Here is a 71,214-nt window from a genome sequence, read left to right on the forward strand (position 1 = left end):
AGCACACCTTATGCAGCTAATCAAGGGCTTCATTAGTTGCACCAGGTGTGCTTGAGCTGTAACACATGAAATATCTGAACTGGCTAGGGGCAGAAAATGATTAAAATACCTGGACGGGGCAGAAAAAGGAAGCCATCGATGGCTGCAAGCAGATTTCTGAGAAGGCAGGTTGTGAAAAACCCTCGAGTGACTGCAAAAGACCTGCAGCAAGACTTGGTGGCAACAGGCACTGAGGTTTCAGTAAGGTGTGTACTAAACGCAGAAGGTTTCCATGCCAGAACTCCAAGACGTTCACCACTACTGACCCAAAAGCACAAGAAAAGTCGGCTCAAAATCATATAAATAAAACCACAGAAGTTTTGGGATTCTGTTCTGTGGAGCGATGAAACAAAACTGGAACTTTTCGGCACGATGGATCAGCGGTATGTCTGGAGGGAGAAGAATGAAGAAAGAACACTCTGTCCACAGTCGAGCATGGTGGTGGCTCGGTGATGCTCTGCGGCTGCTTTGCATCCTCTGGCACTGGAAACCTGCAGCGTGTGGGAGGCAAGATGGATTCATTGAAGTATCAGGAAATCCTAGGAGAACACGTCATGCCGTCTGAGAGGAAGCTGAAGCTTGGGCGTCATCGGACCTTCCAACAGGACAATGATCCCAAGCATACCTTAAATTCCACCAAGGCTTGGTTGCAGAAGTAGTCCTGGAAGATTCTACAGGGCCATCACAGTCGCCTGACTTGAACCCCATAGAAAATCTCTGGTGGGACTTGAAGAAGGCGGTTGCAGCACGCAAACCCAAGAATATTACTGAACTGGAGGCCATTGCTCATGAGGAATGGGATAAGATTCCTCAGGAATGCTGCCAGAAGCTGGTGTCTGACTATACATCTCATTTGCAGCAGGTCATAACAGCTAAATGGTGCTCTACAAAGTACTAAAGATGCTCGCCATGAAGGGGTTGAATAATCTTGAAACTGGAGAAATCATTATAAGTTGCATTTTCAGTTGAATTTGGGGAAACCATTTGATGCACTCGTTGTGTTGAACCATTTCAAATTCTTTTGTTTGATTTGTTCATTGCAAGCCACTGAAGTCTATCAATTTTGACAATAATCCTGATTTGCAATGGGGGTTGAATCATTTTGATCGCGACTGTATAATGTACAACGATATATCGATGAATACGTTTTAATACTCAGGAAACTGATAACAACGATCTTGGAAAATCTCTACACCTTTACCCTCATTAAAAATAAAAGAATCTAGAAATATGCATACGAACATGCAAATCAGAAACACGCCTCCATCCAACACTGCCATGATCCCCAGGTTTATTTCATTAACAGCAGCAAAATATTACTAGAACTAGCTAAGTTACTTATCCAGCTATCTTCCACATCAGTACCGCATGATCCTCTAATCATCTGCATATCAAATCTGATTGGTCCAGAGCCCAAGAGCCTTCTATGTGACATCACAATCTAGAGATGGGCAGTTCAGGAAAACATTACAATGCTAAATAAAAAAATATAAGCAAATCATTTACACATTTACGCCATGTCAACACCGCAGGCCGCAATACGCTAAAGGTTCTCCGTCTTAACCTGAGATATATTCGGAAAAAAATAAAAGAGGCAAGGCACTCTTGTGAACAGTATTAAATAAATCTCAGACATTTACTACTCAAGTTTTAAAATGAATCTAGGTCATTTTTTTAAGATTAGTCAAAGTTGTACATTGCTTTAGCCAAACAGACCTCATCAAATCAGTGTAACCCCACCCCCCCACCCCCCTATTCCGTAAATCCTAATGTTGTCTTTGCTTAAACAATCAAGTAATCATGACTAAACATTACATAAAATGTTGCCCTTTTTACCCAGAAAAAGCTAAGTCCGTTTAACTTTTTTAGCTACAAAAATACACGTGATTGGCCACGCAAGGAGTTCTACCTGGCAACAAGTGAACGAATGCACCGATTGGTGGATAATTGCGAAAGGCGGTCCTCTTCGTCTCGGCTGTTGCTGGTACCTCTGTAGTGAAATTCAAGAGCCCATGATGAGTAGAAGAGACAACTTTGTGTGTGTTTACAAAGAAATTGCAATCATGTACAGGATGTTTTTGTAAATAAAGTTATATTTTGCTAAAAGAGTTCATTTACCTGTTAAATATGCTAAATTTCATGTTAAATATACAAAATTTGGGAGACCCCATTACTTAATTAAATCGAGGGAAGGAGTTTACTCAATCAACTGAGCACGGTCAACTTGTTAGGGGTTTCAGTGTGGACAATCTGTCGTTTTCAGAGCCGTATATAGTATACAGGTCACATTTTCACCATGCGAAGGGTTTTCCTGTGCCGCCACACAGATCAACTCAATCTAAGAGGATTTCAACATCCTCTTTCTGGAGTTACGGGAAGTCGTGTTTATGACCACGATGATAAACAAACTCGACGCCGTCACACCCGTGTGCTGTTCCTTGTAGATCTTATCCCTAACATGATCAGCTGCACGCCCATCCAATGAAGCAGAGGACTTAGCCCTGTAATGACACTGTATCCAAGGTCAACAGTGAATAATAAGAGGACTTGAAATTCTTCTACAAGCACGTGGTCAATGTTTCTTCACCGCCTTTCACTAATTAAGGCTTCCCGTCAAGTTCTTACGTAAAACCATTTTGTTCTCTCAGCATAATTGCAGTTTGCTCCGTCTCGCGTTTGATGAAGTCTCGCCCACGCAACCGACGTACGAGTCAAGCCTGCTTGCTCTTTTATAACCACCTGAGTTCATCTCCTGGCCTTTTGACGAGAAAAGAAAAAGAAAACAGGCGTGGTTCCTTCGCTTTTGTATATTGCTTGCACTGTTTATTGGATTATTTCTAGTCTAAATCGAATGAAATCGTGTGCATCTGCGAGGGAGAGGCCGGGTTTCGTCTGGTCGGTACGGACAAAGCGGAAGTCCTGGTCGCTATGAAAGGAGTTCCCCCCTTCGGCTGGACTTCGTCATAGTGTTTCCGAGGGTGACTGCTAGGAACGAAGAGATGAGAATGAGAGCGAAAGAAAGAGAAAGAAAGAGTGGAGAGAAAGAGAAAGACAGAGGGTTGAATGGGTCTTCCCCTGGCCTCCACCCACGCTGTCGAGCTCTTGCGGCCTTCAAACAGCCTGGTTTGCATTCCACCTGCAGATACGAGCGTGATTCATCTTCCTCTATGGGGGGGGGGTGCTCCATGTCTATAAATGGACACCGTGCTTTTGAAACACACAGCGTGTGCGTCTGTGTGTGTGTGGGGGCATATTTTTCTATCTTAGTGGGGACCAAGGGTAAGGAATATCTGGCAGGTTCGACATTATGGGGACATTTTCCTGGTCCCCATAGAAAAAGTGCTTTATTATTTATTTATTTTTTAAATACAGACTGTAACTTTTATTTGAAAATTTTTATTTATTGAGGATTAGAGTTAAGTGTAGCATAGCTTTGAACAGCTGTGTTAATAATTATATCGATAATAAGACACAAGGCAAATCTGTTTGGGCACGGTTTACTAAATGTCCCCACAAGGATAGGACTAGATGCCTGTTTTGACCTTTTTCGATCAATGGAAAGTCCTCATAAGGATAGTGAGTCAAACATGTGGCTATGTGTGCGTACATGTATGCATGAATTCATGCCTTTAAGGACATTACTTTGCATGTAAAATGAAGCCAGTGCCTCGTTAAAGCGCTCTAAAGTTTCGAACTATTTACTCCGAAATCCCTATAAAAAAAACTGCATTTCTTCCAGCACCGAGCAGACAAACTGAAATCGTAGACAGCCAGGATGACTCACACCTCTTTGAAGGTCTGCTGTTTGCTCGCTGCAGTGGCAACGTTGTGCTATGAGAACAACAGATGCAGCGTGACAGGAGGAAACCCGTTCAGAGTCGCACACCGACCGCAGGCACGTCTGGGCCTGCTGACACCACGCCTCAGCCTGCAACGCTGCGCTCTGCTTTCTCCTGGAACGCTCAGAGAGAGGAAGCGCGCTCTCGCTCTCGTTCGCTCTCTCTCTCTCACTCTCTGCTCACTCCTACACACACTGCAGCAGATTACAGAATGAACACAGTAGGACGCTTCACACTCTCAGTGTCCTCTCTATCAGCCAAAAGCACCGTGTAAGTTCGAAACGCTTCAGGTTTCAGGTGAACTCTCTCCCCTCAGGGACGTACACTTTACAACACTTTCAAATGCGTCAGCATGGACAAATGCGTCATTTTCAACATTCTGACTAAGCACCAGCCACCTCTGAAGTACTAATTTGCCTACATTTACGTAAACATCTGAATAAGTGTCTACATAGGCGACCCAAAGGCGAACTCAGTCACCATTACACACACACAAAAAAAAGAGAGATGTATTCTATAATTAAACCGTTTCAATTAAAGGAGCTACTTATACGATATCAGTTAGCTGAGACGGATTTGTTTATTCCCAGTTGAATCATTCTAAAATTTAAAGGTGTTGCGCTAATTATTATTAGTATTAAGATGGACATGATAACACTAGCTTAACTAAGCGACTTCGTGTAAGAATCGGTCCGAAATGTCCGTCTGTGAGAGAATCAGGGGTTAACTGAAAGGGCGGATGAAGCAGACTGAGCTCGTGCAGCTTTACTGCGATCTGCGTGAACGGTCATGAACTAGAACAGGATGGAAATGGAAATCACGACATGGCAGGACAGTGTTAATAATAATCACGACGAACAAACTGAGCTCTGTGCTTTCGGCCGTACTCGGGTTAACAAAGACTTTTATTTATTAGGACAGAAGGAGATCTATCAGATATTTATTTTCCAACATTTCTGCAACGCCGTCGTCGAGATCTCCGTATAATAACACATACCGCATGGTACTGTTCCAATACTATTGGCACCCATAAAGAACAATCCCTGTTAACCCCTACACAGCAATACAAATAAATAATATAAAATAATAAAGATTTGTCAGAAGTACATAAAATCAGATTATACCACAGTGCTGAGCTCTGATTGGTCGGAAGGTGTTGATTCATTTTCTAGAACAGTCGCTATGACAATAGTGCTCATTCTGATACGCTATCGTTTCTATAGTAACAACATGTACGTGCATTTTTATGGCAGACGTGCCACATAAACACGTTTTAAAAACGTAGGTAACTGTTCACATGGTGACTTTTTTGTATGCTCATAATTTAAACTACAGCATTACCTTTTTCCCCAGTCTCACAAACGACTCGTTCAATGATCCGTTCTGAAGGATTCGTTCTAAACTCCTCCTTTCAGAGAGCATACCCTGCTCTGATTGGTCAGACGTCCCGGTCTGTCGTGATTGGTCTACCGCTGTCAGCGAGCAGCCGATGAAGACCAGAGGCGGGGCTTTTTGTTCCAAACCTACGTAGGTTAGTACAGGAAGTAAAGTCTGGAATCACTAACGACTCGATTCAGCTGTTCAGAATCGGTTCATTCTTTAGGGAATCGATAACGCTGTTTGTCGCGCGCTTTGATCTTTGAAACTTTGCAGACGTTTTACATTCACAGACAGCTCTATAACACACTACATGAAAGGTCATATTTGGAAAAAAAAAAAAAAACATAATAGGTGCACTTTAATAACTTCAAGAGAGCAAAACGAGAAGCTGGTAACAAAGAGGTTTATGGCTGCTAGGACGTTAGTGAAACATGAACTAGCTTTCTTCCGTTGTTAGGAGTGACAACTTCCTGTGTGATGAGAGGAATAAAATACTACGGAATATGCCGTTATTGGAACTACAGGATTGCACCCGTAACTCCACTTCATGTCAAGGCACATCACAACACCCTGTCGTTGATTAGTTTCCTATAACAGCACAACAGTGACGTGTTTTACTTCTTAAAAATTCAGATCCAAAATTTCAGGCCAAGTGTTACCAATATACCAAAAAAATAAATAAATAAACGCTATTCAGTATCAGATGAGTGCAACATTCATTTCTGTTGTTTTGGCTCTGTACTTTTGATGTTTGAAAGCTGTCGACGAGGATGAAGTGTTAAACGTCAACTTAATATAATCTGAGGACACTCACGTCTACACCGGATGTACCAGATCAGAATCAGAGCGCACTCACCCCCGCCACCCCCCCACTCACCCCCCCCACCCCCCACCCCCCACCAGATGGATGGCCATTTCATCCCAAATACACTCGCTCTACACACTGATGATGAACAGCTCTTGTTTTAGAAGCCCTTGACGACCAGAACATACACACGGGCTGCTCACATCCCCAAAGACTTGATATTTAATACTTCTTAGAAATTACAGCCTGTCTATTTTTTTTCTATATATATATATACATACAATGAATCACGTCCATAAAATGTATTTAAAAAAAAAAAAAAAAAAAAAAAAGAAAGCCAAGAAAGGTCACGAGCTCCTCAGATCTACTGTTATATAACTGTACACTGGAATTCCATACAAAGCCGTAGTAAAGATTTCACAATAGACTTTAAATTTTATTTAGACCACAGTGCTGCTGAATGCTCGGATCTGATTGATCAAGAAGGTGCCGATAGACTTTCTATCACAGCAGCTCTGATAGTAACTCTGATTAATATGCTCCTTCTAATATGTAATCATTTCTATAGTAGCATCTGATTCACAGGGACTTGTACGGTGGATGAAGAAGAAGAAGAAGAAGTCTTTATTTGTCATTTATACATAACAGCACACTGATTTTTTTTTTCCTCACATATCCCAGCTTGCTAGGAAGCTGGGGTCAGAGCGCAGGGTCAGCCATTATACGGCAGAGAGCAGAGAGGGTTAAGGGCCTTGCTCAAGGGCCCAACAGTGCCAGCTTTGCAGTGCTGGGGCTTGAACCCCCGACCTTCTGATCAGCAACCCAGAGTCTAAACCGTTGAGCCACCACTGCCCGAAATCAATCCACATAAATGGATTTTTTTTTTTTAAAAGGGTGTAATTGTTGTATTTGTAGTTTTCTGTAATGAGATGTTTATTTAGAATTTAGGTAAGGAGTCTCCAGTGTCAGCACTTGTAACAAGACACAAAACGCTTCAGAATGAGCCCTTATAGGAAAAGAATCCATTTCCTGGTGGGAACAGAAACGTCGCTCTTTGTATTGGCGCCCCCATCACACCACTCTTTTCGCTGCTCATTTTCCAATAAAGTGTTTCATTCCTTATTAAATCGATGTATACCGTGTTGACAGTTTATCATTTCCTCTGCTGGTATACCTAATAAACTGGCGACCGAGTGTATATTTGTATTTAAATCCGTGTTCAACAACAGCGGTCAACAGGACGATAATTGACCTCAAAACAAAGCAGTAATTGTACCTTTAAAGGCTCTGATTAGCCTCAGCGTTGCAGTCAGAAGGGATTTTTTTTTTTTTAAACTCATGGGGGTTGGTTTCTAAATCCAGCAGCACTTCTCCCATTTTAGCAGCATAATAAGATCATGTGCAGCCTCAAGCTAGCGAGAAGGATCGCCCCCGATAACTCCCACAAGGCCTGGTTTTTCCATTCGGGTGATGATGCGGTTCGACTGCAAGCTTCACGTACAGTTTAGGAAAAACCTCAGTGTTGTTCTCAAGGACAGCTTCGATTCCGGTGCGGTTATAAATATAGAAGCAGAGGGAATTTACCCCTAACTGACCTACCAAACTTGTGAGGTCAGGATTTCCTCTAAGGGAGAAGAACGAAAGACACAGAGAGAGAGAGAGAGAGAGAGAGAGAGAGAGAGAGCGAGAGTGGAGAAAATTGAGTCCCCCCAATCCCCCGAAACAAAGCTAAATATTTGTGACGTGTTCCTGATTTTGAAAGCTTTCAAACATAAACGTGGTTTAAAAACAAAGCAGAGCAGAAGACTTGCATGCTTTCCACAGTGTGGAAAATGTTTCAAACGACAACAACAAGTGCACGGAAAAGACGTTCGAACTTTCGCCGCGCTGCTGAACTTCGTGATTCATCCACATCCACATCCACATCCACATCCTGGCCGTGCGAACGCTAACAGCTACACAACCTACACTTAGGTTTCTTCTACGCCGAACCCGTCCCGGCGACATCCCTCATCCCGCATGATCTCAAAACACTCGAGTCGAGTCTTTTGCCTATTTTCCTGGCGCGCGCATGGAAATTTGTGTCATGTGACCACTAGAGATTGACGCAACAACAAAACACAATTTACATAGAAACCAGAGAGCTACACGCAACATTTGGACGTGATCGGGGACACCCAAAGCAGCACTACGCACAAAACTGGCTTATATCGTTTTTTTTTTTGTTTTTTTTTGTTATTGCGGCTCAGAGAGTTCCCGAACGACATGGGATCAGGTTGAGGGAGAACGGGTTTAGCAGGAACACCTCACCCTGTGGGAAAGCTACTGTTCTACGCTGTTTGCTCGCCTGCCACAAAAACTCAAAGCGGCACAGAGCAACACACATTCGACGCATTCGTGAAGGGTTTGACGTGGCGGATATGAAAGAAAAAAAAAAAAACCCATCACATACCACAACACTATAACTCTAGCTACATAATATTCACAGCTATGAAAATACATCACTGATGATAAACAACAACAAAGCTCATTCTTAACAGCTTCCCCCCCCTCCCTCCCTCCCTCCCTCCCTCCCTCCCTTTTTTGAATATTTTTTTTGAAGTTGTATTATATTATATACAGTCAAATACTTGGCTCCTGGATCATTTAAATCACCAGACTGACATTTTGGGCTTTATTTTTTTTTTAATTTGGTCTTGGTCACCAGGGCTGGTGACAGAATGGGTTGATAACTGCTATAGCATAAGTGAGAACAGGAACTAACATGCTTCACAGTCATTCCACGCCTTTAAATACAACTATAAATGATCGATCATTCATAAAGAAAATGCAACCGTTGGAAGATTTCTCTGGTGTGAGAGGAACGATTCGCCCGAGGACGTGCTGCTATGGGAAAGTATCAGTCACTCTGCTTTGAGGCAGGTTGCTCCACACGACCCGGTCATTGATTATTGATTATTTTCCTTTTTATACATTTACGCCCTGTTACATTTTGTTCATCTTTAAAGATTTCATACGGATCATCTTAAACTCGTTTAAGTGCTGGATAATTTCGATTTTTATCTCTCTTTTTTTTTTGTGGCTACTGTGTGTGCATGGAAATGTTGTGTGTTACTCTGTTTAGTGTCGAAACCAATCAAAACAACAAGAACAACACCACCACAAGATCAAAGGGTATATATGAGAAATACTTTTTAACACAGAAGGAGCTTGCTTTTTTTTTTTTTTTTTAATCATAATGTATTGAACACTCTCAGAAATATAAGGTACCAAACTGAAAAGGTACTCGTTCCTCATCACGGTCATTAATGGTACGTTTTCAGTACCTTTGGTGTGTATGTTTACATCTTTTTAAATATTTTAAGGCACATTATTAGATCTTTTTCATTTGGTCCACTTTGTGCAGCAAGTAGAAGATCTATACTACAGGGACAAAAGATACTAAAGTACCCTTTATAGTACCGTGGGAGCAGTTTGGTACCTTAAGAGTTTAGTAAGATAATCTGTGGATTTCAGATCTACTTTTTGATCAATAAAGCCCAGTGATGTCTTAGAGAAACAGTCCAGAGTGCAGCATTAGTATTATTCTGCACACTGTGAAATGAGTCCAGAGAGAAGGAGATCAATGCACCAAATCAGTACTTCAGTACTCCACACACACACACACACACACACACACACACTTCCCCCGGACATTTCAGACTGGACAAGCATTCAGAAACAGAGCTTTGTGTTTACCTGGACCTCCTGGAGAATCGTGATGTTGGTTATGAGAAGCAGAGAGTCGGTGAGCGCGCGCGCTGTAACGCTCCGGTATATCCGCCTGCACATACAAACAAACATAAACACACACACACACACCGAGGCGCGCGCTTGAGTTTTGTTCTCCACCGAAAGACCGAGTTCAGAGCGTCGACACTGCTGAGGGAGTGAGTGTGTGTGTGTGTGTGTGTGTGTGTGAGGGAGTGTGTGTGAGTGTTTTGGTGGCGCTCCGTCTTCGTTTAGAATGGCGGTAAAGCGGCCTGTCAAACCCGCCCTGAGTGACTGACTAACTACCAAACACTCCCCCTGTGTGTGGAGCACCGCCTAGAGAGAGAGAGAGAGAGAGAGAGAGAGAGAGAGAGATACAAACACACAGAGAGAGAGAGGGAGACAGAGAGAGTGACAGAGAGAGATACAAACACACAGAGAGAGAGAGAGACAGAGAGATACAAACACACAGAGAGAGAGACAGAGCGAGAGAGAGATACAAACAGAGAGAGAGAGACAGAGAGAGTGACAGAGAGAGATACAAACACAGAGAGAGAGAGAGAGAGATACAAACACACAGAGAGAGAGACAGAGCGAGAGAGAGATACAAACAGAGAGAGAGACAGAGAGAGTGCGATACAAACACAGAGAGAGTGAGAGAGATACAATCAGAGAGAGATAGACAGAGAGATACAAACACAGAAAGAGAGAGACAGAGCAAGAGACAAACACAGAGAGAGAGACAGAGAGAGATACAAACAGAGAGAGAGAGACAGAGAGTGAGAGAGATACAAACAGAGAGAGAGACAGACAGAGTGAGATACAAACACACAGAGAGAGAGACAGAGAGAGTGAGATACAAACACAGAGAGAGAGAGATACAAACACACAGAGAGAGAGAGAGATACAAACAGAGAGAGAGAGACAGAGAGATACAAACACAGAGAGAGATATATACAAAAACAGAGAGAGAGAGTGAGAGAGAGATACAAACAGAGAGGGAGAGACAGAGAGAGAGAGACAGAGAGAGTGAAAGAGATACAAACACAGAGAGAGAGACAGAGAGAGAGATACAAACACAGGGAGAGAGACAGAGAGAGAGAGATACAAACACAGGGAGAGATAGACAGAGAGAGAGATACAAACACAGTGAGAGAGAGACAGAGAGAGAGATACAAACACAGGGAGAGAGAGACAGAGAGAGAGATACAAACACAGTGAGAGAGAGACAGAGAGAGTGAGAGAGAGATACAAACACAGGGAGAGAGAGACAGAGAGAGAGATACAAACACAGTGAGAGAGAGACAGAGAGAGTGAGAGAGAGATACAAACACAGGGAGAGATAGACAGAGAGAGAGATACAAACACAGGGAGAGAGAGACAGAGAGAGAGATACAAACACAGGGAGAGAGAGACAGAGAGAGAGATACAAACACAGTGAGAGAGAGACAGAGAGAGTGAGAGAGAGATACAAACACAGGGAGAGAGAGACAGAGAGAGAGATACAAACACAGTGAGAGAGAGACAGAGAGAGTGAGAGAGAGATACAAACACAGGGAGAGATAGACAGAGAGAGAGATACAAACACAGGGAGAGAGAGACAGAGAGAGACACACACACAGAGTCAGATACAAATAGAAAGAGTGAGAGAGAGACACATACACAGAGAGAGTGAGATACACACATACACAGAGTGAGACAAATACACAGAGAGAGATACATAAACAGAGAGAGTGAGGCACATACACAGAGAGTGAGACACACTTACACAGAGAGAGAGACACAGATAGAGAGAGTGAGACACATACACAGAGAGAGTGAGATACACACACAGAGAGTGAGACACACACAGAGAGAGTAAGACACATACACACAGAGAGTGAGATACATACACAGAAAGAGTGAGGCACATACACGGAGAAAGAGAGGCACACATTCACACATAGAGTGAGACACAAACAGAGAGAGAGAGAGAGAGAGAGAGAGAGGGAGTAAGACAGACAGAGGCAGAGAGAGTGAGACACACACAGAGAGAGAGTGAGACACACACAGAGAGAGAGTGAGGCACACATACACAGAGAGCATGAGACACACATGCACAGAGAGAGTGAGACACACACACACAGAGTGAGACATACACAGAGAGAGTGAGACACCAGAATCCTCTTGGTTCTGCTGTCTCCCACTGAACAGGGACTTCAGCAGAACCTGGACCTGCTGGAACAGTACTTCCAGACCTGGATCCAGTGAACACAGCACACATTCACATGAGGAAATACCCACTTAACTTCACTTCACTTAACTTCACTCACTCTTCGCACTATAACTATCTAGGACTAAAAATCAGTTCCACAGACAGCTTCCACTCTGCACTGAGTGAACTGAGAGACAAAACCGCAGCACCCTTTATGCCATCAAAAGACGATGTCCTTTAGAGATTCCCGTTTGAATTAGGCTGAAAATATTCGGATCAGTCGTTGAGCCGATCGCCCTGTATGGCAGTGAGGTGAGGTCCCCACTAACAAATCGAGAATTCGCCAAACGGAAAAAACATCCAGTTGAAACCCTGCATGTAGAACTCGGAAAAAAAAAATATATATATATATATATATATATATGTATATACACACAGTATCTCACAAAAGTGAGTACACCCCTCACATTTTTGTAAATATTTGATGATATCTTTTCATGTGACAACACTGAAGGAATGACACTTTGCTACAATGTAAAGTAGTGAGTGTACAGCTTGTGTAACAGTGTAAATTTGCCGTCCCCTCAAAATAACTCCACACACAGACATTAATGTCTAAACCGCTGGCAACAAAAGTGAGTACACCCCTAAGTGAAAATGTCCAAATTGGGCCCAATTAGCCATTTTCCCTCCCCGGTGTCATGTGACTTGTTAGTGTTACAGGTGTGAATGGGGAGCAGGTGTGTGAACAACAAAGTCCAACACATCAGATTAGACCAAATCACAATAACACAAATGAAGCAAAACTTCATCACCTACTGGGAAACCCAAACACAGCAACAGAGTAAAGTACAGTACACTGAGGCAGACTCTCTGTGCACAGTGACGGATAAAACACCGAGAATCACCTTGACCAGGTACAGACCCAGTGGCCATGCCCTCGCGACAGAAACAGCCATACACATGAAAACATGGCTCTCACAGGAAGAAAGGTCGTGCCTACACCCTAACCAAAACACAGTCGAGACAGTGCTGCACATCTTAACAGAATAACGCACACACACACACCCGAGAAAGACTCTTCCCCAAAATGAAACAACAATCTGTGTAACAGTGAAAATCTCCTCCTCCTACTGGGAGAAGAGAAAGCCTGCTGGGTAACAGCAACACAATACGCCTCACCGTATTAATACAGGACAGTGATCTGCCTCGCCCTGGGGTTTCCTCTAATTATTCCTGTGATCACGCTTCTTTAGTAGTGTTATTATTATTATTATTATCATTATTATTGTTGTTGTTGTTGTTTTTTTCTTACCTTTATTAGTAAACTGTCATTTTATACATTTTATGCTTCTTTTTATGATTCTGTATATAGTACAGTACATTTATTTTGTCCTTAATTTGTACATTTATGTGCATTGTTTGCACTATTTATTATTATTATTATTATTATTATTATTATTTAATCTATTAGTATTTGATTCACTTTTATTTGATTTTGTTTTGTATTTTATTTTATTTCTCTTGTGTTTGCACTACCCTTCCCTTGTACTTGCTTTGGCAATATAAATGTACAATTGTTTGTCATGCCATTAAAGCACATGAAGACTGAAACGGAGTGAGACACACGGAGAGAGTGAGACACACACAGAGTATACAGAGAGAGTGAGACACACTCATAATATACAGAGAGTGAGACACACAGAGTATACAGAGAGAGTGAGACAGAGTGAGACACACACAGTGTATACAGAGAGTGAGACACACTCATAATATACAGAGAGTGAGACACAGAGTATACAGAGAGAGTGAGAGACACACAGAATATACAGAGAGAGTGAGAGACGCACAGAATATACAGAGAGAGTGAGACAGAATATACACAGAGAGTGAGACACAGAATATACAGAGTGAAACACAGAGTGAGACACAAACAGAATACACACAGATAGTGAGACAGAATATACAAAGACTGAAACGGAGTGAGACACGGAGAGAGTGAGACACACACAGAGTATACAGAGAGAGTGAGACACACTCATAATATACAGAGAGTGAGACACACAGAGTATACAGAGAGAGTAAGAGACACACAGAATATACAGAGAGAGTGAGACACACACACAAAGTGAGACAGAATATACAGAGAGAGTGAGACACACAGAATATACAGAGAGAGTGAGACACAGAGTGAGACACACACACAGAACATACAGAGAGCTTGAGACAGAATATACAGAGAGAGTGAGACACACACAGAATATACAGTGAGAGTGAGACACACGCACAGAATACACAGAGAGAGTGAGACAGAATATACACAGAGAGTGAGACACAGAATATACAGAGAGAGTGAGACAGAATATACACAGAGAGTGAGACACACACAGAATATACAGAGAGAGTGAGAGACACACAGAATATACAGAGAGAGTGAGACACGCACAGAATACACAGAGAGAGTGAGACAGAATATACAGAGAGAGTGAGACACACACAGAATATACAGAGAGAGTGAGACAGAATATACACAGAGAGTGAGACACACAGAATATACAGAGAGAGGGAGACACGCACAGAATACACAGAGAGAGTGAGACAGAATATACACAGAGAGTGAGACACACAGAATATACAGAGAGAGTGAGACACGCACAGAATACACAGAGAGAGTGAGACAGAATATACAGAGAGAGTGAGACACACACAGAATATACAGAGAGAGTGAGACAGAATATACACAGAGAGTGAGAGACACACAGAATATACAGAGAGAGGGAGACACGCACAGAATACACAGAGAGAGTGAGACAGAATATACACAGAGAGTGAGAGACACACAGAATATACAGAGAGAGTGAGAGACACACAGAATATACAGAGAGAGTGAGACACGCACAGAATACACAGAGAGAGTGAGACAGAAAATACAGAGAGAGTGAGACACACACAGAATATACAGAGAGAGTGAGACAGAATATACACAGAGAGTGAGAGACACACAGAATATACAGAGAGAGTGAGAGACACACAGAATATACAGAGAGAGTGAGACACGCACAGAATACACAGAGAGAGTGAGACAGAATATACAGAGAGTGAGACACACACAGAATATACAGAGAGAGTGAGACAGAATATACACAGAGAGTGAGACACACACAGAATATACAGAGAGAGTGAGAGACACACAGAATATACAGAGAGAGTGAGACGCGCACAGAATACACAGAGAGAGTGAGACAGAATATACAGAGAGAGTGAGACACACACAGAATATACAGAGAGAGTGAGACGCGCACAGAATACACAGAGAGAGTGAGACAGAATATACAGAGAGAGTGAGACACACACAGAATATACAGAGAGAGTGAGACACGCACAGAATACACAGAGTGAGTGAGACAGAATATACAGAGAGAGTGAGACACACACAGAATATACAGAGAGAGTGAGACACACTGAACACCTTTTGGGTGAACTGGAACACCGACTGCACCCCAGACCTCCTCACCAACATCACTGCCTGATCTCACTAATGCTCTTGTAGCTGAATGAACACAAATCCCCACAGCCACGCCCCAAAATCTAGATTAAAGCCTTCCCAGAAAGAGTGGAGTTTATTGTAACAGCAAAGAGGGAATAAATCTGGAACGGGATGTTCTACAAGCACATATGGGGTTTATGATGATGGTCAGGATCTAAACCTGGGACGGTCAGGTGTTCACAAACTTGCAACTTAACAATGCAATTTTTGAATTTGAATATGAATTCGATAGAGAGAGACAGAAAGAAAGAGAGACGAAAATGAGAGGGGGTGCAGGAGGAGAGAGAGAGAGAGAGAGAGAGAGAGAGAGAGAGAGAGCGCACAGTGACAGTTGGATCTCCACTTCGCTATCATGGAAAAATAAACAGAGGCGTCTCCATTTTCCTCCAAACAGTATTTGGCTTGATGACTGTAAATTGCCCCTAGGTGTGAATCAGTGTGTGAATGTGTGTGTGTGTGTGTGTGTGTGTGTGTGTGCGTGTGTGTGTGCGTGTGATGCCTGGAGACCCATGCAGGATGTATTCCCACCTCACACCCAGTGTTCCTGGGATAGACTCCCTGACCAGGATAAAGTGATTAGTGAAGATGAATAAATGAATGAAATAAACATACAGCTGATCCTACACAGGCTGACAGGGAGCCTGGAGCCGACCTCAGGGAACGCAGGGCACAAGGCAGGGGACATCCCGGACAGGGTGCCAATCCATCACAGGGCACAATCACACACCCTTTCACTCACCACGGACAATTTGGAAATGTCAATCAGCCTACAAGTCATGTTTTTGGACTGGGGAGGAAACCGGTGTACCCAGAGGAAACTCCCGATGCAGGGGGAGAGCATGCAAACTCCACACACACAGGGCAGAGGCGGAATTTCAACCCCCAAACCCAGAGGTGCGAGGCAAACGTACTAAACTCTTAGCCACCATTCCCCCTAAAAAGACAATATGCTACATATAATACAAATTTTTATTTATGAATAATTCATTAAAAAAAGTATTGTAAAAATATAAACATCAATACAACTAATATACTACTGCTACTATTCCTACTACTACTACTACTACTACTATTACTACTACTACTACTATTATTACTACTAATACTATTCCTACTACTAAAAATACTACTATTACTACTACTACTATTACTATTATTACTACTACTACTATTACTACTAATACTATTACTACTACTACTACTACTACTATTACTACTAATACTATTCCTACTACTCCTACTAATACTACTACTACTACTAATACTATTATTACTACTAATACTATTCCTACTACTAAAAATACTACTATTACTACTACTACTATTACTATTATTACTACTACTACTATTACTACTAATACTATTACTACTACTACTACTACTACTATTACTACTAATACTATTCCTACTACTCCTACTAATACTACTACTACTACTAATACTACTATTACTACTAATACTATTCCTACTACTCCTACTAATACTACTACTACTACTAATACTATTCCTACTACTAAAAATACTACTATTAATACTACTACTACTACTAAAAATACTACTATTACTACTACTACTATTACTACTACTACTACTACTATTATTCCTACTACTAAAAATACTACTATTACTACTACTACTATTATTATTACTACTACTACTACTATTCCTACTACTAAAAATACTACTATTAATACTACTACTACTACTACTACTACTATTCCTACTACTAAAAATACTACTATTACTACTACTACTACTATTATTACTACTACTACTATTACTACTAATACTATTACTACTACTACTATTCCTACTACTCCTACTAATACTACTACTACTACTAATACTATTATTACTACTAATACTATTCCTACTACTAAAAATACTACTATTCCTACTACTACTACTAAAAATACTACTATTACTACTACTACTATTACTACTACTACTACTACTATTATTTCTACTACTAAAAATACTACTATTACTACTACTACTACTATTATTACTACTACTACTACTACTACTACTATTCCTACTACTAAAAATACTACTATTACTACTACTACTATTATTATTACTACTACTACTACTATTCCTACTACTAAAAATACTACTATTAATACTACTACTACTACTACTACTATTATTACTACTACTACTATTCCTACTACTAAAAATACTACTATTACTACTACTACTACTGTTACTACTACTACTACTACTACTACTATTCCTACTACTAAAAATACTACTATTAATACTACTACTACTATTATTCTTACTACTACTATTCCTACTACTAAAAATACTACTATTACTACTACTACTACTACTATTATTACTACTACTACTACTACTATTCCTACTACTAAAAATACTACTATTCCTACTACTACAACTATTACTACTACTACTGCTACTACTACTACTACTTTTACTACTACTACTACTATTACTACTATTAATACTATTACTACTACTACTACTACTAAAAATACTACTATTAATACTATTACGACTACCACTAATACTACTATTACTACTAAAAATACCACTACTAATACTACTATTAATACTACTACTACTACTACTACTAAAAATACTACTATTAATACTATTACGACTACTACTAATACTACTATTACTACTAAAAATACCACTACTAATACTACTATTAATACTACTACTACTAAAAATACTACTATTAATACTACTACAGCTAATAATAATAATAAGTTTGTGCATGTGGTTAATACAAAACAGGTTTCAGTCATTAACATACGTTTAGCCTATAAAACATTGAAACAAAAAAAAAGAAATGAGCTTCCGCTCCATAATCTTAATTATTAATCATAATAAAAAATGAATATAAAAGTCATTTTAAAAATTGAATATTAATAAGAAAAAATGATTAATAAAATATATTTTTGGAATATGAAAAAAGATAAACAATAAAATATATTTTATAGATATAATGTTAAAATATTGAATATATTGAATAAAATTATTATAAATATTTGATACCATATTGCAACATTTACATAATATTAAAAATGTAAATGTGAAGTATGTGGACAGCCATTTTATCTGACAGATCCACAGTGGAATAACAATTACAGTGTGTGTGTGTGTCTGGAGAAATTTTGCACACACACACAAACACCGACTAGCATTCCATCACACAGTGACCCAACAAAAGGCAGGATTAAAACAACTCGCTCCAATGGACTGCAAGCAAATGCTCTACACAAGGGGATTAGGCTTGTTTGCATGTGTGTGTGTGTGTGTGTGTGTGTGTGATGAAACAGAATAACAGTGAATAGAAAGCCATCAGTAAAGTACACGTGTACAGCAGGGGAAGTAAGTATTGGACGCGTCAACGATTTTTTCTGTAAATATTTTTCCAATGAGGCTATTCACATGAAATTTTCACCAGACATCAGTATAAACTCAAGAAATCTGGAAATGTCAAGAATTCACAACATTAAAGTCCATAAATAAAGTCATGTGTAATAAAGTGGAAGAAACTGAGAAAAATCAAGGTGTTAGAATGACTCAGTCAATCACCTGACTTCAATCCAATCGAACAAGATTTAAAGAGAATATGTTTAGAAGAACCGACCAAAATCACACCTGGATACTGCGGCCCATTAATTTCTTCATACAGGAAGCGTCCCGAAGCCGTCGTTACCAACAAAGGCTTCTCCACTAAGCATTAAATACATTTCAGTTAGCGTGTTCAGTACTTTTTTCCCGTGTCATTCCACTTTATTACACATAACTTCATTTATGGACTTTAATGTTTGGATTTCTTTATATTTCCGGATTTCTTGAGTTAATACTGACGTCTGGTGAAAATTTCATGTGAATAACCTCATTGGAAATATATTTACTGAAAGAAATGTTCACGCGTCCAATACTTATTTCCCCCGATGTAAATGCTCCCAAGTTCCAAGTCCCTTTCAGAAAATCTTACTCCTTTAATGCAAAAAAAAAAAGAGAGAGATGATGTTTCCCGGTTTTCAATGTTTTAGAAAAACAAAACCAAATTTTGGTAAAATGGCACAGCGCAGTACAGTGATGTGACAAAACATGTGACATCAGGAAACCAAATCAGGTCACACCCTACATAATTTGCCCTGAAATGGTTTTAACACGATTCTGTCTCTATGATCGGTGATGATAAGCTGTAAGGCGTGTGGTTATTATATACAGACAAGAGAAAACAATAACGTTTCTCTCCTGATGGGCGTGGTCTCTTCTCAGATCTGACCATGTGAGGTTTTGGAGCGATGTGTTGATGACCATCATCATCATCCAAACTCCATCTGAGGGAAAATCATCCGAAAGAAAGGTTCTTCATCACTCTAATACGGTTCCTTTTATGTTTTCGTGAGAGTCGTTCATGAGTCCCGTGTTCATCCTGAGCGGTTAAACTGCCCATTGTTCTTCAGAAAAATCCTCCAGGTCCGGCACATTCTTTGCTTTTCCAGCATCTTCTGCATATTTAAGCCCTTTCCAACAGCGACTATACGATGTTGAGATCCATCTTTTCACACTGAGGACGACTGAGGGACTCGTACACGACTATCACAAAAGGTGCACACGTTCACTGATGCTCAAGAAGGCAACACGATACACTAGGAGCCAGCGGAGGGGGATGTAAACTTTTGAACAGGATAATCAGTGTAAATTGTTCTGATGTTATCCCAGTCTTCTGGGAAATGTGTAAATACCTTATCTGAAGTACAGCACTAAATGGGGGGGGAAAAAAAACCTTAAATAATTTTAATAAAAATAGTAAATAATTAAAAAAAAAAAAACCCTTTAATCAAAATAACATTTATTTTTAATACAACACTACACAACTCTATAGATCATGCTAAACATCATGTATCGTAGAAATAAATAAAGCATAGTGATATTCTGTTCTATTTCATACGAGAAAATACTAGCTAGCAGAGAGAAAAACCAAAAATACGCTAAAATTATATATATATATATATATATATATATAAATAAATATATAATCTCGTTCTCTACGGTATATATATATTTTAGATTATTATAATGAATCTTTTTATTGCACGATTACTTATAAGTAGATCCTCCATTTAGTTTTTAACGCAAGTAGAGAAGCACATGTGCACGTTTCACGTCTTGCGTCCTTTCCCCTTCGGTGAATTGCCTTTCCTTGCTTTGTCTTTCGTCAATGACCACCGTTTGATAAACAAAAAAACCCCCACAAAATTGTAGTTTTCTCCCATATCGTCGTAGCAACAGGTCAAAGATGTAAACGCTACAGCTAAACCGTAAACGTTGGCACCCCTGCTACACGTGCTCTATTTCAGCACACGTCTAACGACACACAGCGAGAGACGTAGTGAAGAGATCAGTGAGAAACTCGTATCGTGTTCGGAAATAAATATCTGTTTATTAATATTGTCAAAAAAATAACACCACACACACACACACACACACACACAACACAAAAGAGCGACAGAGGTAAACAGCGCCACATCTGGAAATCACATCACAGACCGCATCGCAAAAGAAAAGAACAAAGAAACCGAACGTTAACGGTTTGGCTTGGACAGGACGAGACACGAATATCGGCCAGTAAACCCTGCAGTAACACGACGCGTCCGTCTCACGTCACGTCACGTCACGTCACTTCACGTCACAGCTATACACTCGCTCCATCTTTTCACAACGTACACAAACCATGCTTCAGCGTAGAAAAGGGTCAGGTTGGTACTAAAACGTGGAACCTTCACACACGGTTATGGACATGGGACAGGCCTAATGGTGGAAATCTGTAGAAGTAGGACTACGAATGGTGATGCTTAGTAAAGATGTAAAATTCACAGTTTAGTTGACTCAGACACAAACACGTCAGTATTATTGACTCATTCTTATCAACTTTATAGACGTGTAGGATTAAATCCTTCGTGGATAAACGAGTGTGCGGAGTGTGTGAACGTGTGAAAACTGAGAAGAAACAGGATTCTGAAAACCTCACTGAAAAAAAAAAAAAAAAAAAAAAACACCGAATAAGTACTGATCATTCGACATTAACGTTATTCTTATCGAGTCATAAAACATAACAGCCAATCCGCTTACCACAGGATGCTTCGAATTTGCATATTCATTACATGCAGGTTATAGGCTGAATGTAAATGTGTAGGCATGTCGATTGTTTATTTATTTATTTATTTATTTATTTATTTATTTGCCGTTTAAGGATGTTTTTATTTAAACATTGTTTAAAATAGAAGAAGCACTTCAAAACAATTGTAAGTTTAAGCTGATGGAGGGGGGGTTGGGAGAGCAAACGTACAGAACTGGGAAAAAAGTTTAGGCACCCATTCATTACTTAGTACGTTTTATGTTGTGTTTCGTTGAGGTTTTGTGCACTAGGATGTCTGTAAGAAAGAATCAAATTGAAAAATGTCCAAACATTTAAATAACAATTTAAAAAAAAAAAAAGAAACATTGTTAAGATATTGTTTATAATATGATCATGATATTAAATCATCGAGAACTTTTCAGAGATGAAATCATGATGGAGAGGGTGTGGAAGTATCTGCAGACACAGAAGCTACTATTACATTATTACTATTTTAACTTAATTATTGATTTTATACTTACTTTATATTTATTTATTTTTTTTAATGTTTTTTTTTTTTTTTTACAAAATTATTGATTTTCAAAATTTCCGTTACATTTCTTTCCTCTATTTTCTGCCCTCGTTTTATTTATATATTTCTTTATTACTACAGTTCACTGTCTGAAATTTGTAATGTGTCCTGTGTTAATAAAGTTTATTACTGAGACACAAAGTGTGTCGAAGAATTGTGAAAGATTAGCAAAATTTGCTTCGTTTATTTGCTCATTTGATTTTTTTTTTTTTTTATAAACAAGTTGATTTCTTTATTTAAAAAAAAAAGAAAAAAATTTAAATGCCATTTTAAAAGCAAAGGGTGGCGAGATTAAATACTGATCAGATTTAGCAGTTTCTTACAGAAATATTTCATTTCAAGTTCTTCGCTTCAGATCTTTTCTTCACCGTGTATTTTCCTACGACTTTTACGCAGTGCTCTACGCGGAAGCGTCGAACGAAGTACGCCGACATGCCGCCGTGTTCAACTTCATCCGTGATTAACGCCGCATAACAATTCTCCGACGCGGTCGTTTGGACTCTCTGTGAAAGGCGCACGTGACGTTCGGGTCTAAATGAGAATGAACGAGACGACATACACCATCGGGATATGAGAGAGTTCATGTTTTCTTTGCAGAACAAAGACAAAAACAAAAAGCACAATGAGCAAAACTCACAACACTTTGGTGGCGTGAAGAAAAAGAAAGAGTTACACCAGAGTTTCGTTTAAAATCAGATATGTACAGAAAGAATACCAAGACAAAAAAAAATTAATAATAATAATAATAAGCAAAAATAAATTCTCAAAATTTGTCACTATTTCTAAACAGTGTGATCAATTACACGAAATATAAAGAAGTAAAAACACCAAGTGGCATCGAGGCAAAGAAAGACGGACGAGTGGCTGGATTTGACGCGTCAAGCGTGGGCGTGTGGCAGAACGTGATCCGTTTTCAGGGTTAAAAACGATGAAGCAGATCATTATCTTCTCTGCGCGAGACCCTGGATTATTTCAGTCATGCCGATGATCGTCGCGTCCTCGGTTTCGATCGCACGGCTCCTCGATTAATCGGTAACGCGAGGTTATTTCTCCCCCCCCCTCCTCGATAGAAATCTTTGGGTGGAAGGAAACGCTAGCGAGCTGGACGCCTTCGAAAAGCCTGCGAGGATCGGGAATAAATTAGCACGGGGAAAGCGGAAAAACAAGACCCGACGCAGGGCTTTAAACCGTACTTAACTAGAAAATCAATCAAAACCCACAACCGAGAAGCTGAAACTGTGGTCAAGTTCAGAGGCAGCGAACAATTACAGCCCACGCGGAGCTCTCGGGTTTCTCCCCCCGCTCGTTCCTCTCGCTTAAGTGCCAGCAGTTTTAGCAGATGTCAAAGATATTATGTTCCTTCCTTCTTTCCGAGCTCTGTGCTGTACAGGCTTCATTTCCTGACTCGCAGCCTTACTCGGGGGTCGGCCGATGCAGCTGAAGCGAGCACGGAAATCACAGACATGACGCGCACTAAATATCCTCATTATATACGTTTAAGATGCTTCGTGTATATAACGTGTGTGTATATAGATATATAAAACGTACGAGCTAATCCCGATCCGAGTCGATCTTTACAAGCCTCCGTACTGGCGCGTTAATCCTCAAAAAAAAAAAAAAAAATCCTCTTAGCTATTCTACGATACCAAGAATAGATAGCGTATATGTTTATATTTCTTCCATAAATCTTCCGTATTTACAACGAACGCATTTATATTACAGGATGGGAAGCGGACGCGAGCGGTGTGAAACGGCGTTAAACAACAAAGTGGTAAAGAGACTTCGATTCATTCAGTCAGTCAGTGGTGATTAAATAGAAAGCTCCAGCATTTCTTCGTGGTTTACATTTCAGGGTGTGGTGGTGGTGGTGTTTTTTTTTTATCCAAGGGTCTGCTTTTTAAGGCAACAGGGTGGCTGGAGGTTTTCATCCTCAGCACAAACGCAGTTCATTCTGCTCCTTCATACGTCGTTTCCACCCCTGTTGGTACGTGTCATTTATGAGGTAAAGATCTAAAAACTCGAGCGTTGATTCTTCCACCATCCCTAACCTCCCCACCCTCCCCCCAAAAGAAAAAGGTCGTCCGGTCCCGACTATAAGATTTCCTCCACTCCGTGAGCGAAGATCATGACTAATCCCGGCTCCAGGATCATGTCCTCGCCCATGTGCTGGTTCTCGCACGCCATCACCACCACGGCCTGTTTGCCCGGGATGCGTTTGGCCACGTAGTTCTCGTAGTAGCGCCGGTTCATTTGGCGCGTCTCTAGCGTGGCCAGGCCCTGAGGCCAGTTGCGCTCGTGGGCGTTCTCGATGAGCTCGTTGACGATGGAGAGAGGACACCCGCTGTCGATGAGCGAGCGCTTGATGACGGCCTGCAGGACGGCGTCGGGCGTCGAGATCATGCCTCCCCAGCGCGTCACGCGAGCGGGCTGCAGCGAGTTCACCCACCTGGACAGGAAATAATTACACACTTAATTAAAAACCTGCAATTTACTTATACAGTTGTGTGACCAATTAAAGGAAAAAAAAAAAACAAAACTAAACAAAACAAAAAACCCCAGGTTTTATTTTTATGGCATGGTCCAGCTCCATTTATCCCCTTAGACCGCTTCATTTTAGGCAACAGGTCACATTCACTACACTCCGTCAACAACACTACAACACATCGTCTCTAAAATTTGCCACGTCACGACCTGGAACTGAAACGGACTTAAATGGGATTATATATTGGGATTATAATCCATGATCTTGAAGTAGCAGGGAAAAAATTCTATATATATATTGTGAAAAACTGTTTACAAATAAGCATTAAAATGCTACGTTTGCACAAGTTTTCATTCATGTTGCGGTAAAACACCTACATTAGTTCTACTGTAAATAAAAATGGTTACAGAGTCAAATATTTCGCTTACTAATGAACAATTGTTTATCATTAGGGCATTTTACCAGTAGCCGAGTTCACTGCTCTATGTCGCCCCCTTGTGGAATAACACGAGCTTTTCCTCCCCAGGATTTCAATTCAATTACGGTTTAATTTAGCCATATATCCGACACCCTTGCCTTAGTGAGAAGAGTCACTGCACGTCGATACAAAGTCCCTTGGAGAGACCACCTTCATCCCCTGATGAAACATTTCCATCCTGACGAGTCGCTTGGGAGTTATACTACTATAATTATTAGGGGCGTAAACCTTTTCTACACGATACGATCCAGTTTCGATTCACGTCACCGCTGAAGCCGATACGTTACGATTCGTTTCATAAGGTCAATGGTGATCCCACAGAATCTGCAACAATATTATTCTATTATGATTCATACTGCAACGATTCTTTTGATTCGCGAGGTAACGAGTCGATTGATACACCAGTTCGCGATCGATAGCGATCCGTTTATGAATTCGTTTCATTCGCAGCCTTTTAAATCTATACACTGAGCCAAATCGTTACACCCATATTAACAATACAACATTCCACACACACACACACACACACACACACACACACCCCCCTCCCCCAATCCGAAAAATATAAACGTGCAAAACGGTTCGTTATGTACTGAAACTATTGTAGAGTTGAACCTGAGGCGTTGTTGACGCAGAAACTAGCTGCATTTCTGCCTTATCTAGAACGTCTTGAAGAGCGGTCCAGGACACGGCTGTATTTCTGTAAGCAGTGGCAGCGAGACGGAGTTCAGGACTGAGAAGGAGAGAACAGAAATAACACACTCACTCCAGGATCTCGTTGTACTCGATGCTCTCCTCCAGATTCTGCAGGTTGGGGTTTGCGCTTCGGATCGCTCTCATGTACGCTTTAAGGAGCTGGATGTCCCGTTTCTGCGCCAAACAAAACAAACAGCGGAGTGTTTTCACCACAGCCGGGGTCAGGGACATGACACTACTGTGGTGTAGTGTAGAACACTGGCATGCATTTTGATGAGCCTATCGTGTGTGTATGTGTGTGTAAGAGAGAGAGAGAGCGAGAGCGGACAGATAGAGATAACAGGGCCTTCAGGGGTTTGCCCCTATGGTTTGGGGACAATAAATAACAGCAGCGTCAGCGTTTAGGTCTAACCTGCTCCGCCAGCTGGTGTTTGTGCTCAGCTGCGGTTTTCTCCAAGTCTGCGATCTTGGTCTGCTGCTGCTGCACGACACTGCGCAAGTGTTTGATGCAGTTGTGGTTCGGAACCTCATCTTTGGGCATCTCCAACCTAGACAACACAGGCAGAGGAAACAACAACAACAACAACAACAATGTCTATTTAAGTATGCAATAGAATTCTTGGGGGGGGGGGATATGGGAAAATAATCAGTAATGGAATGGGTGGTATGATGTGGCCCTGTTTCCACCCTAAAGCGGATTATTTTCTAATAACGTTCACATTCATTTCCCAATGATCCAAAACGAACGGCACATACTTTTTATCCATCTGTAGTTACGTTTAAATGCAGTGGAACGTCTGTGAAACAACCGACTGTAGCTCTGCTCATCACTTACAGTTGAGGTCACAAGTTTATCTACGCCTTGCAGAATCTGTAAAATGTTAATAACAATAAAATAATAATAATAATAATAATAATAATGATGGAGGGATCATAAAAATTGAATTTTTTTTATTGCACATGTTTTTATTTAGTACAGCCCTGAAAAAGCTATTTACATGTAAAAAAAAAAAATAAAATAAAATAAAAAAAAATAAGCTAGTTAAGATGTTTCTCAGAAGACAAAATAATAAGTGATAAACAGTGCGCAGTTTAACTGCTCAGGACAAACAAGGGACTCATGAACAACCATCACTAAGCATAACATCGACAGTCGTCGATCAACACGGGATTAAGAATCGAGGGTGTGTAAACTTTTGATCCGGTTCATTTGTGTAAATTCAGTTATTATTGTGTCTTGTGGATTATACATGTGTGAAATAGCTTATTCAGGGCAGAACTAAATAAACAAACAAACAATTTTTCCCTCTTATTATTATTATTATTATTATTATTATTATTATTTTTCCTTTTATAAATGATCAACATTTCTGCAAGTCTCATGTAAACATACGACCTCGACTGTATGTTACAGCAGTTATAAACGGTCACTCTTTCACCAAGCTTCTCATTTTCTCTCAGCCGTGACGTTAAGACAAAAAACAAACAAACAAACAAACAAACAAACCAACCCGCGGCTGATAAACTGCAAAGTAGCGTTTTAATCCTTTTTTTAAAGTCATTCATTATTGCCTGGTTTCATTCATTAAAAACGTTTTTGTCTGTGGCATTTTTGAGCTTAGCTAAATCAGGCGCTGACGTTTTAACCGTCTGATCACGGTGAACTCGGACGCTTTTCCGGTTTCCGCTTCCTAAACACGCCGAGACGGCGGACTCGATCGGTTTCGTTCGGCTGCGCGGGCAAAACCGGCGAACCTGCGATAGCATGGACCGCGTACTGCGGCGAGTGTTTAGGTTTGTCGAGCGCGAGTGTGCTTATTTAGCATTTAAAAATCAACGAACATTCGATTATTGTCACTAAATAAAGATGTGAAGGAACGCAGGTTACGCCAGCGCAAAGAAACTATTCGGTTCAGTAAAATGATGTGTTTATTTCATCTGTCCATATAAGCTAAGCTAAGATAAGCCCACACTGAGGAAATTCCCTCGTTACGGCAGCTCAATTACACACACCAGGCAAGAAAATAAACACGAAATAGGAATAGAAAAATATATTTAAAAATACCCCCAAAAAATAGGAATAGAAAAATAAGAATGAGTAATAATAATAATAATAATAATAATAATAATAATGAGTGGTACAATGAAATAGGTAAAAAAAAAAATAATAATAATAATAAAAATAAAAAAAAAAAACACTTATGCCGAATAAATTAAATTCATAAATTAAAGCATTTCAAATTTAAATTACATTAAAAATACATTTATTCTACTATCTGTTTATTTTTCTCTTAACAACTGCTTTAAACGAAAATGTGCTTAAAATTTTTTTTATCAATTACAGATTTTTAAATCTATTATTATTATTATTATTATTATTATTATTATTAGTTTATTTTATTAGTATTACAAACAGGACATTTCTCAGCCTCTGACTTTTGGACGGTCCCTGCAGAAAACCACAACGTAATTAAAGATTTAAATCCCATTTTCAGCCCTTTAATTTCCTAAAGTACTCAGAGTGCAGAATAAACAGAGGGGAAGCACGCGTGTGTGTGTGTGTGTGTGTGTGTGTTTGTGTGTGTTGATGGATTGCCTGCTCACTGACCCGCAGCCCTCCTCGCAGACGACGGGTCGTTTGGGGTTGTGCTCGCAGTCTTTGAGGTGAGACTGGAGCTGGTCGAGGCGCAGTGTCGCAGTGCAGCCGAAGCCGGCGTTGTCGCAGGAGATCTGCAGCTTGGACAGCATGTTGCGCATGATGCGTGGCACCGGCCGCAGGTGTGCCAGCGTCACCACGGTGCGGTCCACCGGGCAGATCTGCTGCTGCGCAAACCACTGCGTGATGCAGGCGTTACAGAAGGCATGCTCACAGTGTGGGGCCTGACACACACACACACACACACACACACACACACACACACACACAGAGAGAGAGAGATCAGGATTCAACGTAATCGGAGTGCAGCTACACACTGCAGTGGTCCAAACGATACAGTTTTACATCACAATACATTACTCGTAGGCTCAAATTAGGAGTCTCTACTGGTGCAGGGTCTGTGCTAGAGCTGCAACAACTAATCGATAAAATCAGTAATAACGTGACCCCACGTGGGTGGGGAGAGGATGTGATCGGACCGTGGACCTCTGGGGTTTGTGGTTTTTGAGCCATGTTTAGACTGAAGAGGTTTATGAATCGTGTTTACATCCATGTGGAACTTTAGAAATCTGCCCCGTGGGGGCGAGGAGGAGGTCAGGGAGAGAAAAATTAGGAAACCAACATGAAAAACAGGTTACTATGACAACCCAGCTGTAAACAAACTTAAACATGGAGGCGGCAGGCAGGGTGATGTAATCTGTTCTCGTGTATTCATTTATCCGTCCCTTTATTTATCCATCCATCCATCAATTTGTCCATCTATCCATACAGTTATCCGTTGACCCACGTATCCGTCTATCCATTTATCTACCCATCCATCCATACATGTTTTTTTATCCATTTAATCGTCCATCCGTTTATGCTCCCACCCATTTGTTGATTTATCCATTTACCCATCTATCCATCCACTTATCCACCCACCCACCCATACAGCCACCCTTTTGTCCATTTATCCATCCATTTATTTATCCAGCCATCCATTAGTCCATTTATCCATCTAACCACCTATCCATCCAGAAATCAATCCATTTATCAATCTATTAATTTACAAACTTAACATTCCATTTAGCCCCCCTATCCATTTATCCCCCCTCCTATCCATTTATCCCTCCACCCATGCATTTATCCCCCCTCCTATCCATTTATCCATCCACCCGTGCATTTAGCCCTCCTCCTATCCATTTATCCCTCCACCCGTGCATTTAGCCCCCCTCCTATCCCTTTATCCCTCCACCCATGCATTTAGCCCTCCTCCTATCCATTTATCCCTCCACCCATGCATTTAGCCCCCCTCCTATCCATTTATCCCTCCACCCATGCATTTAGCCCCCCTCCTATCCATTTATCCATCCACCCATGCATTTAGCCCCCCTCCTATCCATTTATCCCTCCACCCGTGCATTTAGCCCCCCTCCTATCCATTTATCCCTCCACCCATCCATTTAGCCCTCCTCCTATCCATTTAGCCCCCCTCCTATCCATTTATCCATCCACCCGTTCATTTAGCCCCCCTCCTATCCATTTATCCCTCCACCCATGCATTTAGCCCCCCTCCTATCCATTTATCCCTCCACCCGTGCATTTAGCCCTCCTCCTATCCATTTATCCCTCCACCCGTGCATTTAGCCCCCCTCCTATCCATTTATCCCTCCACCCGTGCATTTAGCCCCCCTCCTATCCCTTTATCCCCCCTCCTATCCATTTATCCCTCCACCCATGCATTTAGCCCTCCTCCTATCCATTTATCCCTCCACCCGTGCATTTAGCCCCCCTCCTATCCTTTTATCCCCCCTCCTATCCATTTATCCCTCCACCCATGCATTTAGCCCTCCTCCTATCCATTTATCCCTCCACCCGTTAATTTATCCCCCCTCCTATCCATTTATCCATCCACCCGTGCATTTAGCCCTCCTCCTATCCATTTATCCCTCCACCCATGCATTTAGCCCTCCTCCTATCCATTTATCCCTCCACCCATGCATTTAGCCCCCCTCCTATCCCTTTATCCCTCCACCCATGCATTTAGCCCCCCTCCTATCCCTTTATCCCTCCACCCATGCATTTAGCCCTCCTCCTATCCATTTATCCCTCCACCCGTTAATTTATCCCTCTACCCGTCCATTTATCCCTCCACCCGTCCTTTTATTCCTCCACCCGTGCATCCATCCATCCATCCATCCATCCCTCCACGCGTCCTTTTATTCCTCCACCCGTGCATCCATCCATCCATTTATCCCTCCACCCATCCATTTATGCTTCCACCCGTCCATTTGTTTAATAGAAAAGGATAGCAATGTTACTGTTAGATATCAGCTCCGGTTTGTGGAAACAAAACTGTAACTGCTCCAGTGTATTTCTGATGGTTTGGGCTAAATATAATAACTACGATGCTTAAGAACCTGACAGTGCAAACTGAGCCTCGGATACTGAAGTCCCATTCATGAGCTAGAGCTAGTTCCTGGCCCATCTTCAACATTCTCTTGATCATTTTATTTTTAAAAAAAAAAAAAACACTTTTTTTTTTTTTTGGGATAGTTTGAGATTATTTAAAACGATTTCACACGGTGTGTGTGTGTGTGTCTCTACAGGACGAGGTACCAACCTGCACTGGCTCCTCCAGCACTCCGCTGCAAATGGGACAGAGCAGATCCTCATCTACTTCCCCCTGGAACCTGGTGACGTCGTACCCCATGGCACATTACTGGAGCTCTCTCATACCTGTAATGACAACAAAGAAGTCACGTGAGGGGTGAGCTAAAAAGAAAGCCTTATACAAAAGCATGTACATGGTCCTTTCCGTTGTGTGGGTTTAAAAAAACCTCGCATCACGCGTGATAAGTGGAAATGTGCATCAATAAACAAATGTGTACAGAGTGTGTGTACAGAGCAACACGATTATGAGCCTGCCCGTTGTTATGAAAACTCCAGCTGAAGCTTCATTAGCATATCTGATGCAGACCTTTCAGAAATGCCACACGGGTGGCATTGTGAGGTGGCAGAATCACTCCAGTGGCCTCGTATACACATGGGTAACGTGATCACAGCTCCGGTATAAAAGGTGACCTTTTGTCTGTTCCTATTCAAGACCCTGCTCTGGAGTCACACTGCCTGGGATACAGTGGTGTGTGTGTGTGTGTGTGTGTGTGTGTGTGTGTGTAAACTAGAGCTGCTGAGTATGAGATTACGGATGTTCTGCACTACTGATGTGGGACCATTGTTCTGCACACTGCAGTACTCAATAAGGCAGCGCCAGCGTAAGTGGCATGGTGCAGATTATATTTCAGAAGCTGTCTATATCGGTGAAGAAGCTGAAATTAGTTTCTTTAACGCATTTGCAGAAATCCGGTGCAGGAAAGAATCTTCTTAAAAGCCGATCGTAAATGACACACTCTCCTCGTTAGCAATTGTCACTCTCACTGCCTCACTTGGGTGTATCCATGACTGTTTAACACGGAATTTAATGAAACGTGGCCATGAGACTGGTGTAACGAAGTCCCTTTTAAAAAGTGTTGCAGCTGATTCCCGAGTGGAGCAACAGAATCAGTTCGCCTATCGTTCGCAGATCACGAGTTTGAATTCGGACAATGCCACAGAGCCGTGCTCTCTGGGTGGGAAGGATGGTGTTACTCTTTCTCCCCTGTCCATCACGGTGACACCAGTTAGTTAGTTACATTTATATAGCACTTTTCTAGCACATTACATAGTATTGGGGGGGGGGGGTCTCTTCAACCACCACTAGTGTGTAGCATCCACCTGGATGTTGCGACGGCAGCCATTTTGCGCCAGAACGCCCACCACACACCAGCTATTAGTGGAGAGAGAGTGATGGAGGTTATTAGGGGGCCATGATGGAATTTCACCAGGACTCTGAGGTTATACCCTTACTCTTTATAAGACGTGTCCTGGGATTTTTTTTTATGATTTTTAAGAGAGTCAGGACCTCAGTTTAACGTCTCGTCTGAAAGACGGTGCTGTTTTTACAGTATAGTGTCCCCGTCACTATACCAGGGCATTAGGACTTACACAGACCACAGGGTGAGCGCCACCTGCTGGCCTCACTAAAACCACTTCCAGCAGCACGCTTAATTTTCCCCCAGGAGGCCTCCCATCCAGGTACTGGCCAGGCTCAACCCTGCTTAGCGTCACTGGGAAACCAGGCGAGAACTGCAGGGAGATATGCTTCTGGCCTACACTAGCCCATCGTGGGTGTATGTAGAAGAGGGCCGATAGCGCTTTCCTCAGAGTGCACGTGCTAGGACGTGCTAGCTGTCGTCCCCGGTCGGTACGTGTAGTACGTTAGGGGAGAGCTGGTTGGTGGGTGGAAATTAGCCAAGGCCGAATTAGGGAGAAAATACCAAAAATGGAAAATGAAACATGTTTAATCACAGAGGAGCTTCCGACATTTTAAACCTTTTTAATGAACGGGTGGATGGATGGATGGATAAATGGATAGATGATTGCGAAGATTAAGACGTGGGTAAATGGATAAAATGGATGGACTAATGGTTGGATAGACAGACAGATGGGTAGATAGATAGACAGGCTAATGGGTGGCTGGATAGATATACGGACGGATGAAAGGATGGACAGATAAATGGCAAGATGAATGTATAAACAGATGGATGGATAGATGTGTAGGGCTCACTCCAACCCTCATGTGTGTTTGTGGTTCTTTCTGTTCTTCCTCCACTCCTTTCACCATCAGTTTCGTTTCTGACTCACCTGTAAATCCCACCTGCCAAACAAAACACCCGAGCATGAATAATGCAAATGGAATACACCGTGTCATTATTTCCCAAATTTAGCTCATGTTTTCTCCCAGAATTTCGCTCAGGAGCACTTATTAAACTGCACGATGCCAGCTCTGCTCTCCTCCGACAAGACAAATCGAGACGCTAGAAAACGTAAACGCAGAGTAGCGCGCAAAAAATCGAAGTTGTACTGTGTGAGAAATCATCCAGCACCTCGTCCATCCGGAAATTCTGGCGGCTTTTGTTTTAGACTATTCAAATAGCTCCGCGTCTGCGTGTTCAGCCAGGTCTAATCCAGCCGTTCTCTGTATGAAGCAGTGACATCAGCGCGAAACGAGCATGTGAACTGGCACGCGGCCAGAAGCTTTTACAACTGCACGGCTTAATAGAAAGGAATCTAAACGACCGGGATCGTGTTCGTTTTCTCATCGAATCATCACAGACGTCGGAAATATGACACCATCAGCAGCATGCCGAGGATCAGATCACCAGTGCGCTGCTCATTCAACCGAACAGGCTTTTATTGAATTATGGGATTCCCAGAAGACACGTGTTGTATTAGCTCGCTTAGCATTGCAAAAAAACGACACACCGCTGGCATAGCATCCAGCCACATTCCGCCTCGCCCTGGCATTAGATTCGTCCTGATTACAAGAAACTTGAAATTAGAGAAAATGTCATGTCATAACACTCCAAGTCCAAGCTGTACCACGCGGTGATGCTGTACACGTACACACTGTAAGGCCAAAACACCTGACCATCACACCGATATGTGCTTGTTGAACATCCCGTTCAAGATTTAGTCCCCATTTTGCCGTTATAATAACCTCCACTCTTCTGGGAAGGCTTTCCGATAGATTTGGGAGCGTGGCTGTGGGGATTTGTGTTCGCTCAGCCATAAGAGCGTTAATGAGGTTCCAGTTCATCCCAAAAGCCGGCCGTTCAGTGGGGTTGAGGTCATGGGCTCTGTGCAGGACACTCGCGTTATTCCACTCCAACCTTTGTAAACCGGGTCTTCATGGAGCTCGCTTTGTGCACGTGCCGGAACCGCTTTGGGCCTCTTAGTTCCAGTGAAGGGAAATTATAACACCATAGCACACAAAGACATTCCGTACAATCGTGAGGAAACGTAGACACATGGAGTCTCCACCCCGTACGTACATTCTCCAACCCCGTCTCCACCTTTTCCTTTAGTGATGGAAATCGTAGCAACCCTGACCATGACGAAGTGTTTACTCGAGATGAACGAATAACGATCGGAAACGTTCGTATCCGGATTTTTAAAAAATCCGAGCTGCATTTCTAAACTCCGCCAATCCAATAAGTAAGGAGTAAAAACCACTTACACGCATGTACGTATTTAAATCAGAGTTTAATAACGGCGGTCAACTTCATTAAACTCGGATTTAAATACGTACGTACTGTACGCACTTCCTCCAGACATTTCTGTATTAGAAATTCTTTATTCTAATATTTTATTCTAATATTTCTAAAGAAAATTAAAAAAAAAAAAAAAAAAGGCTTGAAATACTTCACTTCATGTGTAATGGATCTAGAATATCCATTACACATGGATATTCATATTCTATGGGGGGGGGATATTAACATTTCCACGATATTCGAATTTTTTCGAGATGCACCCGTATACAGTTTTAAGAAAATAACAAGGACGTGGTGCGATTTGGAATTTGTTAAATGAACGATCCCGAAGACTTTCCCGTGGCGGAAAACCGTTACAAAGCGGCGACACTGGAGACTCCTTCCATAAAATGTTAAACAGATCCTTACTGCAAACTAACGACAGGTAGATGTTTGTTGTTTTTATTTAAAATCAGCTTATCATTAACCTTAGGTTTATGATCATCCATCACGCAAGTCCGTGTGAATTAGTCGTTACTATAGAAACGATGTTGGTGTGGAATTTCACACCGCTCCGTGTGAAAACGTACGCTTACATATGTAACGTCGGGTGGGATTTGCAGCTTGTCCTATAAAACAAGCACGGACAGGATGAGGCTTTCAGCGGTAGATGAGTCACACCTCAAAATGTGTACACAATAACACTCGGACCACACGGCTGACTCAAACTCCTGCCACGCCGAGGGGGAGAAACAGTCCTACCTCACGCGAGCCTCATGTTTTCCTGCTGCTCAGTCTTCCTCAGGGGTCAGATGGAGTGGGTGTCCTCCTCCTACGAAAACCTCATCACGCCTCACTGAGGACAAACACAACACAAAACTGCCATTACAGCCCTGTTAAAGACAAAAAAACTACAAACAAACAAACAAACAAACAAAAACCCCACATGTTCTCCAAGATAGAGCATTAAGACAACTGGGGGCGGGGCTGGGGACAGTTCAAATCTTCTGAAGGCGTCCTGAAGTCAATCAACTTCACATTCAATCAGGTTAGGGTTTTTTTTTTTAACAATCTAAACCACTATTAAATAAATAAATAAATAAATAAATAAAGTTTTAAATGATATTTACTGTTAGCATTACGTTAACTATGCGTGAGCTCAGAGCCGGCTGTATGAGATACGACATATTTAACAAGCAAACGTTACAAATTATTACAAATTATCCAAATATAATTGTGTAGTATTATTACTAAAACGTTATTATTATTTTGTCATTATTATTATTATTATCATCATCACTGAGAAAACTATATTTTGTATTATTGTTATTATTAAAACTTTATTTTGTATTGTTTTTATTAAAGCATTTTTCTGTATGAACACTGTTAGACCTTTTTAAAAAAAAAAAAAAAATCATCTGGAGAAGTGAATTCATGGCTTTTGCAATGAATTTAGTGTCTTCATGGTTGTGTTCCAATTTACAAAATGTTTTTAAAAATAAAATCCGTGCTCCACTTTTTCGGAAGTTGGAAGATTGGCCAACATCATCATCATAATCATCATCATCATCTTATTATTATTACCACTACTACTACTACTACTACTACTACTACTACAACAACATTTCATTACCTTATTTAAAAATTTAAAACGACCATTTCAATTACACTTTTTACATTTATTTTATTTACATGTATTCGTTTAGCACACGCTTTTATCCAAAGCGACTTACAAATGAGAAAATACAAGCAAAGCGATATATATCAAGCGAAGAACAATACAAGTAGTGCTACCGTACAAGATCCGTTAATTGAGTTCTACAGAAGCAAAGTGCACAAAGTTGAGGTGTAAGAGCCAGAGGTGGTTTGTTTTTTTTTGTTTTGTTTTTTTTTTTTTTAAATGGGTTGGTTAGGTGCTCACGGAAGAGGTGGGTCTTTAGCTGTTTTCTGAAGATGGAGACAGACTCTGAGGTCCGGATTGAGGTTGGAAGTTCATTCCACCACTGAGGGACAGTCAGTGCGAAGGTTTTGGAAAGGGACCTTGAGCCACGCTGAGTAGGTACTACTAAGCGTCGGTCGTTAACCGATGGCAGATTGCGTGAGGGAACGTAAACATTCAGAACAGAGTTGAGGTAGGAGGGTGCTGTTCCAGACAAGGTCTTTACGTGAGCATCGAGGCCTTGAATTTTATTTCTTTATTGAAATAAAAAACGCCTCCAAATTTATGCTGCATTCAACTAAAAAAAACCCTGACACTTAATGTCACGCCTCCAACTAGGAAAGAAACGAATAAGACGGCCTCCTCAACCCCGAGTTCCTCTTGCTTGATGACAATGTAATCCTGAGTTCCCACTTCCAAGGCAAGACAACGCAGCATTATTGTCTTTGGGGCATTTTTATTAAACTCTCAATCCAAAACAATGTCTTTTATCACTAGTATTGAAACCCGACGCCTTCTTTAAATACGATTCACAATGATCAGAAAGCATTTAAAGCTCATGAACCTGCTTTACGTCATTTTACTGACCTTATTAACACGAGCCTGTTATCATCATCATCATCATAGGACTAATGCAATTCTTCTGATTAAGACCTTCATTAAGAACAGGAGTGCCCGTGTGATAAATATCTTACTTCCCCGTGGTCATGATTTCCCTCACACGCAGCCATTTCTGCTATTTAGACATCAAGATAGATTGCAATCACTCACGCATAGCGGATGAAATAAAAGAGCACTTATAGGAGAAACGAGCTTAATGGGTTCTCATCGCTGGAGACGGAGAGTAAACAAGATCCGAGGAAGAAGAGGCCGTGATGCGAAGAAGACTCGCATGTTCGGAGTTCTGACAGAGACAGGAGGAGAAGGTCTGATCTTGTCCAGTCCTGCTAAAATCAGACACTCCTCTCACACACACCCCTTCTCCTCATCCTACAGAATACGAACAGCTCCAGAGAAGACACAGTAGTATAATAATAATAATAATAATAATAATAATAATAATAATATCTATATTGTGATAAACTTGCACAATTAACTTTTCTGAAGATTGTGAACATCGTGATATCTTATTTAAAAAATGATTTTAATAAATACAAACTGAAGCCACTGATGGATAGACAGACAGACAGACAGACAGACAGACAGACAGATAGCAAGATGGACAGTTGAATAGATAGACAAATAGATCGTCAGACAGACAGCTTGATCGATCGATCGATAGATAGGCAGATAGACAACCAGAAAGAGACACAGACAGACAGATAGACAAATAGATATATAGACAGACAGATGAACAGACAGACACAGCAAGACCAACAGACACAGAAAGATGGATAGACAGGGAACAGACAGACAGACAGAGGGATAGACACAGAGACAGACAGAGGGATAGACACAGAGACAGACAGAGGGATAGACACAGAGACAGACAGAGGGATAGACACAGAGACAGACAGAGGGATAGAAACAGACAGACAGGCAAACAGACAGACAGGCACACAGACAGACAGGTACACAGACAGACAGGTGTGTGTGTGTAATTATTTTAAATACAAACATCATCATTTTTGTTAATGAATGTGTAACTACAAAAATAACTTTGCTGTGTTTTAAAGAACGCGCCCCCACACCTCTCCTCCCTGCCAGAATTTATTAAGAGGTGGAATAATAGACATAACCACAGAAATAACCCGGGAACGATACAGTCTCCGCTCCCTGTAACAGTACTGAACTGCGGTAGAACCGAGTGCTGAGTTCTGACAGGAGATCACTCGTATATAAAGCAGCTATAAACCAGTCCAGTGATTATTCCTCAGCTCTTAAAGCATCCGAGGGTTTGTGTGTAGATCTTCCCGGCTGTTTGAGGTGTGTGGGAGTGGGGGGTCGTGTGTGTGCGCGTGTGGAGGGGGGGGTCGTGTGCCACATGGATGCGGCTGACCTGATTTCAGCGAGGCGTGCTCAGATTGCTCCGCTCTCTACACGACACATTTAAATGCCATTTCATCTTAAAGCTCGGTGCAGCCTGCCGTACTCCCTCCATCAGTCTCAAACTAAACCGAAGCGGCGTAACTATCCACAAAATGCTCAATCACAGCCGTCCTAACATGGAGCTGTACATGCTGTTACCTCTCTCGAGATAAATTACTGATCCTCAACCTCAGGCTGTCTGGAAGGACGGAGCTGTACAAATTAATTATCCTTTCTCTCCGAGACCATCAGCACGCTGAAAACAAAAACACAGAGCCGGATTCAAATAGTTGTCCACAAGAAGAAAAAAACAAAGAGCATCAATTTTGAAAAAAAAAAAAAAACCACAGCAAAATCAAGCATTTTGTACGGACTGATTATCACAATAATAGACTTAAGTCTGCAATATACAAATGAGCGCGCGAATAAAATACAAGTTATTTCTCCGAGAATGTTTCTGTGGGCGCCGTTTGTTTTGCTTTTTTTTTTTTTTTTTAAATATAAATTTGCCATTCTAACATCGACATGGCTGCATACATGAGCCTACATTCCAATCTGAAAGATGCCTAAACAAACAGTAATCCTTCAGGGGTCTGAGGGAGTAAATCCACCCTGGATGGGTCGTCAGTCCATAACAGGACGTGATGCGTACGTACACACTCACACGGGGCAATTCAGAATAGGTGGGAGGAAACCGGAAAACCCAGAGGAAACCCACGCGGACACGTGGAGAACATGTGAAACTCCATATAGAGAGTAACACTGAAAAGCACACTACATGATTTTCACGACACAGACTGATGAAGATGATTCATCAGACCAGACCATCTTCTTACACTGTTCCACGGTCCAATTCTGACACTCATGTGCCCATTGTAGGAGCTTTCAGCGGTGTACAGGGGTCTACGTGGGAACTCTGACCGGTCTGCAGCTCCATATGCAGCAATCTGTGATGCACTGCGCGTTCTGACTCCTTTCTATCATATGGAGCATTGACTTTTTAAGCAATTTGTGCTACAGTGGCTGTTCTGTGGGATCGGACCAGACGGGCTAGCCTTAACACCCTGTCGCCGGTTCACCGGTTGTCCTTCCTCGGACCCCTTTTGGTAGGTACTAACCACTGTATAACGGGAACACCCCACAAGACCTGCTGTTCTGGAGATGCTCTGACCCACTTGTCCAGCCATCACAATTTAACCCTTGTCAAAGTTGCTCAGATCCTTACACTCGCATTCCCGCTTCAAACACGTTGACTTTGAGAACTGACTGTTCATTTCCTATCTAATATAATATCCCAACCCTTTACAGGTGCCGCTGTAACGACATAATCAATGTTATTCACGTCACCGGTCAGTGGTTTTAATGTTATGGCTGATCAGTGTATTTATATGTATAAATAAAAAAAAAAGAAATGTTAAACCCCACACACACACATATATATACATACACATGCTGTAACACTACGAGATGTCCAAAAAGGCTACGAAACACTCATTTTGATATTCAGGTGCCCTTTAATCTCTCGTATAACGCCCCAGCGTTTCCTAAGTCCTGCACTGCATATTTTTGTGTTTTCCCTTCTCCAACACACCTGACTCGACTTAATCAGATGCATATTAAAGATCATCTTTGACCTGATTCAGGTGTGTTAAAGGTGCATTAGGTAAGATTTCTAAAACTAGGTCTGCATCTGTAGGGGTTCAACGAGTGGAGCTGAATAAGAATTGAATTATTCTTCTTCTTTTTTTTTTTTTTTTTTACTACTCTTTGGCTGCATCCGAAACTGCATACTTACCTACTACGGTATATGATAGGTGAAAAGCAGTACGCCGGAGGGGTTGTATGTCGGAATTCTAAGTATGCAAGAAACAGTTGGCGAGAAATTCCCGGAGATTTTGCAGCATGCAAGGTGGACACGACGCTAGTCAAACAATCCCACAATGCAACGGGACTGGTGTGGACGAGCTCAGAAACAAAACAAACAAACAAACAAACATACATGTTACACAGCATCAGCTCTTTTCAAGTATTAAACCTCGATTAAACAGGACTTGCTTAGCAATACCCGAATAAACCGTTAACTCGTTTAAGATTTCTGTCGTTATGATGATGTCGAAGGTCACATGACTACGCCAACATGGCTACACCAACATGGCAGATGTATGTCCGGGATTGTCGTCATAATACACGCACACATACGGATCAGTACGTACTGTCATAGCATGCGATTTCAGACGCAGCCATCGAGTCCACCTCCATTTCCCCTCATGTATAAAGCTCCGCCCCCAGAACTTACAGAGGTTGTAGTAGAACCACCACGACACGGCGTCCGAGTGCACTCGGATATTCGATTGCTTGAGAAAGCAGAGTTCCAACTCTTATAAACATGCAAAACATTCTCCTCCTAGTGAGTTATGAGAACGTGAATGTGTATTGGGGGCGTGTCCATAAAATGATTAACAAGACGCGGATCAAAACACAAACATACATATCTTCCGGACCGGAAGGGAGGTTTCCAAAGTGGGGTTTTTCCTGCTACCTAATACATGTGTTGTAACTTAAACTATTAAGTAGGATCATTACTACATAATTTTCCACTTTATTTGTACTAGTAAGAAATGAAAAATATTGACTATTGCACCTTTAAAACGCAGAAATGTGACTCAGTGTCGTTGTGTTTTAGTTTTAAACCCATTATTTAAACTCTGAATTCATGTAAAAACTACAGGGGCGAACATTTAATCATAAATAACCGTGTCAGGAGTTAAAATCGGTAAGAAAAAAAAGAAAAAACAACTGATAAACAACAGAAATCTATAAAACTCGATGTACTACTACTACTACTAGCTAATCACGTGACTTAATCACGCTAGCTAGCTACAGTGACTACATCATATAAATATATATATTTTTGAGTGGAAGGTGATGTTTGTGTTGAGAGAAATAGCCAAACTTGAAACTATCAGAACATTATTTATGGCCTGGAGTAGAATGTATCATGTTTTAACCTGCAGACTGTAGCTAGTTTTGTGCATTTGCGTCAGCAGATGCCGTTCTATTTTTTTCCCCACCCGTACTCCTATAAATCCCGCCTCCTGGGCAATGATTGGCGAGTTGTTCGAGTCACGCTTAGACAATTGGATGACTGAGGAGCGTGAGTCACTCGCTACCCAATCAAATTACAGGAAGTGAGGTTCGTCGAAATACGGGTGAGCAGAAATTCCGCGACGTGCTATCATGTTAGAACGGCTAGGAAACCGATTTATTGTTGCTCGGTTATATAGAAATAAAATGCCAATGACCCGTTCGGATTGAAAAATTGACTGCTTTTCAATCTCCATAGTAACGAAATAGGGGGGGAAATGTCAGCTAGCCAGCTAATGCATCCCATCCTGGGAGGAAAAAACAGACGTCTTCCCAGCTCGCGCGTTAGCTATTTGGAAAAACAAAACACGAATATTTCACCAGTACCTTTCAGTACCGGTTCCAGTACCCGTTCCAGTACCCGTATCCTTCCTCGAGTCGACGAGTTTAATGCGATTTTTCCCAATTTTTCTACAGCGTCTTTGAAACTATACCTTCCTCTTCCTTAGCTAAAAAAGCGATGCGTGTGTCACTTATAAGCCCCTCCCACAGGATCCATCCCACATCGCGTCCTATTGGCTACATCCTGCACTACGTAGTGCGTAGAAAACGTGATTTAATAGCCAGTGTAGTGCACTTATATAAGGGAGTCAGGAGCTATTTGGGATTGAACCATAGAGGACCTTGAGAACAGTAGAAGGAAAGTGTAGTAGGGGTGTAAGATGTCAGAGCAAATTAAGCATCACACCAGCAACTATATCATTAAATAATTAAACCAAATAAATCACCAAAGGAAGAATAAACTGTAGTAATATTAATGACTAATAATTAAATGACTTCTCATAAAACATCTCAGTTGTTTTTAGGCTATAAAGGCATTATAGAATAAGACAGGCCTGCTGCAAATATAATAATAATAATAATAATAATAATAATAATAGTGGTTAGCACGTTTGTCTCGCACCTCTGTGGTTGGTGGTTCAAATCCCGTCTACGTCCTGTGCGCACGGAGCTTGCACGTCCTCCCCGTGCTTCCGGGGTTTCCTCCGGGTACTCCGGTTTCCTCCCCCAGTCCAAAGACATGTACTGTAGGTTGAATGGCATTTCCAAATTTTCTCTAGTGTGTGAATGTGTGTGTGTGATGTCCAGGGTGTCCCCCGCCTTCATTATTTTGGCCCCGGGTCAACCGTTTTGGGTCTCGTCATGTAAATCATTCATCTCCGGTAAGTGCTTTATCCCGGTCAAGGTTGCGGTGCATCCGGAGTCTATCCCGGGAATGCTGCGTGTGAGTCAGGAATACACCCAGAACAGGATTCCAGTCTATCACAGGTCGTCATAAACACATACGATCACGCGCTCGTTCACGCCGTGTAGTTCATTTATCTCCGGTACGGGTTTGATCCTGGTCAGGGTTGCGGTAGGTCCGGAGTCTATCCCTGGAACGCCGTGCGTGAGCCGGGAGCACACCCGGCCGTATTACAGGACACCGTGCACACACACGTTCCCACCCTGGAACAATTTAGCAAATCCAATCCACCTATTAGAATGTTTCTGAAAGCTGGGAGGAAACCGGAGAACCCGGAGGAAACTCTTGCATGTAAAATCGACTGCAATTGCATTCTACATGCAAACTGTAATTATTACCCAGACTTAACGTATGTACTTTGTGCATGTTTTTATTATTATTACGAGATCCTTTCATTGTGTGTTGTATTAATCTAGTATATTATAACAGTTCTGTGCTATTATACAAACTAAAATCCTCATGCATGTGAGTGGCTCAAACGTTTGATCATCCTGATTCATTTCTTCGCTCGGATAAAAGCTGGGGAGGGGCCGCGTTTATCCTTCTCCTCCCCCAGAAACATTCTCACCTTCCTACTGATTACTTGAGAGGATCAACGTACCTGATCAATCCACCGCGGTTGCTTAAAACCCCAGCAGTGACGTTTTTAACAGTGTGTGAACATTAACCAGAGCCTCCTCGCTGCCACAGAGAGCTCAGAGAGGCTTTGAGGAAGCACAAGAAGGAGCAGAATTTCAGGTAAGGTTTTTGCACATAGTTATAATCAGTCAATTTTAAGTTTCATTCTGCTATATATATATGTATATATATTTCTTCATGAGTTCTCCAGAAAGATCTCAAGATCTTCCCAAAAACTGCACTTGAATCTTGAGCACCAACGTTTAATCCTATGTTCTTTTTTCTCCTGAAGGCTTTAACGTACTGAGTATTCAACGTACTGACTCGTGCATTACAGATTTGCGTGTCCAAATATCATTCTGTGTTCATTTGCTCATTTCTTGCTTGTCTTCAGGATGCCTCTGGACTTCAAGCTTAGTGTTTACTTCAGTCTCCTGGTCATTTCATCAACGCAAGCGTCGCCCGCTCATTCGCATTACAACGCAGCCGAATCGACGAAAGACAACAATCAGGTCACACCTACAGAGGAGCGCTTAGAGGAGGCTTTCGAAGAGCAAGTAAGACCATTCATCAAAACCGAGCTCATTCAAAACCACCTTTCTTCATCAGAAAGCAACAATCTGACACTTTATCTAGGACACGGTGACGCAATTAATCCCGATCCATAATGCTGAGCTTTAGTGCCTGTGTTGAAAGCAGAAATCAATCTTAAAGCTATAATCAGGGCAAAAATTATACCGTTTATTCTAAGTGTAATTCATCAGCAAAGACACGTTCAGCTTCTGGTTTGCTTCTTTAGTTTTTGCACTGGAGCTACAGACCAACGAGCTGAAAAAAAAACCCAGCGTGTGCTGTGAATTCTGGCTTGGACAGTTCCTCAACCTCAACTACATCACTCTGGTTTATAATCGATCTCAAACCGAGATGTGCACGGAAGCCACGCGGTATTATTTCTTTCTTTCTCGTGATCACGACTTCATTTTCTCACGATCTCGACATAACAAAAGCTGTTTTGTCACGACGTAATTTCATCACGAGAAAGCAACTCTTTGGTTGTGCGGAGATCGTGAGAAATTTAAGTCGTGATCCAGAGAAAGCAAGAAAGAAAGAAAATTGAATAATAATAATAATAATAATAATAATAATAATAATAATAATAATAATGCGTGGCCTCTTAGGGCTTCCGTAGATGTGTGGGAGTGTTTCGTCAATCCTTTTGTTTGTCCCTGCCCACAGTATTTTCTAAATAATTACATTACATGACATTTACGGCATTTGGCAGACACCCTTATCCAGAGCGACTTATTCTCTTTTTATTTTTTTTAGCAGTTGAGGGTTAAGAGCCTTGCTCAATGGCCCAAGAGTCACAGCTTGGTAGTACTGGGATTTGAACTCATGACCCTCAGTAATCCAACACCTTAACCACTGAGCTACCAATGCTAATTTAGTTGGTTCCTGCTAGTAGCTTGATTCAAACCACCGTGACCCTGACCAGGCAGTTACTAAGGATGAATGAACGAATCCCGTAAACGCACGTTCACGAAGCACAGCGTGCTTATCTTAATAAACACGGTCTTTGTTTGTCGAAAGTAAATAGCTCCTGCTTGTGCAATTTGTTTTTATTTGCATCCCAGTCCCGATACACACCTCTTGTCTCATCCGGATGCCCTGTGAACCTTTCTATTTGTACCTGTTCGGAAGACTTTATCAGTTAAATCCAAATAACGTATCCGTATTTAGTTACATTATTGACGTTAAGAAGTGATTCGTTAGAATCGATCGATCATATTTCAGCCAAACGATGTCTTTCAAGGTGAGCTTGTGATCACTCCGTTAGCCGATCGTTGTTGAACCGGTCCTACGGGGTGAATATCGTTTCTGACCAAACTATCGCTTTAAATCAGAAAACGAATCATCATACAGTATAATATGGCTCTTGAGTATATCACAGCATCAAAATTGTCCTTCAAAATGCCGTCATATGTCTGCATTAACGTTTAACGTTTCTTCCGTAAGGGCTACTATCTGCAGCGCCTTTTCCTGGAGTACGGCAGTAACGGCACTCTGACGTATGAAGGTCTACAGAAGTTACTGGGCAGCCTGGGACTGGGCGAGGTCAGCGTCCTGGAGATCAGACATGGCATGGTGAAGCATTCCTCTCCCAGCCTGGCTCAAATTCACCAGCACTTAAAAGAAGACCATCATCATCATCCTCATCAGCCTTCGAGTTCAGCACCAGTAAACAAGTAAGAGTCTCTGAGTCATCTTCAACGCTTTCTGGATTTTAATGAACATCAGTGAAGAGCGGTGTCGTTCTGACTGGTCTAAGGCGGAATTGTTCAGAGAGTGAAACTTCAGAGAGTGTGGTTAGCGACATCTCCAAAAATGAAAAATAAAAATCAGACTCTGGCAAAAAATCCTTAAACATGTTTACGAGTACTGTGGTAATAGGAAAACTTCGGGTATACATGAGTCAGTAATCAGATCTGATTACAGCTGTAGGACTTGAGTCTGGTTTTGGAGTTGAGTCCAATCTCAGGACATTTTCTGTATTGACTTGGACTTGTCTCTGACGTATTGGCATTTGTACTTGGACTTGTCTCGGTCTTGGGCATAAGACCCCCTAAATATGATCTTGGTCGTTATTGAGAGTGCAAAAATATTGTTCGTGACGCCTTTTCTTTTTTCAAGCACAAACTTTTGACGAGAATAAATTCCATCTTCTAGAAAACTGCCTTGAAAAGGATTTGATGGTTTTTGATTTCAATCTTGACTCAATCTTGACTTGGCGTCGACCCTCTTAAGACTCTTGATCTTGGGCGTGTCCTGGTCTTGGACTTGACAATGGCGGTCTTGACTACAGCCCCTAGATTTCCATAATGCTTTAGATGAAGGTTCTCTTAACTAAAATCATCTAAGATCATCCAAAGTATTAGTCAAATATTAGCCTTGATAAAACCATTAGTGATGTTAACACAGTAAGTTAACGCTGTATGAATGGACGATCGTTTAAATGTTAATTAAATACCTCTTCATGTTTATTCAATCAATGTCTAAAAATCCACATAAACTAGCACCAATTAAATTACCATTATGGACAGATCCAGGGTCTCTGGTTCGATCCCGAGCTGAGATAACTGTCTGTGGTGGGGTTCCTCTGGGTTCACCGTTTTCCCCACAACTTCCAAAGTCATGCCAGAAGATTTCTTGGCTTAATTGCCCCAAAGTGGGAATGATCTCAGGGTTGCATGGTGGACTCGCTTGTCATCCACGGTGTTCCCGGGATTAGCCAGTGGAGCAGTCGTGGCTCAAGTGTTAAGATTGGAAGGTTGGAGTTTCAAGCCACAACACTGCCAAGCTGTCACTGAAGGCCCTTAACCCTCTCTGCTCCAGAGGTGTGGCGTCATGGCTGACCCTGAACTCTGACCCCAGCTTGTTAGGATATGCAGGAGAAAAAAAATCACTGTGCTGTAATGTATATATGTCAAACAAAGGCTTCTTCTCCTTCTTCTAAATGGTGATAAATACCGAAGTATACTGTTTGCATGACCACTTGAATCATCTGGTTACTTCAGAAATAATGCAGATCAGATTATAGTTTTATCTTAAAGGCATTTGTAGTCTCAGGTCTGTGTTCTAACACAAAGATGGGTTTTCTTGAAGTTCCTCTTGGATAAAGCTGACCACAACATGCCATAAATGTATTCCTACATTTTAGTATATTATGAGTGTAGTATACTTTAGTGTATCGTCAGTGTGAACACTTTCACAGAGGAACTAATTCATTTAAAGTTTGAGAATTAGAGAGAAATTTGTTTGATTGTTGATATTATGTTTATTTTTAATCTGTTAAGTGACATGCAACCCCCCCCCCCCCAGAAAATACTCAATTTTGACTAAATCAGTAGATACCTCCTTTAGTATGACAGTAAGTTGTTGTTTTTTGAGTTTCCCCGCAAATGTTTTCACACGATTTCACACAGAGTCTCTGAGCCTGAGCCTTTTAAAGCAAAAGCGACAATGTCCACAACCGAGGTCGAAGTGGTGACGCGTGGATCTTCAAGACGGGGAGATGATTTGCAACCCACAGCTCCACTTGGCACAGAAGAACCATTACTGCTCTCTGATCATCCGACAAAGAACCACCTCCACGAGAACGTGAGTGTTAACTGTTAAGCCGTGTGGAGTAGAGTAGCCCCAATGATCAAAGTACAAGTCTGATGGCTTGCTGATATCATGTGATCAAAGGTCACACGATAACCATCGAGTTAGGTGTCAAGAGCTATCAGCAGGCTAGCGAGTAAGGTGTCACGAGAGTGAACTGCAAATTGAGATTGGTCGCCATTCGGTCAGGACTTTCAGGATAGATAATGTCTGCTTATAAGTTTGCCATGAGGACTTTTCAGGCTTAAACATTACAGAAAGGTCTTGTAAACGCACCAATCCTTTCTTTCCTTTGTTCAGTGTTTGAACGTCACGCAGCTCCTTTGGAACTTCGGTTTGGATCAGACATCTCACATCACCCCGGCTCACTTCACCTTCCTGTGTCCCGCTCTGCTCTATCAGATAGACAGTGGCGTGTGTCTTCACCACACAGATCCCCATACGCAGGAAGCTGGAAATAGCGTGGCTTTTCTCAGAGGTGATCAGCCCCTGCATGTAGATGTTCCTCTGAAATGATAATGGAATGTGACCTAGAGGAGTCTGATATTAAAATAGGCTTCTAATCTATAATCCAAACATCGTAAAATAAAGCAGACGTGCTAAAAGGCTATCGCTGTTGCTCCAGTTCGGGACTATTCAACCGAGTAATGTTTCACACAACAATACTTCCAATGAAATAATATAAAAGAGAAAACAATCACCAGTGTGAAGTTCGTGGCATATAAGTAGTCATTTATGCTCGAATACAAATGTGTATCTCTTTTTGTAAGAAAAAGAAAAGTAAACTATTGATTTTCAACACATTTGGGCGTAAATACTTATGATAAATATTTGTTTACTTTCAATATATTGAGAGAAAGAAAGAAAGATACACTACAAAAACAATATCTCAGTGAGTTAAGATATCTTTAATTAAGGAAAAATGGTCTAATATTTACCATTATGAGATTATTATTGTTATCTAACAAATATACGTCAATTAGGCCTATTTCTATAAATGTTTAATCAATTTTACACTGAAATTGTCATATTCTATTGTCAGATAATTTAGCTTCTTTCTAGAAATACGTAAATGCTTGAAATAAGCAAAATGATCGGCCAATAGAATAAGACAATATCAAGCTTGAAATGTGTAAAAAAAAAAATATATCCAGAAATAGGCTTAATAATCTTTTATTTGTTTAAAAACAGTCTAATAAAGGGATATATTAGTCGTATTTACCAATATTTAAGATATTTTTACTTACTAAGGTTTCAGAGAGAAAGGTAAAGTAAGTACAATGAACTAAAGTAAACTATAGTAAATTATTAAATAATGTAAGATAAAGTAACATACACCAAATGAAGTAAGTAAAGTAAAACTGTAAAGTTACTTAAAGTTAATTAAAAAAATAATTAAATAAGATAAAGTGAAGTATTGTCAAGTAAATTGAGGTATAATGCTTAAATAAATAAGGTAAGGTGAAATAAGTAAATAAGTTAGATGAAAAAAAAAATATGGTGAAGTATACTTGGTAAAGTGAAGTAGGATATGTGAAGTAAGAAGTCAAGTCATACATCTAGTTATGTAGCATGTTTAAAGACGATACGTGTTGGCCAAAGTTCCGTACAAAAACATCAGGCAAATCCAAACATCATTGACGTGAAATAAAACAATAAAACAATAAAAGCATTCAAACATATATAAAAAAAAAAAAACTGGACATTCAAAGACAAAAGACAGGACAAAACAGAAGATTTGATACTACAGACCCCAAATAATAATAATAATAATAATAATAATAAAAAGAGACTCAAATAATGCCTGGGAAAATAAATACGTTTTTAAATTGGATTTTTAAAATGTCCAGTGCGGGAGCTAGCTTTATAAAAAAAATCTAAGCTGTTCCATAAACTCAGACCCGCGACACAAAAGGCTCAGTCACCTTTAAACGTTATCTGAGTCTGTGCAAAAAGTTGAAAGTAGTTGACTAGATCGTCAAGCTCAGGTTTACAGAGATCTAAAAACAAACAATAAATGACTTCACTTAGTAAGATAAAGAAGGTGAAGTGAAGTAATGTAACTAAGAAAGTAAATGTCTAAATGTAGGCAGACTAAGTGAAGTAAATGAAATGAAAGGAAATGAAGTAGCAGGTGAAGTGAGGTGAGGTAAAGTAAGTACAGAAAGCAAAACAAAGTAAGAAAGGTCAAATAAATGAATGCTAGTGAAGTAAAGTAAGTATGCAAAATAAGTTAAATAAGTAAGGTCAAGTAAGTAAAATGAGGTAAAGTAGATTAAAGTATAGTCAAAATAAATAAATAAGTAATGTAAGGTCAAATAAAGTAAGTAGGTAAAGTAATGTGAAGTCAGTAAAGTCCAGTACGTGGACGATGTAATTGAAATTATAGTAAGTATTAAGTAACTACTTGTTGTGTTGTAAATATTAATTAAGTAAGTACTTGAGGAACTATGCATGGTAAAATGAAGTAAGTATCATGATTTCATGATGCAATTGAAATTATAGTTAGTAATTAAATAGCTATTTAACTAACTAAGTAACAATAGTAAGTAATTAAGTAACTACTTGATTAACAAAGTGAAATAAGGCGAAATAGAGTAAGTAGGTGAAAATAAGGTAAAGGAAATTGAAGCGTAGTAAGTAACTAAAAAAAAATAAGGTAAAATAAAGTAAGTAGGAAATGTATGCAAGTAGTGTGATGTCAGGTGAAGCCAGTTAAGCGAAGTATGTGGGTAATGTCAGTGAAATTATTGTAAGTAATTTAATAGCTATTTAACTAAATAAGTAACGTAAGGTAAGTAGATTATGTAAAGTAAGGTTTGTAGGTACAGTAAGTAAGAAAGAAAAGTGAGGTAAAGTAAGTAAGTAAAGTGAGCTAATGTTAAGTAAATAAGTGTAGGTAAAGTTTAGTGAAGTTAAGTATGTAAGGTAAAGTAGGTTGGTAAAGTGCCGTGAGAAATTAAGAAAGGAACAAGGTCAAATAGGGTAAGTGAGTAATGTAAAGTAAATTATAGTAAGTAAGAAAGTCCAAATGTACATAGGTCCAAACATTCTGCTGTAGTCACATGACCTAGTTTGGATATGTTGACATATAATTGTAGTTATGCATGTTGTATTCATTCCATGTTAAAGCATTTTAAACACTAAGAACAAACGGTGTATATATTTCCTCTTAGCTCTGGGTTGGGCCTCTGTGGCACTGCTAGTAATCAGTCTGCCGTCCCTCATGGCCCTCGGACTGACTCCCCTGATCCCACCCGCTGCCCTCCGGACCTTCCTGTGCCCCATGGCGGCCATGGCAGTGGGCACTTTGTGTGGAGACGCCCTGCTGCACCTGCTGCCTCATGTAAGTGACCAGAATAACGGCAAGGGCAGTAAAAGCTTGAAGGACGGACAGAATATCAGATTATTGTTTTATATTATCCCATATATTTTGTTTGGGTTTAAATGTAAGGTGAAAAAATTCAAACATACCAAATAAACATTGATCTGGGACAAAGAGACTATACTACTATTGTTGCTATGCGTTTAATATTTTATTCCATTTTTATTATTCTAATTTGTTATATTTTATAACAACATTAGAAGATGGTTGAATCTCTCAGATCTGTACATACATATAGTTATGTGTATTTAAATGTGTGTGTGTGTGTATGACTAGAAGTCATTTCTACACAACATTAAGAGCTTAAAAGGTTAAAATATATGGCTTTTAAATGTCAAACATTAAAATATGCTTCGTGGGTCTGATAAGTGGTGCATTCGCATTCTTAAAGCATGAATATGTAAATGTCGTTGTGTTTAGCTCTTGAGTGTGTGTGTGTGTGTGTGTGTGTGTGTGTGTGTGTGTGTGTGTGGGTGTGTGTGTGGTGTCTCAGGCGAACTCCGGGCCACACAGTGATCACCATGACGCAGTGTTAAAGGGCCTAAGTGTGCTCGGTGGACTCTACCTGCTCTTCGTGCTTGAGAGTGTGCTTGAACTCAGGCACAGCTATAAGGTGAGCTTCTCTCAGCAGAACACACACACACACACACACACACACACACACACACACACACACACACACACACATATATTAAACACTTCCCTTAATGAGTATGGGAACCTGTGAATTAGTTTTAGAATTTTGGATTTTTTTTCACTCAGAAATCAAAGAAAAGAAAGCAGAAAGCAGCAGAGGACCGGGAGAACCGGGAGATGGAGGCATTGGAGGGTAAGTTTGAAAAGATGAGGACACACATAGGAATTATAGAGTTAAATCCAAATGAACTAAAACCTAAAGCTGAATTCATGAAGCTTGGAAAAAACAACCCCGACATGAGTAATTTGATGTTTTCGAGAGAGATTTCGCAGGAAATATTAGAAATGGGAATTCAGCATTTTTACGTTCAGCTTAACACAACTGAGTAGTAGAAAATTCAGCAGTGGACAATTCACCAGCTTAAATTTACACAACTATATAGAATTTCAGGCTGTAAACATCTGTGGATAATCAGAGAATACATCTGTCATATTCAAAAAGAGCAAACAAGCCTAGATATATTTCAACTCAATCCTGACCAATCACAAAAAAAAAAACAAAAAAACCCACATATTACCAAGATATTCTCGAGGAATCATTTTTCTCAGCAGCTGTTTATGAAATTTCAATTAGTAAGTAAGGTAAAGTAAGAAAAGTGAGTAAATAAGTACGGTAAAATAACTTGGGTAAAGTAAATTGGTAATGTTACGTAAAGTAAGTAACATGGCTAAGATAAAGTAAGAAAAGTTAAGCAAGTAAATAAATAAGTATGGCAAAGTAAAGTAAGTAAGTAAATAAATAAGTATGGTAAAGTAAAGTAAGTAAGTAAATAAATAAGTATGGTAAAGTAGAGTAAGTAAGTAAATAAATAAATAAGTATAGTAAAGGAAATTAAGTAAAAAATTTGTAAGAAAATAAATAAATAAATATGGTAAAGTGACATAGGTAAGGTCAAATTAGAAAAGTTAAGTTGAGTAAGTAAATAAATAAGTATTATAAAGTAAATTAAGTAAAAATATGCAAGTAAAAAAATAAGTATGGTAAAGTAACAGGAAAGTTAAAATTAGAAAAGTTAAGTAAAGTTGAGTAAGTAAATAAATACGTATGATAAAGTAAATTAAGTAAAAAAATATGTAAGTAAAAAAATAAGTACGGTAAAGTAAAATAAGTAAATAAATAAATATGGTAAAGTAACCTAGGTAAGGTAAAGTAAGAAAAGTTAAGTAAAGTTAAGCAAGTAAATAAATAAGTATGGTAAAGTAAGCAAGTAAATAAATATGTATGGTAAAGTAAATTAAGTAAAAATTTGTAAGAAATTAAATAAATATGGTAAAGTGACATAGGTAAGGTAAAATTAGAAAAGTTAAGTAAAGTTGAGTAAGTAAATAAATAAGTATGGTAAAGCTAATTAAGTAAAAAAAAATAAGTATTGTAAAGTAACAGGAAAGTTAGAAAAGTTAAGTAAAGTTGAGTGAGTAAATAAGTAAGTATGGTAAAGCTAATTACGTAAAAGTATGTAAGTAAAAAAAAATAAATATGGTAAAGTAACAGGAAAGTTAAAATTAGAAAAGTTAAGTAAAGTTGAGTAAGTAAATAAATAAGTATGGTAAAGCTAATTAAGTAAAAAATATGTAAGTAAAAAAAGTAAATATGGAAAGGTAACGTGAGTAAAGTAAGTTAATAACTAGGTATAGCAAAGTTAATTAGGCAAAGTTAAGTAAGTAAAACCATATGTATGCAAGCAAATGAATATGTTCAAGTTAATTAAGTAAAGTTATGCACCTAAATGAAAGAAACATAGATAAAGTAAAGTGTGTATATTAGTATATATTGTACACTGAATCTGAATTCACATTTTTCAGGTACAAACATTTTAAGCAGTATAAAATTCAGCACTTCATATTTACATTGTTTGGGAAATTCCATACATGAAGATTCAGGATGTGAAATTCCATAATGTTTTTCCTCTCCACGAAAATGACCGCTTTACCTACTTACCAACATTATCTACATGCTTTATTTTACTTCACCTGCGTACCTTACCTGCTTACTTCAATTTTCCTCCTTCACTTAACTTTCATTTACTTCATTTACCCATGTTTCTTAACATACTTATTCACAGCAAAACAATAGGCATATCACATCGATACAAATTTTCTTTCAAGCATCATAAACTTAGATTTAGGTTCTGGTAAATCGAATTACTATTCGAGAAATCAACATTTTCACCACAGTCTACATTGGACAGCATCTTGGTTTATTTTTTGACTTGTTGCCAAATATTCTAAATCAACACTATGTGAACACTAACCATTTTCACGTGATCTAGCCATTATCAAATGAGGTTTTTTTTTTTTTTTTTCATTTAAAATGTCCAAACCTGATCATTGACACTGATACTGATTCTCACACTGAGATGCTCCTGAAAGCGAGACCAGTGTCAGGTGTTAAATTAGGTGGTTGTAAATAATTCAAATGAGATCAATGCAAGAGACTGTTATGATCAAAGAGTGTAAAGGCTTTTCATGTATAATACATTCGAGTGAGAGTGCGTCGGTAAAGTTATGAAACCTGTGGTTCTCTTCTCCAGGTTCTTCTGCTCCTGAGCACGCTGTGATTCCTGAGTCGGGTCACGGTCATTCTCACGCACCGCCGGATCGAAGCTCTTCCGGCCTCAGAACCATCGCCTGGATGGTCATCATGGGAGACGGAATCCACAACCTCACGGACGGACTAGCGATCGGTGTGTATGTCCGAGCAGGTTACCGTGGGCGACGTGGCCATGACGTAAAGGAAGGAACACTACGCGGTGTGCTGTTAGAGGAAAATAAGCAGTCATGGGGTAGTGAGAGTTACTTGTACCATTCTAAAGTGGATCATTTTCCTACACAGCACATGCCGAACTGTTTTATTCCTCTTATACCACAGCGATTTGCTCGTTTTTATTTATTAAAGAATGACACTTCATTATATATACAGTACCCTCCATTAATATTGGCACCCTTGTTGGTGAATATGAGCAAAGGCGGCTGTGAAAAATTGTCTTTATCGTTTAACCTTTTGATATTCTGTTCAAAATAATTAACAAAACTACTCTGCTTACATGGATAGCAGACAATTGCAAACAAAACACAGGTTTAGCCAAGAAATATCTTTATCATGAGGTAACACATAGGCCAAATTCCCTTAGTCATCCATAACAATGGGTAAGACCAAGGAATAGTAAGAGCCTTATTATTCGTTATTCGTTAAACCCCACCGTGTCTCGGCTTTGCTCAGAGCTCACAGGTTCTCATATTACTCCTTTGTTTTTGTTTTTTTTGTCCGTGTCTCCTGCAGGTGTGGCGTTTTCTCAGAGCCTGGCTGGAGGACTCAGTACCACTATCGCTGTCTTCTGCCATGAGCTCCCTCACGAGCTGGGTACGACATTCTCTCCAGCAGTCTGCTCAAACCGAGCCCCTGATATATCCTCTCGTTTATCCAATTGATTCAAGATATATCTATATATATATATATATATTACAATCATACACTTAGTTGTGCCAATCATGAATAATCATTAGTTTGCATATAAATATATCAATGGATGAAAAATTAAATTAAGGAAAATGAACCAGTGGCCTTGTTATGCTGTAGGGGGCATTTATTTATTTTACCGTGATGGTTTGGCTCAACTCGTCCGCTTAGAGTGAAGCGTCACTGCAAATCAGCACTGCAGTTCTTCTGACCGATTGCCTTTATCCTGTTATGAAATGTTTCATATCCTAGTGGGTGTGGTCTCTTCCAGGACGACCCCGCCCCCATGCACAGTGCAAGAGGGCTCGCTGAGGATAAAAACTGATGTAAATCACATATTAAGGCTTTTACACTCATCAGCTCGCAACCAAATCAAACACTTATGAACCCCATCATCATTTAAACACCAACTGAGGGAAAACTCCTTTAAAGAACGGTGTTCATTTTTCCAGTACAGTTCCAGAAACTTGTAGAATCTGTAGCTGTTCTGGTTGCTTGTAGTGCCCCAACACCTTACTAACACACTTTATGGTGGTATTTCCTTTCATTTGTCGCACGTGTGTATACATAATCATAAGTAAATTAGGTAAGTAAACAGCTGTGTCTGGGAATGATGTGTATAATGTGTAGAATTATGTGTATATAGCAGGACTAACGGTTTCAGGACGTGTGTTCAGGTGATCTGGCCGTGTTGCTGGCTGCAGGTTGGCCTGTACGCAGACTGGCACTCTTCAGCTTGCTCTCGGCCCTGCTGGGGTACGTTGGAGTGCTGACTGGCACCATACTGGGGTACCAGTGGGCACGGCACTCGCCCTGGATCCTCACACTCACCGCTGGAGTCTTTCTCTACGTCGCACTGACTGACATGGTGAGAACAGTCGCTGTGGTCGAGACTCTAAAACGGCAAACTTATTCGTATCAATGCAATGTAGTATGGGTGCTCGTCGACACGGTAACGCACAAAACTTTTCTGGACACTAGCATCGCCTCACTTGAAGTATTATTAAAGGTGCGGATTATGATATTAAAGGTGTTCCAGACCTGTGAGAATGATAGAAATTCGAAGATATCTTAATTGAAAAAAGCTGTAATTCTCAATATTTCCATGCCATGTGTCAGGTTAGGTTCTTTTCTTATTCGAGGATTCTGTTGAAAATTTTCCGGCCCAGAAATAAGCCCCGCCTCCAGGTTCAACAGAACTACTCAGCAATTTTCTTTAAAAAAAAAAAAAAAAAAAGAAGTAACCGAAAACTTTGAGACCCATTTTGCTGTGGTATGCTAGCTAGCTAGATTTCGCTAGTAACAAACAAGCCGGCGATTAAAAACAAATCGAGAAGAAGGTGATTATATAAACTGAGATTCTAATACAGACATGGGGGTGTTTTTAATTTGCATATTTATATTTCTTAGTATTTTCAATTATGCGAGAGGTGTTGAAATGTTCTTCAGCCATGTCAATAGTTTCTTGGGCATTAAAAATTTTTTTTTTTGGTTTAACATACATCTGAGAGCAAAAGTTTGCATCCGTATGGATCTTAAATAAGGGCAAAAAAAAAAGCAAGTATACCTCTGTTTAACAATTTAGAAGAATAGCAAGATTTTTGCTGGGTTTACCCTGCTTTAAAACAATATGACGTGAAGTGAACATTATACTGAAATAAAAAAGGAAAAAAAAAGCAAGCAGCCAAGGTTTTGGCAGTTATAAATAAAAAAAGGTTAAAACAAAAAGTCTTCGAAGCTTATCTTTTTATGATAAATGTTTTTTTTTATGATGATGATGATAATACAGGCACATCTGTGATTTGTTCGTGCAAAAGAAATGTGTTTTTCTTCAATTTGTCTTCAGGGTGTACAAACTTATGCACTCAACTGTATCTGTTTAAAGGTTTAAGATCATGCATTTCCCAGAAGTCCTCAATGTATATACTGTTATAATGAATTTAGCTTGTTGCTAACATTTCTTGGAACCCTCTTGTGCTTCCAGATGCCCGAGATGCTGCATGGAGATCGAGGTTCCGCGAGTCCTCTCGGCTCGTTCCTCCTGCAGAGCGTCGGCTTGCTCGCGGGAGCTGCCATCATGCTGTGCATCGCTCTCTTCGAGGAGAACCTCAGCGTTAACTTGGGGGACGGATGAGAGACAAAAAATAGCATGTGTGGAATCGTAGAGCAGCACCAAACCTTGCTAACATGGACGTGTGACGGCTTCTTAAACGTGGGTTTGCGTGCTGAAAGGACAGCGCAGGAAGGAGAAAAGCCGCTTCGGCCAGACTGACAAACCGATCTGTTTACCGATTTGACTCAAAGCAGCTTTGGGAATTTTTTTTTATTTATTCCTCTAATATCACTGAGGAATGTTTTTCTCTGACTCTTGAGTCTCTCAGTACGTTTACACGGACAACAATAATCTGATATTAACCCGATTAAGACGATACTCTGATTAAGAAACTAGCATGTAAACAGAGATTATTGGCGTGGGGACGTAATGACGTGTACCGTTAATCGATCTATGTTCTATAACATGTAAAACCTGAGCATGAAAGGAGTATTCTAAAAGCGACTCATGTAAACACCTTAATCAGAATATTGTCTTATTCAGAATAAGGTCAATAATTAGATTACTGCTGTCCGTGTAAACACCTTAATCAGAATATTGTCTTATTCAGAATAAGGTCAATAATTAGATTACTGCTGTCCGTGTAAACACCTTAATCAGAATATTGCCTTATTCAGAATAAGGTCAATAATTAGATTACTGCTGTCCATGTAAACACCTTAATCAGAATATTGTCTTATTCAGAATAAGGTCAATAATTAGATTACTGCTGTCCATGTAAACACCTTAATCAGAATATTGTCTTATTCAGAATAAGGTCAATAATTAGATTACTGCTGTCCGTGTAAACGTAGTCTCTGAGTTTTATATTAAGGATTTTAATTGTGTTGTTTTAATGAACTGGTAATTTATTAAGTGGTCACTGATTAAACCTGATAAAGAAATCTGACTCGACTGATTAATGAGTTTTACAGTACGTAGTCGTCACTTCGGAAATATTTTGCAGTACCAGATGACACCTCTATTGTACTGTATATTATGATCAAATGTTTAACGTTCTAGTTTGTGTGTGAATAAGTTCAACACATCTTTCAGCTTTACAGGAAGTTTGATTTGATGCCATGCAATCTGATTCAGAAACGCTCGTAACGTTTTCTATCAATGCTAGCCGGCTAGCTAAGCTGACAGGATTTATAACCGTTTATACAGTTTACAGCGGATGCTAAATAGACAACTAGCACAAGCTAAGCTGACAGGAGTTTTAAGTCACATATATAAATGTTTATCATCTACTACTTATACTAGCCAAATAGCTAACATGAGAGGATGCTTTTAAGGGTTTTAGGTCATATTTTAAAAAATAAATAAATAAATAAATATATTTCTCATCTTCATGGTGAATTTTACATAGACATCTAGCATGAGCTAACCTGACAGGATATCTTTAAGGCGTTTGTCATATTTGTAAACATTTATCTTATTTACAGCTAAAGCTAATTCGATGGCTATCATGAGCGAACCTGACAGGATTTCTCAAAGTATTTAAGTTTCCTTTATAAACCTTTATCATCGTCTCTGAACAAACAGCTAGCATGCGCTAACCTGACATTAATTTTTCACTTATTTATAAACGTTTCATGTTACTGCTAATGCTAGATAGACAGCTAACACGAGCTAACCTGACAGGATTTGAATTCTTATGTATAATGATTTATCATCTATACTGCTACTGCTAGCCAACTAGCTAATATGAGATAACAGATAGTTTTTCTGTAAGGGTATTTAAATCATATTCATTATTGTTTATCTTTACCACTAATGCTAGCCAACTAGCTAGCATGAACTTACCTGACAGGATTTCCAAGACTTGAATTAACTTTACTGCTAATACTAAACAGAAAGACTGTATGAGATAACTAGCATCATGTTTATATACAATTATCTTTAGTTCTAATGCTAGGTAGAAAACTAGCATCAGCTAACCTGACAGGATCTCAAAGTATTTTAAGTCATATTTATAAATGTTTACCATCTACTACTAATACTAGCCAACCAGCTAACATGAAAGGATTTCTGTAAGGGTTTTAAATCATATTTCTGAACAGTTATCGTCTTAACAGCTAAATTAACAGCTAACCTGACATGATTTGTGAGAGGATTTTAAAAAGGTATTTCTAAAATGTTTACCCAGCTACTAATAATACTAGCCAACATGAGACTTAAATTTCCCACAGAAATTGTCTGTCATATGTATAAATGTTTATGTTCACCTTTACAAAAGTTTATCTTTAGTGCTAATGCTAACTAGATAGATGAGCTAGCATGAGCTATCCTGTCAGGATTTCTAAGACTTGACATCATTTCTATATATTTAATCACTACTAATAATACTAAAGAAAGACTGTATGAGATAACCCAACAGCATTTCTGAGAGGACTTGCATCATGTTTATATACTATCCTCATCTTTAGTGCTAATGCTAGCTAGAAAACTAGCATGAGCTAACCTGACAGGAAGTATTTTACGTCATATTTATAAGTGTTCAACATCTACCAATAATAAATAGCCAACATGAGAAGATTTTGAAAAAAAAGAGATTTTTTTTAAAGTTGTATATATAAAATTAAACCTATTTACTATTAATACTAACCAACTTGACAGGATTTCTGAGATTTTAATTAGTTTATAAAAAAGTTCTCTCACGTTTACCGCTAACGCTAGATAGATATCTCACTTGACAGGGTTTTTGAGCCGATTTCTAAGACATTAATAAAAAGTTTATCATGTTCAACTGCTAATGTTATTTAGAAAAATAAAACAAACATGACACCACTGCTAAAAGTATTAGCAGGCAGATAAAAATAATTTAAAAACTGGACAAAACATGGACAAATAAAAACTTATGTCCATGGATGAGATGGAGAAGTTTTATTTGAGAGTGATCACTGATTCAACTGAGAAAACAAAAACAAACAACAAAAAAAAGCACGGGTCACTGTAGCAAGGGGTCAAAGATCATACCTGCTATGGCTACACCGCAAATGTTGGCACCTCTACTATATAAAAACAGCCATTGTTCACAGAAGAAAAAGCACAACACGGTGATTTTTTATTTAGCAATAGCACTTTATTTCAAACATAACCAATCCTAAGCCACAATACTGAATGACAAGACCTACTGGCTGCAGCATATTATGAAACTGGCAAACGCAAAAAATGTACAGGATTTTCTTTTTCAGTATTTTAAAGTCAGAGAGACAGAGTTCATATAATACCAAATTCAAAACAATGATAAATGTTTCCTTCTTAGTTAAATACACATTACAGATGTTCGCATCTGTTAGTAACAATTAACCATTTACAAGCTCCTACTAGGAATTAACAAGGCAAAGTGCTTTCAGGATTGCATCGTCACACAAAGAAATGAATGGCTTGAGAGTATTTTTGTTGTTTTTTTTTTTAATTGGGGGGGGTGGGGGTGGGGGGTGCACAGCTAGGGGCTCGGGGTGTGAAAGGGTATGAGCGGGGGTTCTTGCTAAACGACTCGTGCTTTTAGGACACTACAATGAACTGAGGGTGGCTACAGAGGTCCAAAGGCTGAATGGTTAATTTGATTTTGGAACGGTGTAAGGCTCGGGGGACTGGACGTACCCCGTTAGTAACGCTGACCTGTTCCCCCCTTTTTCATACTCCCCAAACCTCCGGGTAGAAAACTGAATTGTTGCTTAGGTACCAAAGTCATGCACCCACCCGCACAATGCCCGAAACTCACCCGGAATCTCACACACACTCCATGAAGAGTTGTAAACTTGAATTCAGAGGGCTCACAGTGAACATTGAGAGGTGATTAAGGGAAAAGGAGGGGGATGGGGGAGGGGACGGGACTGAGGAAGCAAGGATAAATAGGGATTTCTTAAAAAAATACAATGGAGAAAAGATACAGCAGGTATAATATAAACATACAGTATACGAGCTGTAATAGGCTGATAGGCTTCCCTGTTTTTAAGCAAACATCAGAAACACGTGACATCATCAGAACAATGGGAGGAAAGCATGGGGGGGTGGGGGGAGGATAAAAAAACAAAACCTTTTTCTAATACAGTCTGGCTTCACATTCCAGTGGTACTCTGCTGTGTATACACTCTCTCATGTTACACTGACAGACACACAATCAAGCACATTTTTAAATTTTACTTTATTTTTTTTTAAATATATTACCGCTTGTCGACGATAAATTGCACACACATCTGTTCCATATACATATTTTCCTTATCGTCCCCACGGTCGTGGTGAGAGACCAGGATATACATCAAGCTGCAACACGCAGAGGTAGGAATAATGCTACTACTCCTCAGAACGCTGCGAATAATAAACAGTAAAAGCAAAAAACTGGTTTGGGTCATGCTTTTAGCAAAGGCAGTAGATGTGAGCGTGATGCGTTTTGGCTGACGCAGGGGTTCGAGTGATGGTACACGCCCCCGCTGTGGTCCCAGGCTTTGAGCACATGCTGGTGATGGCGTCTTTTCCTAACTTTAAAAAACAAAAAAAAACACAAAAGAAGAAGAAAAAACAAACACGACACGATGCCAGTATTTGCAGATATGCTGATGAGGTATACAAGGTTTGATATGACCCCATACTATATTCTCTCTCACACACACACATTTTTTATTTATTTTTTATATTATATATATATATATATATATATATATATATATATATATATATATATATATATATATAAAATGTATAATACACACACACACACACACAAACAAAGTGCACACTAATGCATACACACTGGGTGCTGCCTGACACGATCAGAGCATAGTATTTTTGCGTCTCTTGTAACAGCAATCTTTTTTTGGAAAGAACGAAGAAAAAAAAAAAAGGAAAAAGGAAAGAAAAAAAAAAGAAAAAAGAAAAAGAAGTCTCATAGACTTCGGGTCTTTTGTGAAACCGGATTCAGTTACGAGACCCGAGCAGAACGCAGCCAGTCCATTCAAAATGGCCTGAAATCCTGTAGACAGCAAATTCACATTCAGTCTGACTGAAGTAAGGCTCTCTCAGTGCTGAAAGCGAACATTTCCAACACAAGGAGAGGGTGTTTACCTAAGGTGCTGCAGAAACTAAACTAAAACAACAAAAAAAATAATAATAAAAACTATGAGCCAGCCAAGTGACCCAGCAAATCAAAACCTTTCAAAATATACAACCGTGTCTAGATTATATTGCTTGTTTTAGGACAAAAAGTACGTGTCACTGGCCGTCTCTACAGAGTCGTAGATTGGTCCTTGGCCATAGAAATACTCGGCTACTTTACGTTAAAAATAATAATAATAATAACAATAACTTAGTCATTCTGAAAGCAACGTGCTCGCTGTGGTTCGGTTCAGAACACTTCACTACTGAAAGATATAATCCACCTTAAACGTAGGCGTGTGAAGTAACATCAGAGATGGACAAATCCGCAGCCCGGGTGTACGGGAAACCAAGACTAATGTTCCCGAGCTGTTCGTGTTTTGTTTAGCGTTTTATCTTTTCTCAGGCAACAATCGATATCCAACTCACTCTGAACCTGCGCAAAACAGAGTTTCTTAATTTGGTATTTATTTGTAAGCAAAACGTGCTTCATGAAGGTGTAACTACAGCGCGCGCTACTCGCTGTGGAGCTCACCACCCGCCGCACCACACACATCGGCGCGTGACGTGATCTAGCTGACGGTGGGACGAGTTTTACTAGGCGGATTAATCAGCGTGCACGGATGGCAGACGTGCTTTTCAGAAATCCGACGAAATAATTCTGACTATCACGTTATACCGGCTACCACTTTTTATTTTATTTTAAAGCCTAGTCAGCCAAGTTTCTGGCCAACAGAGACAAGCGTGCGTTATAAAATATTCGTCCCCCCCCCCCCCAGGTTTTTTTTTTTTTTTTAATGATTTGTCCACCACTGAAAATACTTTGGTCTATAAAAAAAAAAAAAAAAAAAAAAAAAAAAAAGAAAGAAAAAATAAACAAACAAAAAAATGAACGAGTGGGCAATATGGCGCAAACATCCTTGACATCTTCAAGATATGCTTCATGATTTTCAGTCTTGATTAAAATAATAATAAAAAAAATAAATAAAAAGTGCCAACACGGTGGAGCCATATTATGAAAGAGTTTTAAAGGGGGAGGGGGGGGGGTATGGTGAAACGGAGGAGAAATAAAAAAAAAGAAGATTGTATAGCCCAAATCAATCAGTGAGTAACAATGGAGCTATAAAAGCACCGAACACCTGACGATACACAGAAAAGCATATCATGATCGCAATATTGATGACATTTCATCATATCGCCCAGCCCTGGTTTAGAAGTCTTTCAGTCTCGGTCACTGAAAGCTAAAGTGAAATTTCCTGGTGCAGATTGCTTTAAAAATCACATGGAATGTTACATGGTTTTAATTCGGGATATGCTCGCTCTTTTTTTTTATTAAATAAAAAGACGGAGATTTTCCCCATCACTGTTAAATCTGTTGCCTGGGACAACCAAAGAAGAGGTTTTTTTTTTTTTTTTGTATTCGTAATCCGTAATTACGGCTGAACTGCTCCGGAAAGTTTTTCATACTCGGTTGGTGGAATATTCCCTCTGACCCATGTTAACATACGGAGCAAAGAGAAATACACACACACACACACACACACACACACACACACACACACACACACACACACACACACACACACACGCGCACACATACTTCACTAGTTCTTAGTCCAGACCCATCGACTTAATCGTACCACAACAGGCCAAATCAGTAAGCAAACTCTTAGGCATTTTTTGGTTTTTTTAAAAAATAAAAATAAAAACAAAACAAAAAAAACCACGAGATATGAAAAGCTTTAACAAACCCACGTATAAAGTGGCTGAACAGTCCCAAGTCAAGCTTGTGAGTCACAAATGCTAACTTAACGCCAAACTGCTTTAGGAAAGAAAGGAAATGGAAGATCTATACTAGCGCATCCATGAATCAAACCACAAAAACATTATTATCATTTTTAATTTATTTTCTGAATGCTAGTAGTATCGACGTGGTCTGATGCCCATCACAGTCTCCAGCAAGTCTTTATACATTCCACAAGAAAGTGCCACATTTATTCATGAAAGCAAAGCCAGATGGTATTAAAAAGAATACACACGCGCACTCACACTCACACTCACAGGGGGAATTTTTTTTTTTTTGTTTTTTTTTTTTAATTTTTAAAAAGTGGTTGATTTACGAGGACACGTTCCTCCAGTCAGAATGCTATGGTGCATGTCGAATTATTGCACTTCGATCTAATCCATTTCGGGTGGATACTACGACGCTATCACGAGATAGAACACGACTCATGCTTGACGTTCTACGAGACACTGTTACGACCAACTCCGAAATGCACAACCACACACACACACACGCACGCACAAAAAAACCCAAAAAAAACAAAACACGGCACACGTCTAAAAAGTTCACTAAAGAATCCACGCTTCAGGAAACTAAACAGTGTTTCAACCCCGCCCCCCTCCCCTCCCCCATTCAGAATTCGAATACGTCACTAGCTAGCACAAATACATCGTTGAATTTGATATACAAAGATTATTCACTCCTTTGTGATGACACAAAGCGATTCCTTTTTTTTAAAATTTTTTTTATTTTTAAATCGAGGCTCCTGATTGTTCACGACACGATACTCACGTAGAAACTAGCCGTTGTTCGACGGATTGAAAGTTACACCAATTTGATCATTCGTAAGGCTCACTAAAAAGGTATCAATGGAAGACCGTACCCTGTGGCATGTACTTAAGAACAAAAGGCACAATCCCACATATTTATCACATGGTGGAGGAATTTTTAAAAAGACAGTAAAGATGCTTACAGACTCGTACGTAATAGCAGCATGCCACATGTAGCACTAAATATGGACTAGCTGAGATGCTTGGTCAGTTTTAGATTGGATACGAAATCGACTTCATAGCTTTGTGATTGGCTTTTTTTTTTTTTCTTCTTCTTTTTTTTTTTTTTAATATTTATTTCTTTAAAACAATTCACATCGGAAAGAAAGGGAGGAAGAAAAAAAAATAAAAATAATTCCTGCATAGCTTTCGTCACATATGATCGGATGGAGTTTAAAGGGATCCCCATATGCCTCGTATAAACACTAGTCTAATCAGGCGATGCGTCATTAAGGGTTTAATTAATTAATCAAACAAGTTGCCAATGAAAGAAAGCAGCTTTTTTGTTTGGTTTTTCTTTTTTTTTTTTTTTTTTTTTTTTTTAAACGACATTCATTCGTTCGCATATTAAACAGCACTGAAATTTGACTCGAATCTCAGGACAAAGCGATGACAGTGTAGTTGATTAGATTTCACCCTTGGTTAAAAGGGAAAGGACATCAATCGAAGTTTTAAAAGCACCTACAGACTAAAAAAAAAAACAAAAACAAAAAAACACAAACTTTACGTTTCAGAAGGCCTCGTAGCGCCAACTTACTAAACAAAGTTAACGGAATCTTAGTGTATATGCGTGCATCACAAACAGTTGTTATTATTTATATTTATATATATATATAGAAGTTGGTTTTTTTTTTTTAATGTTTGAGTTTTGAGGTAAGATCACAAGTTAAACATGACTGAAAAACCCTTACAGCATGTTTCAGTGCACGGCCCCCCTTCCATTTAACCCTCCGCTCGTTTCTAAACTGCAGAACGTTTATGTAGAGAAAAGAACGAAAAATGATGAAAAGTTGATGCTATTTTCTGAAACACTTCCTGCATTAACTGATAAGCAAGGACACAGCAGTGCATCCGTGTGCTTTTATATATACACGTCTATATACTCCACGACACACAAGAAATAATAAAAAGGATGGGTTTTTTTTTTTTCTAAGCTTCCCAACACGATTGGTTTTTTTCTCCCCAGTTTGTTTTGGTCTTGATGCCAGTTTGGCTCATGATGAGCTACTTTGCCTTTTCTAAATGCATTGAGGTTTCTTTTATTACAGAGGTGCCAACGTTGCTAATAAGAAAATCCTAGCGGACTTAATTATTATAATTAATTCATTTTTTTATTTTTTACAAGCAACGGTAAGAAAACGGTGAGGATAAGGTTCGGTGTGATATTTAATTTTAGTGGCCAAAACGTGTCATGTGACATCGTCACAACGCGCATTCAGTCAAAGCCCTCCTCGTTTCACGTGCGCTCAACACGAGAACAGCTAAAAAAAAAAAAAAAAAGGTCTCATTTACCGACAAACATCACTGCGAAAGGCCACGCAAAACAATTTCGCCAATTCCAAGTAGTTTTGAAAAAAAAGGCACAAAAACCCTTGCAGGTTGCATCGCAAATTTTTTTTAAAAAAAATGTATTCGTAAGAATCACAGCAAAATCAAGCATTTTTGGCCGCAACGATCACAAAAAAAAAAAAAGAATCATTCCACGGAATCCTGTACGGACTGTATTCTGTCCTTTCCCCTTCGGTGAATTGGCTTTTCCTCCTGACAAACCGTACACATTGTTCACTCCGACAGCGCTGTAGTTCTCCCTTATCGCAAATTTGTAAATGCTACACCAAAACTCTACATGTTGGCACCTCTGATAATATATACTATTTGAGAACGATGAATCTTTTTGGATTCCTTTTAAAAAAAAAGGATTTAAAGACAGACTGTAGAGGAAAAAAAAAAACAAGACACAAGAACAAAAAAAAACCCATTCCCGTTCTTAACGGACCTAAAGGAACAGCTAGCGTAAAGCCCATCACCTCACTATCTTACCTCCAATACATTTTATTTTTTTTTTTTTAAAACATGCTGCAGATACTAACACGTAAAAGCTCAAATAAAACCCACACAGACACCATCGCACAGACAGGATGCTTCCTAATTAGTCCTTGGAGGAAAAAAGGGAAGAAAAAATTTTTTTTAAAAATAAAAATCACCTGACGAAGACCATTAAGCTATTTCGCTTAACCTCTGTGGCATTATGATGCATTCTCTGCAGATATGTGTGCTTCTCGACACAATCTCGCCGTCACGACGACGAGACCCCGTATATATTTTACGAAATCTTCTCTCAAGTGCTGCAACTGCTCGCCCGCTATACCGTTTCCTCTTAAGGCAAAATCGCTAGAGATAAATAGGACGAAGCAGGAATCAGATAGGTATTTAAATATTGCCTTAAAACGGATGTGTCTTCAAGTAGTAGGGACGTTAAAAGTCCGCTGAGGTAAATTAGACATTCCACCAGTCGACACCACCTTCGAGAGCATCAACTAGACATTAAAACACAGACACGAACGGATTATTATTAAGACGCACTTTTGAAGTAGCTACAAGTTCTCCCCTTTTCCTGCGAACTGGATGCGGGTCACAGAAAGCTGTAGTTGCAAAAGTTTATTTTAAGCGCTGAATAAATCGCAAGCTCGCCGTGTTGATCGGTGAACGTTACTTCGAAGAATAAAAAACAAACAAACAAACAAACAAACAAACAAAAAAAACAACAACCCCAAACCCTTACTTTATTTCTACCCTTCTGATAAAGTTAAGGCATTTCTCAGTTGACGAAGAGTTGAGATATCGATCCCCCTTGAAAACAATGACGAAACATTTCCCGTAAATGCCTTTCCAGATCGCGTGGAATAGAATAACTTTCATACCGGATCGATATCGTGACGCAGAAACGACGCTAAAGGATGGCTTTTTCTTTCTGAACTTCTCCCCACCTTTGCGTTCTTATAGTTTAACTTGCACTAGAATTATTTATATATTCTTCTCAAATAAATATGAATTTGGTTTTTGTTGTAGATCACGCAACATATATTACTGTAGAATTCATTCACATTTCTCTATAAACTCATTCATATGAAGTGCAGAGAAGAAAATTATGGCACCGGTTTTGAAGAAAGGACCATCGTATGTTGTTTTTTTTTTTTTTTTTGCATACGGTCGTTCAGCTAAAGCCCGCTCCTCTACCGACAACAGCGTGAACGCAACCTTCAGCTACAAAAGATATCTAGGTCCAGCTTTCCTCTGCACAAGCTGCCTGTTTATTCGTCACGGACACACGGATAAAGAACCGATCCAGCTCCGAGAAGCGTCTTCTGATTACTAAATGGCACCGAACGAGAACAGAAAGCACTCTTCGACCGAAGAGATGTCCACTTTTTTTTTTTTTAATGACCATTTCGCCTCGACTTCTACTTTACCGCGTTTATAAATCGGTACAAGTGGCAGTGCAAATCTATTTTAATGCCTCGATGAACCCCTGTGCATTCACGGTTCTCTTTTCATTTTGGTGGCCTTCTGTATTTAAGGAAGAAAAATAAATAAATAAAAAAATCTAGTTAACTCGCTTCTGCTATTCCGGACTAAAAGTTGAAAAGCTAAATATGCCCCGGCCACGTTCGCTACAACACACTCGGATTCGTGAGGACGGCGTGTACGTACACGCGCGCACAAAAAACACAATGTAGCTGCACGTGAACAGCAAAAGAACGTAGGGTACATCTTCTAATGCTCCATTTGAAAGGACAGTCAGAGGTGGACAAATTCGGGTTTTGTGTTCAGATATTTATAATTACACACACACACACACACACACACACACACACACACACACACACACACACACACACACACACACACTAGGTAAAACAAACCAAAAACACACTCCTTATTGACGTTCATATGCATGTTTATATTTAATGCACTTCATGGTGTTCACACACACACACACACACCCACCCCACAACGCTGCAACTATAGCACAAGCTGCTCACTCACGACACTCCAGCTAACGGTAGAACAATCTATTATTATTATTTTTTACAAAGTAGGTTAATCCACAAAAAGCCGATGACGTGAGGACGTCAGGCAACGACTTGCTGACGTTTTGTCGAGGGCGCAAACGTGATCTGCTACATCGGAAACCTTGTAAGAACAGAAAGACTCTCGGACTCCGTTAAACGCGCTCTACTTCCTAACTAGCTCGCTACACGTTTTTACACTTCGTTAGCTCGATGTTTTGTTCCCCCCCCACACCAACTTCAGTCAGTCAACCAAAACACGGAGCTTTTACTTGCCCGGTGTGCCGGCGAATAAATTTATGATGTGTCCACCCCTGACAAGTTCCTTATTTATTTTTGAATAATAGGTTTAACCATCAAATTAAATTAAAACATCATCACATTTCAATTTTTCTTTCAAGTACATGGTCTGCGATGATTTTATTGCAAAAACCGCGATAAGACGTGGACCAATTCTCCCGAATTCTTTCAGCGCACGCCTACAATCACCTAAAGCATTTCGCTAAATGTTAACACATGGGGCGGGGGGGGATTAGAATTTACTGCTGCTTCACTCTACAGGTTCGTTTTAAAAACAGTTCCCATGGCTTCGGTGAGACTCGGGTACAATTCGGGTTAAGGAAACGGCTCAGGCGAATCTCTTTTCAATTCCCTGTGGTCTCAAATATATTGGAAAAATGTTATAAACAATTAGAATAAACAATAGGGGAAATTAAAAGCCCTTTCGACTGATTGTCTCTTTACTAATTGCGCAAATATTGCATGTCTATAATTTTGCGAATAATATCCCGGTCCGTAAATTTTCTGAAACGCTGTGGCTTTGATGTAAAATGAAAAGGAAGCACATTGGTACACTGAACAATTAAATCAACCTTTGGCAATAAGGAAGCATTCAGTAAACAAACAAACAAACAAACGACGAGGGGCAACAGATTTTAAGTATCATAGCCAAGCAGGCGTTTTGTTTTTGCCAAATTATGAACGCTACGAAATTAACGCAACTTTGGTCATAATAATAACAACAACAACAACCCCCCCAAATAAATCCCTATTCGAACATCAGCGATGTGAAATACCACGCAATCGCCGATCCTCGGTTTGAGCAGAAGTTAAAGCCGTACACCCTGACGGGGTAAAAGACGCTCGATTAAAAACAACTCGCTTCCCGATGAAGGTAACACCGAACTGACAAAAAAAAAAAAAAAAAAGTGTTCAAATGAACTCCAAGTGATCCTCCAGCGAAAGGCTCGACTAATGTTTCATATGGCTAAAAGTTAATAGTCTGTAGAGGAAGCACCACTTAAGCTGCGAACGGTGACGAGTCGAACTGAACGGATGTTTTTTTTAAAAAGAAAACCTGTTCGAAAGGCACTGCGAAAGCAGCTCAACATTTCGATATGGTCCGCTGGGAAAACACTATATGGAGATTCCAGCTAGCAGCCGCCGAGTTCCAATCCCCCCCGCCCGCCCCCCCCCAAAAAAATGAGTGTTTGTTATCGCCCTCCAAGATAAACGGTGGTCCCTTACGAGCGAGGATCAGTTTTCAGAAGGCCTACGTCCACTCTGACGCTTGTGCTTTCGACTTCCTATTCGGTTCGTATCGGTGTCATTTCGGATGACTGATGGTACACCCTGGTGCTTCCCTTTTAATCTGAAATAACAAATACGCTCTGTGTAAACCTATTGCAATGCTCCCCCCAGTTTATTCCGTCCTCCCAAATAAAATGCCTACAGTAAACATGCACCATTTGTGACCTTTCGAACACAGAGGTCAATGGTCATTTGGCTTAAGGTTGTATGGTTTCCCTTGTCTCAGAGAAGAAAAAGAAAAAAGAAAAATCTGCTTAGTTTTGTGCTGAAATTGATTGCACCTGACATACAACGCACAAACTTCAAAAGCAAGAATCAAGTACGGGATGGAAATCTGGTTGGACTGCTAAACACACACAAACATCAGTTTCTCTTTCTCTCCCTCACAC

General features: G+C 39.9%; 3 protein-coding genes across 6 annotated transcripts in view; 1 reads left to right on the forward strand and 2 right to left on the reverse strand.

Annotated features, from left to right (window-relative positions):
• dgkaa (diacylglycerol kinase, alpha a) overlaps nucleotides 1–10,095 on the reverse strand; it is a 51,402-nt gene extending 41,307 nt beyond the window's left edge. Inside the window, exon 1 of one of the 2 annotated variants that reach the window (XM_053642932.1) lies at nucleotides 9,802–10,095. The gene's annotated coding sequence lies outside the window, so the exon portion shown is untranslated. Of the gene's footprint in view, nucleotides 1–5,219; nucleotides 5,910–9,801 lie in introns of those variants that run through there. The other variant, XM_053642933.1, reaches the window with a different exon arrangement.
• Nucleotides 10,096–22,821: 12,726 nt separating this feature from the next.
• On the reverse strand, nucleotides 22,822–43,077 carry rnf41 (ring finger protein 41). 3 transcript variants are annotated; one of them, XM_053643483.1, is made up of 8 exons: nucleotides 42,119–43,077; nucleotides 38,807–38,903; nucleotides 35,443–35,536; nucleotides 31,173–31,288; nucleotides 28,523–28,794; nucleotides 26,327–26,462; nucleotides 25,985–26,088; nucleotides 22,822–24,704 (listed from the first exon to the last, which is right to left on the reverse strand). In XM_053643483.1, the coding sequence occupies exons 4-8, from the start codon at nucleotides 31,260–31,262 to the stop codon at nucleotides 24,350–24,352; spliced, it is 957 nt and encodes a 318-aa protein (XP_053499458.1). In that variant the 5' UTR covers nucleotides 31,263–31,288; nucleotides 35,443–35,536; nucleotides 38,807–38,903; nucleotides 42,119–43,077; the 3' UTR covers nucleotides 22,822–24,349. The 3 variants fall into 3 exon arrangements, with proteins under 3 accessions (XP_053499458.1, XP_053499460.1, XP_053499459.1); XM_053643485.1 differs by lacking the exon at nucleotides 42,119–43,077 and adding an exon at nucleotides 40,443–41,937; XM_053643484.1 differs by lacking the exon at nucleotides 38,807–38,903.
• Nucleotides 43,078–43,399: 322 nt separating this feature from the next.
• slc39a5 (solute carrier family 39 member 5) lies at nucleotides 43,400–58,336 on the forward strand. The gene is made up of 12 exons (XM_053644188.1): nucleotides 43,400–43,775; nucleotides 44,050–44,212; nucleotides 45,672–45,901; nucleotides 47,639–47,813; nucleotides 48,120–48,297; nucleotides 50,996–51,165; nucleotides 51,698–51,817; nucleotides 51,967–52,033; nucleotides 54,432–54,584; nucleotides 55,181–55,261; nucleotides 56,035–56,225; nucleotides 57,342–58,336. Exons 2-12 carry the CDS (start codon nucleotides 44,051–44,053, stop codon nucleotides 57,489–57,491), a joined length of 1,677 nt encoding a protein of 558 aa, XP_053500163.1. The 5' UTR covers nucleotides 43,400–43,775; nucleotide 44,050; the 3' UTR covers nucleotides 57,492–58,336.
• The last annotated feature ends 12,878 nt before the right edge of the window (nucleotides 58,337–71,214 follow it).

The sequence above is a fragment of the Ictalurus furcatus genome, chromosome 15, assembly GCF_023375685.1.
Source record: "Ictalurus furcatus strain D&B chromosome 15, Billie_1.0, whole genome shotgun sequence".
Lineage (NCBI taxonomy): Eukaryota > Metazoa > Chordata > Actinopteri > Siluriformes > Ictaluridae > Ictalurus > Ictalurus furcatus.

Coding starts and splice junctions, on each gene's coding strand:
- rnf41 (XM_053643484.1), bottom strand. CDS start 31,262: ATGGGGTACGACGTCACCAGGTTCCAGGGGGAAGTAGATGAGGATCTG. Junction 26,089..26,326: donor AACACCAGCTGGCGGAGCAG/GTTAGACCTAAA, acceptor TGTTTGGCGCAG/AAACGGGACATCCAGCTCCT. Junction 24,705..25,984: donor GAGTACAACGAGATCCTGGA/GTGAGTGTGTTA, acceptor TTTCCTGTCCAG/GTGGGTGAACTCGCTGCAGC.
- slc39a5 (XM_053644188.1), top strand. CDS start 44,051: ATGCCTCTGGACTTCAAGCTTAGTGTTTACTTCAGTCTCCTGGTCATT. Junction 54,585..55,180: donor CACGGACGGACTAGCGATCG/GTGTGTATGTCC, acceptor TGTCTCCTGCAG/GTGTGGCGTTTTCTCAGAGC. Junction 56,226..57,341: donor ACGTCGCACTGACTGACATG/GTGAGAACAGTC, acceptor TTGTGCTTCCAG/ATGCCCGAGATGCTGCATGG.